Source organism: Sebastes fasciatus, chromosome 18 (genome assembly GCF_043250625.1).
Source record: "Sebastes fasciatus isolate fSebFas1 chromosome 18, fSebFas1.pri, whole genome shotgun sequence".
Lineage (NCBI taxonomy): Eukaryota > Metazoa > Chordata > Actinopteri > Perciformes > Sebastidae > Sebastes > Sebastes fasciatus.
In genome coordinates, this window is record NC_133812.1 from 22,261,437 (window position 1) to 22,333,525 (window position 72,089).

At 39.2% G+C, this 72,089-nt stretch overlaps 1 protein-coding gene across 1 annotated transcript; it reads right to left on the bottom strand.

Annotated features, from left to right (window-relative positions):
• Positions 1 to 3,015: 3,015 nt before the first annotated feature.
• Positions 3,016 to 27,693, bottom strand: tfap2d (transcription factor AP-2 delta (activating enhancer binding protein 2 delta)). Its single transcript, XM_074615377.1, has 8 exons — positions 27,472 to 27,693; positions 25,322 to 25,840; positions 18,791 to 18,851; positions 10,235 to 10,400; positions 8,390 to 8,508; positions 8,128 to 8,269; positions 6,178 to 6,291; positions 3,016 to 4,337 (listed from the first exon to the last, which is right to left on the bottom strand). The coding sequence occupies exons 1-8, from the start codon at positions 27,508 to 27,510 to the stop codon at positions 4,121 to 4,123; spliced, it is 1,377 nt and encodes a 458-aa protein (XP_074471478.1). The 5' UTR covers positions 27,511 to 27,693; the 3' UTR covers positions 3,016 to 4,120.
• Between the last annotated feature and the right edge of the window lie 44,396 nt (positions 27,694 to 72,089).

The following is a 72,089-nucleotide window of genomic DNA, read 5'->3' on the forward strand; positions in this document are numbered from 1 at the left end:
TGAATAATGCATCGGCCGCCCCGTCACATTATGCATCGCTGATGTCAAAACTTAGGATTCATTCTTGTCCGTTTGTCAATTTACAGAAACTCCGGCACAGGCGATGCATCGATTTCATTCTCCAGCTCATTTAGATCAAGCTGCTTATTATTCTGATGTGGGGTCAGCAGGGACGTCTTTACGTGTTTATCATCCAGTAATAACAAACAAAAGTGAGATTAAGTTACTTTCTCTGAGTGGTGTGTTTGCATATGTGTGTGTGTGTGTGGGTGTATACAGTATGCTGCTGCTCCTACCCTCCAGTGAGATGCAGCAACCATCAAAGAGCCAATTTAGAAAGCTGCTTTGCTTCACACACATCACTGTGTTACATCTTCACTCACTTCATGAGTTTGATTATATATCAGGATGATTCTTCCATATCAGAAAGCACTGATTGAAGTTCTCCTCCCAGCAGCTGAGACCAAAACGTGATTAAAACATGTCATACTGTAAACAAAAGCGATATGCCTACATGTATATGACTTGGTAGCCTAGCAACTGCAAGACAAAATGTGTAAAATGTCTCATGAAGTCAACTTTCGGGTGCCCTTTGTTTACTCAAAATGTTGAGTTCATGTCATATTGGACTTCCTGTCGTTACAGACTGCTGAGTGTAAACATTTAAATCAATCTCCTAAGAAATAGGATATGTGTGTGTATAAGTGTTTCAAGACAAATATATCTGGGAAACAACCAAAGTCAGGAGCAAAAGTTGCTAGATATCAAAATGATAAGTTATGTTTATGTAGTTTGAAAAAAAGCTAGAACCCCCATGCTGAAGTTTTGATTCTGAGAGATGAATTTGGATCAAGATGTTCTAATGAAGTTATGAAAAACAGCTTTCTGTTTCTTGTGAAAGAACCTGATTGTGGTAAAGACACACACGGCTATCGATTAATCATTCTTTAAGGTTTTTGATTATTCCTTTAATCTATGAAATGACAGAAAATAGTGAAAATTCACAATTTCCAAGAGCACAGGTGACCTCTTCACATTGCTTGTTTTGTCCGACCAACAGTCCAAAACTCAAAAATATTAAATTTTAGGGCTTCAACTAATGATTGTTTTTATTGTTGATTAATCTGTTGATTATTTTCTCAATTAATCAATTAGTTGTTTGGTCTATAAAATGGTGAAAAATGTAAATCAGTGTTTCCCAACGTCCAAGATGACGTCCTCAAATGTCTTGTTTTGTCCACAACTCAAAGATATTCAGTTTACCGTCATAGAGGAGTAAAGAAACCAGAAAATATTCACATTTAAGAAGCTGCAATCAGAGAATTTTAACTTTTTTTCTTAAAAAAATAACTCAAACCGATTAATTGATTATTAAAATAGCTGGTGATTAATATAATAGCTGACAACTAATTGATTGACCGTTGCAGCTCTAGACAATTTGCAGTGATGTAAACGAAAGAAAGGCAGCAAATCCTCACATTGGAGAAGCTGCAAACAGAGAATTGTTGATGATGATTTTTCTCGATAAACTTAAACTTAAGCACTAAAGCAAAATGTTGGCAGTTATGTAAAGATTTGGTTGCATTGCACAGGACGTGTTTTAATCGTTTTTGGTTTTAACTGTTGCAGATTTGCTTTGATCCCTTATGTTTTTGTATTGTATTGATAGTGTATTAAGAGATACACTGCAGGTGATTGTACACATCACAGTCTTGTGCAATAATACATTACTGTAAAAATAAAAAATAAATGTTATTTAACATGTCATCGTGCATTCTTTTTGACATCTTGCAATGCATTATCAATGGTGCAGCTTTGTCCCGACGTCGTAAAACATTGACTGCATGTGTGTATATTTGTGAGATAACACCATCTGTCAAAAAAAACCCAGACCAAACAATAACAGCAAGACTGGGAACGAACCAGCATCCTGCACCCATGTCACTTCCTCCCTTTACATCCTATTACTTTCCCACCTGAGGCTCCTCTTGCATTGATTCAGGGTGACAAATGGGTGCAGGCATCACTGTAAATGCATCCTGTCTGATTATGTATTTCTGTGTGTTATGCGGTGAACGTGACCTCTTTTTTAAATGACTGGAATATTAAAGAGTAAACACAACCTACAGAGCTCGGATGGAGACGCCAGCAGGTAGCTGCTCCTCTTTCTGTTTTATCATCAGATATATTTTTTTTTCATGAGCAGAAAACCTGACAGAAGTCGCTCAAACTGAAAGAAAACACACATGCTCGCGCACACAAAGGAGGCTTTTGAACTTATCTGTAGGTAAAGCCTTTTTTCCACAACATTAGAGAGGAACTCTGACTTTTTATAATTTTAACACTGTGAACTCGTATGGATAATTCACACTCGCTGGCTTTGATCTGCGCTGCCTCTTTTTAGTCTCTGCTTGCTCTTGTGCCACCTTCTGTATGTTTATACATGGTGTGTGTGTGTGTGTGAATACCTGTGAGTGTGTGTGAGTGCAGCACATCATAAAAGCAGGGTAAATAGTAGAACACGTAGCAACTGTTTTTATTGAACACCAGCATTTTAGAAGGTAGGGATTTAACATATATATAGTTGAAAGCCTACAAGAAAAGTAATTTAAATATTTATATATATCTTTACAAATGTTCATGAGCGAGTCAGAGAGCTTGTGTCGGCTAAACTTGCGATCTGGGGGAGTGTACAAAGATAGACATGCACAGGGAAGAGTAACGACGGCAACCGCAGAGTCACCTTTTACAAAATGGCTGAGTTGGACCCTTCTCTCTCTCTCTTTCTCTCTCTCTCTCTCTTCCACATTCACACACACACACACACACACACACACACACAGACACACCACAGTGTAGCTTTCCCCGGGTGGTGGTGTCAGTCTCACATCCAGAAACAGTCTCTTTCTTTGTCGCCCCACATGGTAAACACACTGGTTGCTATGGCACTGATTGTACTGCGTAAAAATTAAAATAAGTGCCCTCGCAGGTACAGGGGGGTATTGTGTGTGTGTGTGTGTGTGTGTGTGTGTTTGTATTACTCATGTTGTGGGGACATAAATCTGTTTACACAGTCGCCTTGTGTGGACTCGCCTTCCTTTTGGGGACAAAATGCACATCCCCATGACATGAATCATTACATTTTAGAGTGAAGACTTGGTTTAAGGTTAGGGTAAGTCCCCAGGAAATGTGTGTGTGTGTGTGTGTTTGTATTACTAATGTTGTGGGGACATGAATCTGTTTACACAGTCGCATTGAGGGGACTCCCCTTTCTTTTGGCGACAAAATGCACATCCCCATAATGTAAATCATTACATTTTAGGGTGAAGACTTGGTTTAAGGTTAGGGTAAGTCCCCAAGAAATGTGTTTGTGTGTTTTTAAGTGTTTGCATGTATAAGGGTTTGGATCAGGGTAATTTATTTAAATTTAATCTGTTAAATATGTTTGGAAAGTGAAATTATTTAAATTCAGTCGGCTGAGAATTTAAACAAAACTAGAACTTTGTGTTGCAACGACAGAGATTTCTCTTAATAATTTAATACAAAATAAGTTAAATAAACCTCCAAAGGACAAAACAAGTGTGTCAGCTTTTGTATTGTTGTAGAAAATCCACACCTGGATTAGCTGGATTGAGATCAAATTAACCCAAACCCTTGATTAACATGTGTTTTATGTTGTGTTGGTAGTTACCACCCCTGTCCTGGAAAACCGTGATGATCAGCATGTCCATGTTTACTTCCTGTTTTTCCAGAATTAATAAATAAACAAATAAAAGTCTTGGATGAGTCACGGCCATCTCCATGGCGAGGCTCCTCCTCGCCATGACACACACACACACACACACACACACACACACACACACACATATGAACACACACACACTTAAACAGGATGTGTTCACTGACGCATCAGGACGTCTTGTCGGGGACAGTTCAGGTTAGAGTTACATTTCAACATAAGATAAATAAATAACAATCAATGTGAATTGTCCCAAAGAAGACACTAATGCAATGGGAGTTAACACATCCTTTCTGAGAGTACACACACACGATACACACACACACACACGCACACTCCTAAATGCAGCGCTCCAAGGCACGGGGACCGGCTGGGTGTGGGCTACTCAGTCTTTTCTGTTTTCCCGTCTTTGCTCTGGGGCTCCACTGTTTTCCGGAGCTGCGTCTTTTCCGAGCTGTTGTTGATCTGTTGGTCGTTGGGTCCGCTCGCCTTCCCGCTCGAGTTCTTGTCCAGGTAGTTGAGCATCTCACTCAGAACCGTCTGGAAGGTGCTGAGAGCTGCACAGACTGCCGGCGTGCCGAATCCGTGAGTGATCAGACTGTCAGGGAGGGAGGCAGAAACATCACACTATCAGAACAATGACAAACCTTTGTTTCATTCAGGTGCACAAAGAAGAAAGAAATCAGTGGTGTGGTTTGGGTTTGTGAGGCAGACTGGTTTCCTTTTTCTCTCTTCAGTTTGTTCACTCTCCTCTCCCTGAATTATGGAGCTTCTAATCCTCCTAAAAGAGTGTCTTTAGTCGGGCTAACTCCTGTCAGAGCAGAGTTTAATGTCCTGTGACGTTCTACCTGTGCTGTTTCCACCCTAATAATTGATCGGGATAGAGAAACACTAAATACTACAGTTGTTTTAGCTAATTCTATTCTGAATATCATCAGGTTTAAACACTGCTTAGTCCATCGACAGAAAAATATGTGAAAACTATTTCAATAATCTATATTTCTGAAGCAAAATTGCTGAATATTCCCTTGTTCTAGCGTCTCAGTTGTGAGGATTTGCTGCTTTTCTTTGTCTGATGTGATAGTAAACTGAATATTTTTAGGTTTAGGACGATTGATGAGACAAAACAAGACATGTGAAGACTTCCCCTTGGGCTTTTAGATATTGTGATGGGCATTTTTCACTATTTTCTGACATTTTATAGACTAAATGTTGAATAAAACAAATAATCCATAGTTGCACTGGTGGAATGTAACTAAGTAGATTTACTCAAGTACTGTATTTAAGTAGAAATTCAAGGTACTTTACTTGAATATTTCCATTTACTTTATACTTCTACTCCACTACATCAGAGAGGGAAATATTGTACTTTTTACTTCACTACTTTTATTTGACAACTAAAGCTACTTGTTACTTTGCAGATTTAGATTAATAATACAAAATATAATAACTAATAAATGATCGTATATAATTATAAGTTAAGCTATCCAGTAGTATATTAAGTAATTCAAATGAGCTCCAACTTTACCAGCTGCAACATTAAAGTTTGAACACATCAATAATTATAATCCGGTAATGTAATATATATGATTCTGAAATGGGCCATTCTGCACAATGAGTACTGTTAGTTTTGGTATTTTAAGTATATTTTTGTACTAATACTTTTATGATTTTGTACTAATACTTTTGCACTTTTACTTAAGTAATATTTTGAATGCAAGACTTTTACTTGTAAAAGGGTATACGATCCGTATACTTCTTCCCCCACTCCTTAGTTGCAGCCCTAATACAGATGTTGTCTTACATTACGGCTTCAAAACACACACAATATAGGAGCTATATGGGTCTCATGTGGGTATTTAAAGCGATCGACAGTCACAATCAAATATTTCTATTTCCAAAAACAAAATTTACCAAATTTACTTTAACAGAACGCTCTTTAAATTCAGTTTATGTACTATAAAACAAAGTTTATCCCTTAATCCAAGTAAAAATGTCAATTATTCCAATATGATACTGGTTTTTCAGCCCTGTTAGATCCTCAGGCAGCTTCTTGCAGAGCTAAATGTCAGGTCACCTCTCAACTCAGATGGTTAAGCTGTCATAACTGTATTTATACAGCCGAGCTCACATCTTATTTCTCTACAGTACATCTCCCTTTGGAGGTTTCATAAAACTGTGTATATTCTGTGGCGGATGATGCCATAGATGTGACATTTCTGCTAACAAGCCGCTGTTCCCTGCTTCTCTATAATTTGTGCCAAATAACAAACTGCACAGCTGCAACTTTCGAAAATGGCAAAGCGGTCAGAGCCAAAACGGAGAGCAGCCGGGCTCTGCAAGAAAACTGTCTACACTCACTAGTTTCAACCGTTTAGACTGACCCCAGAGTGGAAACATTGTTAAAAATATGTCCATTACTTGTGTGTGTGTGTTACCTGAAGTGTGTGAGGTGTCTCTGGATGTCCAGGTCCAGGATGGGGGTCGGTCTGGAGGAGCCCAGAGGAGAGCGATCTTGGCTCAATAAGTCCTGGAACTCCTTACAGATTTGCCTGATGGACAGAAGGAGGGAGGGAATGAGGGTTTACCATCTGTCTCCAACACAACCGGCACAATTTGTGTCTTTCTGTTTTTTTTCTCTCCACCTTGCTCCCATCCTCATCATTTTGGACCAACACACACATAAATTCCCCAACGGAAATAATTGAAGGAAGAACTACATGCAGGAGCGAAGACAAGTTCAATGTCAATCCAGAAACAAGCAAAACACTTTCACAACATGATACCAACAATTCTGCAGTCAAAGTTGCTTTTCAACACTGGACCGAGCTGTCCTTTTGGATTGTATTCAGCGTTTGGGATGATTTTATCGGAAAAATAAAATCAAACTTAGCTGGAAAAGAGTGGGAGCTGTTTCCCCTCAGCACATCCAGTACTCAATGTGCAACAGCGCTGGTAACAATGGACTGTAAATGCAGCCCATATTGTTATATAAACACAAGCCTGATGGCCCTAAAATTGTGATTACAATATCTTGAAAAAGCAGATGCCCCATGCATGAAAGGTGTGTGTGGTTAGGAGTGGGAGGTTGTCCTAACTTATGGCAACACTTTTCTCCTACTCTGCGTGGAGTTAACATTTTGTTCTTTCCTAAAACTTTATTAAATTTTCTCAATTGTCTGACTCTCACATAGTCAATAAAACCACTAGTTTACTCGTTGTTGAACAAGTTGGTCCGAGCACTTTCTATCAAAGAATTACCTCAAGATGCATGGTTAGTAGTAATGTGACTATAAAGTGGCTGTTAATAGGAAATAAAATGTAAAGTGAAAGCAAAATCTGAGGAAAAATGTAATCATTTAAAACCTATAGACTTGTAGACAAGCACTAACTTAAATCTGGACCTTTTGACCCTTTTAAAGATATAAAAATTATCTGAATAAAACATACTGAATCTTGTCGAGAAGTTACAATAACAATTTAAACTAAAGTGTGTCTGTGCTATTTCATCAGGCTGGTCTCATGCACCGTTCATAGCTATACCTACGAAAGGTAATGCACTGTAAATCGTGTATATCCCGTGTATATATATATATATATATATATATATATGAAATTAATAAAAACAAAATACCAGACTTTCATCAAGGAGACCGGGGTTCATGTCTCGTGTGGAACCACGTAACTGACGTACTTAAATAATGCCACTTCCGTAGTTATTTTAAGCCAAACCACGATCTTTTCCTAAACGTAACCGAGTAGTTTTGATGCCTAAACTTAATTAAATAGTTTTGTTGCCTAATCCTAACCAAGTCGATCTTTTCCTAAAACCTAAGTCGTTTTTTCTTGTCTAAACCTAACCACGTTGTTTCCTGTGAAGACAGAAGTTTATTTTGAAACGACTGTATGCATATAACGAGTGGAAATTGATTGTTGCTGGACATTCGTAGGAAAATGAATGAAAAAGGAAGTTATCATACGAACCGTTCTATGAGAATATGTTGATTTCATTCACGTGTGTATGACTTAGGGGTGCAATGTTTCAACAAGCCCACGGTTTCGTTTGTATTGCATTTTTGGATTTAAGTTTTGTTTAGGGAGAAGCAGAACATAACCATTTCCAATGTGTTTGAAATCCAAAATATATAAATAGATGGATGAAGCCATAACACTGATTTTATACATGAAATAAGGCAGGCTACTTAATGCTCATGTAGGCCTATGTTCAGATAATTGCCTCTTCTATGTCTCTGGCACCTCATCAAATAATTAGCAGGCCTGTATTTGATAGAGGTGCAACGGTTCAACAAGCCCACGGTTCGGTTTGTACGTCATTGAACGGTTCGGTTTTGCTTCCCTAGTATGAATGTGTGTGTTCTTATTCTTACTTTGTAGCCAGGACCATTTTCTTGCGTGCGCTGGTTTCTTTCGGCTCGCTGTGCTGCCTCGCCAAATGCTCCCCCACCGCCTTACTGGGGAACTCTGTCTCGCAGGTGTAGCCAAAGTCCCTCGCCAGGTGGAGTGCCTCACCTGAGCACCAAACCAGGAAACACACTGATGAAACGAGCGCTAAAAGGACTATGAAATCAATAAGTATAACTAAAATATTGTGGCTGTTTTTGGACAACAATGTGGACAATGGTCCCTTACCTTCCACCAGGGAGGTGAGCAGTGTGACGTTGGCAGCTTTCCTCCGTCCTGCTGGCAGGTTGAGGCCTAGACGGTCTAATTTCTCACGAAGACACCGGCCTCCGTTCTTAGACTTCGCTCTGTGGAAAAAGTAAAATAACTTTTTTATATCACATATTCCACATCATCACATATGTCATTTCATAAGACACACAAATCTGGATCACATATCATCATTCATCACCCGATCATTTTTCATTTTATTATATAATAAAATAATATAATCATCTGGCCTCCTTATTCTACAAAACACTGTGTGCTTAATTAGGTCTTGAAAGTAAAGATGGAAGACTATAGATTTGCTTTGATTTGACAAATGCATGAAATTAAGCATAAAATCAAAGAGTATGAAATTAAAACATGTCAACTCGTTATATATTAAATATGCTTTCTGTACGCATAGATATGACTGCATGTCCCCTTGAGTTTCCTCTGTCATTGTTTGAGTCTCTTTCTGTGCCCAAAGTGAGACTTTCTATTTTGGAAAACAGAGGAACAATGCTCCCTGTCATTTCTTTATCTTTTTATGTGAGTTTTTAAAATCATATGTGCTTACTTCCTATCCGATAAAACTCCCAAAAGACCCTTTTGGGATATTTTGATTGGAATTACTGAGGGGTTTCTATCATTCTGTAACAAACAGAAGAACCTGCAGTTTCACTTAAGATAAACTTCTTGATACACATGTGAAAACACACTTCATGTTCTTGTGTTAGAATAATCTTAGCATTATTGGTGTGATTTATTCTACTTCAAATGAGGATCAACACCTCTATTTGCACATTTTTTTTTTTACTTTGTTGATGCTTCATCTTGTACAACCAGCCATATTCTCTCTCCTCTTCCTCCCTTCCCTTTCTCTCTCTCTCTCTCTCTCTCTCTCTCTCCGCCTCATCAATAATACAGCGCTGGCAACTCTTGCTTTCCTCTGGTTCCTCTGATCCTGGCATGCTTTGGCCGGGGTCTCGCCTCCCTCCTGGCTCCCTGGGCATGGCGGCGCGTGCAGCCCCGGCCCCTCGTTCGCCTACAATAGTCTTTGTGGGCGCTACTGTATATCCTCTGTTTCATCTGAGGGCTACAAAGACTCAGGCAGCGCTCTCCAGTGTTCACCAGCCAAATATACACTTAAAAAAATACACAGTTTTTAGTTTTAAAATCCCTCTCTGTCACTACTTCAATATTATTTTGTTAGGAAATATACAGGGGGGGGGGACAAAATAAAAAACTGCAACAATTTGAGTAATTTTTAAAGAAAAAGAGTAAAAATTCCCTGATTTCAGCTTCTTAAACGTGAATATTTTCTGGTTTCTTTACTCCTCTATGACAGTAAACTGAATATCTTTGAGTTGTGGACAAAACAAGACATTTGAGGACGTCATCTTAGGCTTTTGGAAACACTGATTGACATTTTTCACAATTTTTTGACATTTTATAGACCAAACAGCTAATGGATTAATCGAGAAAATAATCGACAGATTCATTGACAATGAAAATAATTGTTAGTTGCAGCCCTAGTTATGACTTTATTGTTGATTTATGAGGCTAGATTTTGTGTTTCTGTATTGTTTTTCCACCCTTTCACTACTACATTTGCACACTTTTATTATATAACCCTGCTGCTGCAAGATGGACTCAGTGTTTTTGAAATTTTGTGTCCTACATGGCTCAATATGGAGCCAAAATTTACCATGTCAGCAGCACTAAAAGCACAAATCAGTATACTCTCTTGAATCATTGTAGTAACATTTAGATCCTCTGTTTTGCACAGTGAAGTTGCACATGGTCCTGTGTGTGTGTTGTACTGACCTGCGCAGTATGCCGCCCAGTAGGGAGGCGTTGAGGCACTCTGGTGGGGACAGTCTTCTTTTCACCTCGGCGATGGTGACTTTGTACTTGGAGGTGGAGCTGAGCAGCGACAGGCGGCCCGGTACCGAGCAGAACAGATCTGTAGGATTCACCACGCACGTCCCCCCTGCACACAAACACACAACACACTCGTTACGATGATGTTCAGCATGGAGGAACACGACACGTTCTCACCACATACTGACACTTTGTCAGACCCCTTTTCGGTTGCAGTAAACACGTGATTAACGTTGTGATTAAACAAAAACACTTGCTTAGGTTTAGGCAACAAATCACATAGTTAGGTTTAGGAAAAAACAACATGGTTGGGCTTAAAATTACTATGTTTGCACAGTGAAAATGTGACTTGACGTTGTGAACGCGGGACATGAACAAACAGCAGTACCATGCTAAGGACAGTTAAAGGAATAGTTGATCAAAACATGTAAATGGTTGTTGTTGTGTACTCACTATCAGTTGAGACACTGATTAAGGTCATATCATGGTACCTTTCTTTTGTCACACAGATTCCATATTTCTGTTTACACAAATTAAAGATGCAGTGCATTTTGATCTTCGTCACCTTTTGTTGAACTAAGAAAAACAGCCCAGTTTTCCGCTGTTTTTATGTGGTTAATAAATGTTTCATGGAGCAGTAAATAACCCGTTCCCGGTCACTTCGGTTTGCTTCGCTGAAGGCTGACATGGAGCTGTGCTGCCAGGATAACTGGCTGTGTGTTATTTGAACACTACTGTGTTTCAACTGGAGTGAATACATAATTGGCAAAGTATTTCTCTAATGATGTTGTGTGTCAACAGACAAACCAGCATGAAGCTGAAATAATGCAGCACAACAGTGGAGATTTCAAACCTTTTGCTACTCTAGGTTGGTAAACGCTTTTGTACTTTGTACCTATTGTACTTCAGTGTACTACTGCAGGGTGTAACGATGAGGTCAAAACATCATTTAACAGGAATTCTGATCCACCATTTGGCACATTTTACTGTTTGTTTTAACAGTGCACAGATTATAATACAACAAAGCCCCTATATAGACACAAGCTTGCATAATTCATTGTTCATTGACTTTATCATTGGCTTTTTATAAATATTGAATTGCACTATGCCATGACCACCTCTGCTCTTATTTAGTAATACTGATTTAAAAGTATATCAGCATAAAAACAATACATTAACAACCAAGATCCAGCTCTTGTGGGTGTTCAGTTCCACTGTGTTTGCATTGAAACATGCACACACCAAACTTCTGTCAGCGCACTAACTCGGTTGTTTTCAAAGGGGGGTTCGGGGACCCCCAGGGGCCCTCTAGGGGGTTCCAGGGGTCCCCAGCGAAAAGGGGAATAGTTTATTTTCACTATAATTCTATCCATAAGTGACACAATGACAGGATGACTATTTTGGTTTCATACACTTTCCGTAATAAAACATCTAAAAGCAAAAACTGTAGAAGAAAAAAAGATATTGTCAAGTTCTGTAAAGATACTACTTCTACTACTACTGCTACTACTACTAATAATAATGATGATAATAATAGGTCTAATGACATCCAAGAAGCAAATGCATGCTGTGTGAAAACACAATGCGAAGCCAAAAGCAGTGAACATTATTACGAGGCCTCCTTTAGTTTGAGGGATACCTCGTTTTGTAATGAATTCTGCATGTAACGGGAGGAAGCTGTATTTCTTTTACAAGAGCTGCTGGAGCATTTTCTTTATTTTAATTGTGAGTGCTTTCAGGTCTGCACTGAATGTATCCAATAAAAATCAATTTAGACCTTGAAAAGCCTCGACTCATAGAAAATACATGTACATTTTAGTCCGAAAGGGAACTAATGCATAAAAGTATAAAAGCATCCTCAACCCTGAGGAGGAGGGTGGCGTTAACTGTGTGCAAACTTAACATGAGGTCTCCCTGGTTCTTATTTGTAAGAATCACACGTATCAGGACATAACAAGTTCTGTTAAACAACAGGAAGTCTCTTGTCTTGGTGCAATAATGTGTCAGTGCAGCCAGTATGCAGTAATATCTATTCACAGTGAATGGAAATGTCTTATTACATCAAAATCATTTATCAAACTTAATATTTTTTTTAATATTATCTACCTTTCTTTTGTCACACGCAGTATGTTAAACCAGATTTCTGTTTACGCTGCCTCAAATAGTTGCTTTCAAACCTTAACACACATTAAGGATGCGGCCCTATTTTGATCTTTACACATGAAAACCATGCATCACCGAAATGTCACCTTTTCATGAGTGAAGAAAAACAACCCTGTTTTCAGCGTTGTGACGATACATTTCTCAGATAATCCAATGGATTATTAAATGCTGTATGTATTTTTAAAACGTAGGAGAATTCTTTTAACCTATGGAAGAACACGTAATCTTTTAATCTTGACTTTTGAGGACGTCATCTTGGGCTTTGGGAAACACTGATCAACATTTTCTGACAAATAATAGACCAAACAACTAATCGATTAATCCATAAAATAATCGAAAGATTAATCGACGATTAAAATAATCATTAGTTGCAGCCCTAGTATCTTCAATCACGCCTGAGATCAATGTTTTTTGCTCATCAGACTCCTTTTCAATGGTTAAATATCACATGTTTTACTATGTACATATATTTATATTTCTGTTTCAGCTCAATATTTGTCTGTAATCTTCCATGAAAACCTTCCTTTAATCACCTTCTACCAACCACCGTGTTGATTTCATTGTGCAAATATTGTAATAATCGATAGCCCTGGGTGTCTTAACCACATTCTTATTTTATCAGAAGCAGAAGAGCTGCTTTTCATTGCTTCATTAGAACATCTTGATCTAAAATCATCTCTTAAAATCACCATTTTCTGACATTTTGTAGACCAAACAACTAATCGATTATTCGAGAAAATAAATCGACAGATTAATCGAAAATAAAAAATAATGGTTATTTGCAGCCCTAGTATCTTCAAGATCAATGTGTTTTGCTCATCAGACTCCTTTTCACTGGTTAAATATTTCATATTTTTTACTATGTACATATATTTATATGTCTGTTTCAGCTCAATATTTGGCTGTAATCTTCCATGAAAACCTTCCTTTTAATCACCTTCCACCAAACCACCATGCTGATTTTCATTGTGTATACTTGAGGATGTGTGCGAGTTATGATGGTGAAGGCTCTTTCACATTATTAATTGCATCTGAATGAGTGTTGTTGGGATCCTCCTGGAGTATATATCGACTGCTCTCTGAGTATAGGCCTATGATTATTAAACTTTCACTTGAACTTAACGTCCCAAGCAGCTGAAAACGCAAGGTTTCTGTCTGATGTACTGTAGGCTATATTCTATTATTCATCTGCCTCATTATCAAATCTAACAGCATGGGTGTGTCGCTTTTGTTATTAAGGCCGTGCTTGCTGGATATGATGGAATGGAGGATGCCCATTTTTAGGCCGAGAACAAGGCTGCAGGGGCGAGGATTGGCTGCACACGCCAATCCTTTCTCGGGGCATTATGGACACTTTGTGCCAACGCGTATTTGTGCAATCTATTATTCACAATCAGCAGAAAAATGTGCTAGTTTCCTCTCATTTCTAGCAAAAGCATTGCAAGGTTCAGCACCATGGACAGCGGCTAAGTCTTTCAATTCAGCACCTGGACAGCTCCTCGTGCCCGCAGCACCGCCCGTGTGACATCATAATGGTGGTGTGCATGGTAACACAAAAGGTGTGCATAAAGGTGTGCGTGGTAACATAAAGGTGTGCATAAAGGTGTGCATGGTAACATAAAGGTCTGCATGGTATCATAAAGGTGTGCATGGTAACATAATGGTGTGCATGGTAACATAAAGGTGTGCATGGTAACATAAAGGTGTGCATGGTAACACAATGGTGTGCATGGTAACATAATGGTGTGCATGGTAACATAAAGGTGTGCATGGTAACATAATGTTGTGCATGGTAACATAAAGGTGTGCATGGTAACATAATGGTGTGCATGGTAACATAATGGTGTGCATGGTAACATAAAGGTGTGCATGGTAACATAATGGTGTGCATGGTAACATAAAGGTGTGCATGGTAACATAAAGGTGTGCACAAAAAGGTGTGCATTGTAACATAAAGGTGTGCATTGTAACATAAAGGTGTGCATGGTAACATAAAGGTGTGCATGGTAATATAAAAGTGTGCATGGTAACATAAAGGTGTGCATGGTAATATACAGGTGTGCATGGTAACATAAAGGTGTGCATGGTAGCTTAAAGGCACATAAAGGTGTGCATGGTAACATAAAGGTGTGCTTTGTACCAGAGGCAGCAGTGTGTGGACTTGTGTTTCCACTCAGTGCTGTCAAGAATGGACGCTTGCAGGTTCGAGGGAAATCGATTGATACTATTGGTTAAGCTTGAAGTCCGTCTATATGTGTGTGTGACACAAGACCTGTCTGTCAGACTCACGCGCTCTGACAGAGGAGGGGGTGCGCGCGTCTATATGAAAGCCTCGCGCGGGTTCACATCATATTAATTCCCCCCTAAAAATGTTTTGATTCAAAGTAGTTTGTATTTTATGTTGCCAAGGGCAATCGAAAAGAGCTATTGCCGGTGTGGTGTAGTGCAGCAGTCAGTGGAGCAGCGCCGGGCCCAGAGGCGATAACGGTATTTAAGCAACGGAGAGTAGCCTCGGGCTGCGGCGCGAGAGGCGGGCGGGATCACACGCGGAATCAAGCGCTCTTTTACGCGTTTGCCACGAAAATTAAAGAAAAAGAAGACACGGGCCAAATGTCATTCTCCTCATATTTTAACAACAATGTTTAGAGCTCCAATAGAAAAAAAAGAAAATGTCTTGACAGGATGGAGATGGAGAGAGAGAGAGAGAGATGGAGAGAGAGAGAGATGGAGAGAGAGAGAGGGATGGAGAGAGTGAGAGAGAGAGATGGAGAGAGATGGAGAGAGAGAGAGATTGATGGAGAGAGAGAGAGAGAGAGAGAGAGAGAGAGAGAGATGGAGAGAAATGGAGAGAGAGATGGAGAGATGGAGAGAGAGAGAAAGAGAGATGGAGAGAGAGAGAGAGAGAGAGAGATGGAGAGATGGAGAGAGAGAGAGAAAGAGAGAGAGAGATGGAGAGATGGAGAGAGAGAGAAAGAGAGATGGAGAGAGAGAGAGAGAGAGAGAGATGGAGAGATGGAGAGAGAGAGAGAAAGAGAGAGAGAGATGGAGAGATGGAGAGAGAGAGAAAGAGAGATGGAGAGAGAGAGAGAGAGAGAGAGAGAGAGAGATGGAGAGAAATGGAGAGAGAGATGCGCGTTCACGCTGTACAGAGGCGCGCCCTGCCAGACGCGCTTGATGTGCTGCTGTTCTATTATAGAGCTGAAGTGTAAAAAGAGGAGATAAGATAGCAGGGTGATTAAAAACACAGACGACTCCTCCTAAGTAGGATCCGCGTTTTTCTTGAGTGATTTTTCTTTTTGAAAAAGGTTATGTGAATATTCATGCCGCCCAAAGCCGCAGTCAGAAAGAACAACATTAATATGATCTCAGGCTGAATCTCCGGCATTAGCATATCAAAGCGTGCGCCCGAGGCGAGAGAAGCTATCGATACGGGGAGCGCGAGGTAAAGCAAAGATTATTGGTTGTGATGGTTGCAGCGGGCTGAGGCTCAGGGCCAAATACCGAGCACCATTAACCGAAAGTGATAGCGAAGGGATTCCCGCGTCAATCCGAGAGAGAGAAAAGCCCCCAACACCTACACTGTAAAAAAAAAAAAAAAGAGTGTAAAATAACGGAAATTTTCCGGCAGCAGGGGCGGTGGAAAATGTCTGTTAAAAAACGGAAAAATACTGTCCGTTAATTAACATAAAAAAACTGTAAAAAAACCCCAGTAATTATCTTTATATAATTAGCCTTTATTACTAAGAAATATTTTACTTTTAAAGGTCCCATATCATGCTAATTTTCAGGTTCATACTTGTATTTTGTGTTTCTACTAGAACATGTTTACATGCTGTAATGTTAAAAAAAACTTGTATTTTCCTCATACTGTCGGCCTGAATATACCTGTATTTACCCTCGGTCTTAAACGCTCCGTTTTAGCGTATTTTGACGGAATTGCAACATAATTGCGTTAATAGGCAACAGTTTGGGTCCATGTTTACTTCCTGTCAGCTGATGTCATTCACATACACTGCAACCAGGAAATAACCTGGGACACATTTAGAATGTTTACGTTTAAAACAGTAATGTTGTAAATTTGCGACATCACAAATGGGGCGAAATCCTAACGGCTTGTTTCAAATGCAGAGTTTCTGAATACGGGCTGTGTGTATTTCCCTGTGGATTGAGTGTTGCGATACTTTCACAGTATTTATATACGACTTAAGCCTGCTTTATAATTAAAAAACATGAACTCAGAAGTTTTGCAAAAAAAAATCTGTATTTTTACAAGAAATATTTTTAGAATTCCATGAAATCCTTTTCTTCTAACATAAATTCATTGTTAAAATAAAGTCATAAACCTCTAAAAAAACTGAATAATTATCTTTAAAAATGATCAAGAAAAGCTTAAATACAGATAATTACAATTGTGATAAAAAAAAATATACTGTAAATCTAAGACCATTTACATATAAATCACAAATGAAACATGTAAATTTTACTTTTTTTTTCTTTCATTTTGAAATAAAAAAAATAAAAAAAACTATAAAAAAATGTGTTTTTTTTACAGTGTAGGCAGAGCTGATGAAAAATTAAACCCGAGACACAGCCTTCCTCTCTGGATGGATGGAAAACTACACATATAGGCTAAACTAAAAAAAAAGCATGCTTTGATGGAGCTAAAGCACACCCAGACTCAGGAGGAAATTGTTCTCATATTATATGTTGAGTTCTCCCTAAAGAGTATAAAGGCTATATAGGATTAATTCTCCTACATCTAAAAAACAATTACTGCACTCCAGAAACATGATTATTCCTGTGATATGGTTTCACACTACAGCCCACAGATAAATACATACAAGAATAATAATAATAAAAATGAATTTACCCAGAAGCAATCAAAATGCGCAGAGCTGCTAAATGAAAATGACATCCTGTTGCCCCTTTAGTTTCAAGTATTTTCTAATATATTTCCTGTTTTCTATCAGAGCATATGTCGAAGTTTTTTCTCTCTTTTATTGTCAAATTTATGGACATCAATTTACCATCAGAAAACATTGTCCTCTGAAATAAATCTTATATATATATAGAAGTGAAACTTCGACTATATAATGAATGCAATATCAGAATAAAGAAAATACATTTAATGATGATAGCAGCACTGTTGTTGCATACATAAAATATTTCTTTAGGCAATACCATCACAATATCAGAGTTTTACTCCATGATTATCTTGGTCAAAATAATTCCTGATAACGATATTATCGTGATATAGAATATTTTGTTTTTTAAATGCAGTTATTCAGTCAAATTCATCTTTAACTTTTTTCTTTTTTACCATAATTGTACATATAACATTATTTAAGAGTATTATTTAGCATACATGATATTATCATATGTGCATTATTTACATTTCTTATAAATATGACTGTTATCGCCAATAACGGTATATCGAGACACTATGTGCGTATATGTCATGTAAATCCTATAGATCAGTGGTTCCTTACCATTTGGTTCACAGTAATTTTCACTTATTGTCATACGTTTAATTCAGAATGATTATTTTTTTATTTAATTTAAAGCTTGTCTTCTCTTTTATTGCCATGGAAGCTCCTGTGTGTCTGAAATAAAGTTCGAATTTAATTAATTAATTTACGATAGACATTATAGACCTTTAATTTAATTTGTAGGCAATTAATTTGTTAAATTAAGCGTCTCAGCTTGACACTATTATTTTAAGAGTCTGCAAGTTGTGCTTTTATAGAGGCTATTAAAAATAATAAATAAAAGCTGGAGCATAAATAACAGCTATTTCTTGAGTGTTTTTCTATTTCGTTTTATTTCTATTCTATTACAGGTGGGAGATAAGATCATAAACAGCTATGTTTAGGGGAATATGATGAATTTATGATCTTAAAATAAGCATGCATATTACATTAAAATAGTGTGTTTATTTAATGAAGACAACAGTGAGCCTTCAGCCTACAGGTTTGACTTCAAACAGGAAGTGTCAGACAGGTTATAATATGTCAGTATAGCAGGTCTGCGCTATCAAATCAGTGTTAATATTAATGCATGACTTTGTTGACATTTTAATTTCCTGGAAAAGACTCAGTGAGTGGTAAAAGACCCTGCAGGTGTTGAGTGACAGTCCATTTCATACTGGAGCTGCAGACGCACCGTCTACAGCAGCGTGTTAGTGTTTAAGGAGACCGGGACACATGTTGACAGCAGACAAGAGACACGAGCGTTCCGCCTGTTTGTCTGTCTGTCTGCTCGCATGTCTCAGTCGTGAGAACATGTTCCCGGCCTCCTCCGGTTCAACAACAATAGAAGAGAAGAAGAAGCTCTTACCTCTCCGGATGACGCCCCCTTGGCCGTTCAGCACGAGCCCACACTGCGCTTCCACGGAGCCCTGCGGAGACACGCGCTCATTAGCACGAGCAGTACAGGTGAAATCACTTCACCTGGATTGTTTTACACTGCTGGAGCTGCAGTTTACCCAGCTGTCAGAATACAGGAACACCTGGAATTAATCATGTTGCTTTCCATTATTCTTGATGCTTTTATGGAAACCCATTAACCATCATATACACAAAACATTCTCCTCTGAAATAAATATTATATATAGAAATGAAATAAGACCTTAAGATGAATGCAACATCAGAATAAAGAAACTAAACATACATTCAATGATACATTGGGTTACTAAATGTTTTTTACCATCACAATATTACATTTTTACTAAACGGTTATCGTGGCCAAAACAATTAACGATAACGATATTATCGCGATATATAAAATTTGAAAAAATAATAATAATGCTATCAGCCAGATTCATCTTTAACTTTGCACGTTTTGTCTCTTTTTGTCGCATATATATATATGTCCTGTAAATCAGCGATTCCTTACCATTTTGTTCACAGTCATTTTGACTTTTTGTCATATGTTTAATTCAGAATGATTAATTTACCCCACTCATGTTGCTTAACCAGAATATTTATAGTATTAGAGAATATTTAAGATTACTTTTAGAAATTATTATTCTTTAGAAGCCTCAAGGCATGCATTAAAGTCAGCATTTTGCAAGAAAACATCATAAAAAAAAAATATTTTTGTGTAACAGAATTGATTATTTTGTTCACAATTTAACATCTTATGACCCATCAGATGTATCTACCACTCCATATAGATCATGTATATGTTATACCATAAAGTTTGTCAATAAGAGCTTAAACAGTTTTATTATAGCTTCTGAACATTGGACTCTGTTGTGCTTCCTTTGAAACCAATATTCTAGTGGTGGAAGCCTTTTTTGTTAGAAAGTGTGCGTCACTTAGCAGCAGGCTTTTGAGTACAATTGAGGGCACACATGCAGTGAAATAATAATAAAGGATGCAGCTCACGGCTCACCCAGAAACGAGCTTAATTTGAAAGGCTTCAGGCTAAGATAAGCGAGGACAGCACAACTCATCCAGACTGAGAAATGAGCACAAGTGTCCAAGTGTTTGTTGCAGCCACCAACCAACCTGTTGGGGATCATGCACACACAACAAGCAGCCTACACTGTAAACAATTGCTGTTAATTTACAGCAGGATTTCAACAGTATTAACCTGTTATTGCTAAAAACAGTGCTTTACTGTTAATACAAAAGAAACGTTTTTTAACTGAACTATAATGCATTTTTAAAAAACAGCACTTTACTGCTGATCAACTGTCTAAAGTATCATCAGTAACAGTTTCATGCAGTATTTCTTAAATTCTGGGACCTGATCTGCACATGTTAGGCTTGTACATTGTACATGATTGTAAAATCAGTGAATTAGCTTTACTGTTCTTCACTCACATGTTGTTGTGGTTTGCATTCTGTGCTTGTAGCCAGCTAGAGACAGACATTTTGGGAAAAGTGTCAACAAGTCTATTATATTCTTTTTCCTAACAAGTGCCTTTAATTGTATTTAGTGTGACTATTCCTATGTCTGTAACCTGCTAAGTCTATTCATCCAGGGAAAAAATAATGTTTATTAAAATGTATGTAAAAAATAATAGTGCATTAAAACAAATCAGTAAGATAATGTAAAAGAAAGGTGGAAAAATAGCTATATAATGTATCTTTAAACAGTAAATTAACTGTAAAATACTGTGAAATTAATAAAGTTCAAACTGTATTTTTCATTAACAGTACAAAGCTGTACATTTCAGCGACAGTATAATAATGCTAATTTTACAGTAACATAAAGGCTGCCAGTTCTTTACTGTTATTTTACTGGGAAATTCTTAACAGTTCATATATATGGGGCCTGTATATATGTATGTATGTATGGAGACCTGTTACCGACGCCATTTTGGTCCAGATCACACTATGCTTATCAACAATGTCATCAAAAAAAAGGAGAACACGCGCTTTTTATTCAGAAAAACACTTAATCCCTCGTGCGCGCCTCGAGGCCTGGCCCACGCAGACCGTCTGATTAGAATAAAGTGGGAGAAAAGGAGCGTGTTGTAGTTCTTTCTTTAACCAGCTCCTGCTCTGTTTCTTTTCTTCTATTGCGAAGCTAAAGTGATTATAAAATCAATATACAAAACGCAGAGGTCTTGCATGAATTAGCTTAGTGACGGGAGAAAAGGTGTGGCAGCTGCTTTTGTTCAGCATGAAAATCTCTTTAACGCGCTAAAAAGATGCGACCGAGGCTGCACGAGACCATATGCGCATCTGTTCACGTTTCATACATCCGCAGCCTCGCGCAGAGCCGCATGCAGGTTCACGAGCCGGTTCTTTCTTTTTTACTCAATAAAAGGGTCAAACCTGCATGCGCTCTCTTTTCAAGTGCCAGCAGCTTAAGATAAATATAGTATTTGCTTGTAACAATGATCAACCCGTGAGCCTATATAGGTTTGGAAAATAAAATATGGTCAAATAAAGGCAACATGAGCCTATAGCTTTGAAAGGTAGAATAATATACAAAATAAAATAAAATAAAGGCAACACGAGCCTATAACCTAGTTTTGAAAAGTAAAATAAAATAAAATAAAATAAAGGCAAAATGAGCTTATAGCCTAGGTTTGAAAAGTAAAATAAAATAAAATATGAAATGAAAATAATATAAAATAAAGGCAACTTGAGCCTATAGCATAGGTTTGAAAAGTAAAATAAAAATTTAAAATGTAATTAAATTAAATAAAGGCAACATGTGCCTATAGGTTTGTTCAGTAAATAATGAGCATGAGCCTACATTTGAAACATAAAATAAAAATAAAATAAAGGCAACATGAATTAATTACGCTATTAGTTTTAGACTGTACTGTAATTTAACAACAAATGTTACGTAGAATAAATTACATATGGTTGTCATTATCACGGAATTCCATACAAAAATCGTATAAAAAGAGCAAAAATAATAAAACAAAATCATGTAGGCACAATTATAATTCCCTTAAACTTGCTGCAATATTTAGGGGCAATTCACGATATTGTTTGATTTAATACACGTCATCATCCTCAGGCTATAGGCTACTGCCACACCCTTTAAATAAAGTAAATTAATGAAAATAAAACTGAATTATAAAATATAATAAAAAGCATATTATTTATCATCAATAAAATAATATTGTTATTATTATTGATGCTATTTAAATATAGTGTAAACATTAGGATAGCTGTAATGACTTAAAGAAATGTCGATAAAAGCGACTCTTTATATCGAGCTGAGTGGAGTTGGTAAATAGTTAACGTGACTGAAATGATGTGGTCGCTGTGTTAAATAGTGTTTAACCACGAGACGCAGTTTTTTAAAGCAGCTCAGATGTCGCTGCATAAGTAACAAAGTTGATTGACGTTAAGTCGTTAATTGGATAAACTACGGTGCTTTATGGTGCTCGAGCCGGCCATTGTGCTCTGAACCCCCGATCCGTTAATCCGCCCTTTACCGGAGAATAGAGCAACCAGCGGCTTTTCTTTGCTCCAGCAGACAGCCGGACACACACACACACACACACACACACACACACACACACACACACACACACACACACACACACACACACAAGCACCGTGCGAATCCATCCTGTTTTCATCTCGACCATTTCTTTACATCGAAAAAAGAATTATGTAAAAATATGTGTCACGTGTGTTTCTGGAGCAAAATAAAAGGCTGGATTTCACAATAGGATTGTATATAGACTGCCAGTCAATTAACCTTTAGAAATAGGCCTGCTGCCTTTCACAGAGCTGCTGCTGCACCGGCTGGACTTGACATTTACTGCAGCCCTGTTGTGTGTACAGTCACGTTTGGTTTTTTGGCATCAAAATTATCTCAAGATGATATCCAATATTATATATTATACTCCAAAGTAGGACAGAGTCAGTGGCTGTAGGGGATAACCTTATAATGTAGTATTGTCAGTGTCATATAGACAGCAGACAGATGAAGCAGAGCATCTGTGCAATATTAATACACTGAATGTGAATATCTGTGCAATGATGCAATATACACCTCAAGTGCAACTTTTTTTTACATTTTATTTATTACATCTACCCTACATATTTTACAATTACCTCTGTTTACATTACATCTATTTTTTATATTTTATACTTCTAGTGTTCTGTTTATATTTATTTATTACATCTACTTTACCAGTTTTATTTACTATATATAACTGTGTGTGTTTTACCTGTTATATGTTTTATCTGCCTGGTTTAGTCTTGTCAAGTATTTGTTTTAAAGCACTGACCAGAAGTGGCAAATGTGATAATCGTTGTATTTAATACAATGACAATAAAGCTTTCTATTCTATTCTATTCTATTCTAAGCAGACAGGCAGACAGACAGACATCTGGCGCTGTCTTTCTGTTCAATATTTTGGAAATGTTGCTGGTACAATAGAGGAGTAAGGGGGGGGGGGGGGGGGGGGGGGGGGTTCAATAGTAGGCCAGTGGGGGCAGATACTGGGTCTGTATTATTATTATTATGGAGCAGTGTTAATAAAGCAGAAAGAAGCCTAAGGGGAAGGAAATAAAGGTGGTGTAATAAAGTGTTATAGGCCCTGAGGTGATGGAGACGTGTGCGTAAAGAGTGATGGAGACTAAAGAGTGATGGAGACGTGTGTGTAAAGAGTGATGGAGACTGTGCGTAAAGATTGATGGAGACTGTGCGTAAAGAGTGATGGAGACCTGTGCTTAAAGAGTGATGGAGACGTGTGCGTAAAGAGTGATGGAGATGTAAAGAGTGATGGATACGTAAAGAGTGATGGAGACGTGTGCGTAAAGAGTGATGGAGACGTAAAGAGTGATGGATACGTAAAGAGTGATGGAGACGTAAAGAGTGATGGAGACGTCAAGAGTGATGGATACGTAAAGAGTGATGGAGACGTAAAGAGTGATGGAGACGTAAAGAGTGATGGAGACATAAAGAGTGATGGAGACGTAAAGAGTGATGGAGACGTAAAGAGTGATGGAGACGTGTGTGTAAAGAGTGATGGAGACGTAAAGAGTGATGGAGACTGTGCGTAAAGAGTGATGGAGACATAAAGAGTGATATAGACGTGTGCGTAAAGAGTGATGGAGAAGTGTACGTAAAGAGTGATGGAGACGTAAAGAGTGATGGAGACTGTGCCTGAAGAGTGATGGAGACTGTACGTAAAGAGTGATGGAGACTGTGAGTAAAGAGTGATATAGACGTGTGCGTAAAGAGTGATGGAGACGTGTGCGTAAAGAGTGATGGAGACGTAAAGAGTGATGGAGACGTAAAGAGTGATGGAGACGTGTGCGTAAAGAGTGATGGAGACGTAAAGAGTGATGGAGACGTAAAGAGTGATGGAGACTGTGCCTAAAGAGTGATGGAGACCTGTGCGTAAAGAGTGATGGAGACTGTGCGTAAAGAGTGATGGAGACTGTGCGTAAAGAATGATGGAGACTGTGCATAAAGACTGTGCGAAAAGAGTGATGGAGACTTGTGCGTAAAGAGTGATGGAGACGTGTGCGTAAAGAGTGATGGAGACTGTGCGTAAAGAGTGATGGAGGCTGCGCGTAAAGAGTGATGGAGACTGTGCGTAAAGAGTGATGGAGATGTAAAGAGTGATGGAGACGTGTGCGTAGAGAGTGATGGAGACGTGTACGTAAAGAGTGATGGAGACTGTGCGTAATGAGTGATGGAGACTGTGATGGAGACTGTGCGTAAAGAGTGATGGAGACAGAGTGATGGAGACATGTGCATAAAGAGTGATGGAGGCAGAGGGATGGAGACATGTGCGTAAAGAGTGATGGAGACATGTGCGTAAAGAGTGATGGAGAGTGATGAAGACAGTGCTTAAAGAGTGATGGAGAGTGATGGAGACTGTGCGTAAAGAGTGATGGAGACTGTGATGGAGACTGTGCGTAAAGAGTGATGGAGATGGAGACGGAGACGTGTGCGTAAAGAGTGATGGAGACGTGTACGTAAAGAGTGATGTGATAGAGACGTGTGCGTAAAGAGTGATGGAGACGTGTGCGTAAAGAGTGATGGAGACGTGTGTGTAAAGAGTGATGGAGACGTGTGCGTAAAGGGTGATGGAGGCGTGTGTGTAAAGAGTGATGGAGACTGTGCGTAAAGAGTGATGTGATGGAGACGTGTGCGTAAAGAGTGATGGAGACGTGTACGTAAAGGGTGATGGAGGCGTGTGTGTAAAGAGTGATGGAGACGAGTGCGTAAAGAGTGATGGGGATGTAAAGAGTGATGGAGACCTGTGGGTCAGATACTGGGTCTGTATTATTATTATGTGTTAATAAAGCACAAAGAAGCCGAAGGGGAAGGAAATAAATGTGGTATAATAAGGTGTTATAGGCCCTGAGGTGATGGAGACTGTGCGTAAAGAGTGAGTAAAGAGTGATGGAGGCCTGCCGAGTGTACCTGCAGGTCGTCCGACCCGGACGATGGGAGCCCCAGGCCGGCGGCGGGCAGCAGCCTCTGGTCCGCGTGGTGCATCCCGACGCCGTAGGCCTGGGATCCGTGTGACGTCATCAGCGAGAGGTCATGGCGCCGGTAAGCGTCAAGGCAGCCCAGCTCGCGCCGCTGCTGCTCGTCCAGGCACGAGGACTTGAGGGCCGAGCGCGCATTGTGCAGGTTGATGAAGTCTGCGGGCTCTCCGTGGTGGATTTGCTGGTAGTACTGACCGGAGTGCAGCGAGTTCAGCCCGTAGGCCTCCGGAGCCACGGCGGGGTGGGAGTGCTGGAACTCGTAGTGGAAGGACTGGTGATGGAGAGGTGTGTACTGGTGGTTGGTGGAGAAGTACGGCGAGGCGAACTCCGTGCCAGCCGGAGCCGGGTAGGTGAGCGGAGAGGAGGAGGAGTAGGCGACCGACGAGTTGGCCACGGACTCCAGGCACCCGAGCTGCATTAGACGGTAGCTGTTTGATCCGTCGTGACGTATCTACAAGATAATAAAGAAAGAGATGGGGGAAATATATGAGCTGCACTGTAAAAAAAAAAAAAAGTGTAAAATAAAGGAAATTTTCCGGCACCAGAAAATGTCTGTTAAAAAACGGAAAAATACTTTATTAATATAAATATTTGTAAAAAAAAAACAGTTATTATCTTTATATAATTAGCCTTTATTACTGTAATTTTACAAGAAATATTTTACTTTTAACATATATTTATTGTTAGAATAGAGTCATACACCGTAAATCTAAGACCATTTACATATAAATCACAAATGAAACATGTAACAAAAAGGTGTGCACAAATGAAACATGTAATTTTACGTTGCAAAAAGCCCAAATATACATTAACTCAGAAGTTTTGCAAAAAAATCTGTATTTTTACAAGAAATATTTTTAGAATTCCATGAAATCCTTTTTTTTCTAACATAAACTAATTGTTAAAATAGAATGAAAAAATAAATATGATCAAGAAAAGCTTAAATACAGATAATTACGATTGTGATTACAAAAAAATGCTGTAAATCTAAGACCATTTACATATAAATCACAAATGAAACATGTAATTTAAAAAAAAAAATTGTCATTTTGAAATACAGACAAAAAATGTAAAATTTCTTGAAGAAAAATGTAAAAAAAAGAGAGTTTTTTTTACAGTGTGTGTCATTTAGCATCAGCCAGTGTGTCTCCCAAACACACTCAAAAACACAATTCTTTTTTTTCCCCTCCACTTTAAAAAACACCTGAAGGAGATGTCATTTCAGGAGCCATGGGTATTTTTTTTTCACTCCTCTCTCTTTCTCCCTCCCTTTGGCATGCCTGTCACTCTCCTTGCAGCAGGCAGTGTTTAAAAAGGCGTGCTGTTATATATTATTATTATTACCACCGAGCGTGCTTTTGCTGTCGCTGCTCCTAAACTATGGAACAAGTTACCCCCTGATATACGCACTGTCACTGAAGACTTTTTTTTATTTAAATTGGCTTTTAATACCTAGTAGCCAGGTGACATTTTTCCTGTGCTTTTTATGCATGATTTTATGATATGTTATGTTTTTATTCCTATTATTTCTTGATGTTAATGTAAAGCACTTTGGGTACTTATTGTAAAGGGCTATACAAATACATTTTGATTGATTGATTGATTGAGCTGCTGCTGGCAAATTTACTGTTACCAGCTTCTCTCTCAGCTTCATTGTGTGGATGGGAGGTATAAAGCAGAGTGAGACACAGCAGAGAGTGTTCCGCCCTATAAAATGTTCTAATCACACTGTTACACACATACGAGCCTCATTTGCTTCCACACACTTAATAAAAAGCCCCGTTTTCACATGCAGCTGCAGTGAGATGCTCGACTCAATCCTCCCTCCCATGCATAGTATTTTTTATCCATGCATTACAGTTTAGGATATATTCCACTTCTTCTTGAGATGCATGCCTCGAAATGAAAATTTGTATTCTACTAATAATAATGAATATTATTTTGTATCCATGCTATACAGCATAGGATATATTCCAGTTCTTGAGATGCATGCCTCGATATGCATGAAACCAAACTTTTTTTTTTTATTCTACTAATATAATTTCATAAATTAAAAAGAATGATAATAAGTAAATAAATTACCTCTGCGTCGTGGACTAGTCCGGGGAAGGTCGCTGACATTGTGTTTTCTCCAAAGTGTTTTTTTTTTTTTCTCCCGCTCTCTTTGGTGCAGATCGAATAGTAATAATAATAAAAATGCGTTAAAATCCTCCAATAAAGGCGAGAGAAATGGAAAAGAAAAGTCCCCCCTCGCGCTGCTGCTCTCTGTTTCTGGCGGATCGCGAGCGTCTCCCCTCTGCACGGACGAGGCTGGCGCGCGGATTTTGTACTTGCAGGGTATTTCTCGGCTGATGTCGTAGGTCCCTTGGTAATATAGAAGTTTTGAAAATTAAGCATCAGCACTGAGGAATGGGAGGACAATAGACGGAGCAGGAGCATCCCAGGAGACAAGGAATAAATATTGTATCTTCGCCTTAATAAGGAACCAAGTGCTTCTTTCAACATTTTCGACGCTTTTTGTGGACATTTTTGCTTTTTTTGACCTGTTTGTATTTCCACAAGGTCTTCTACTCGTCGAGTTATTATTTTATTTCTTTTATTCACAATGGCTGTGTCGTTTTTTTTTTTTTTACAAAAACAAATGTACGGATTTTTCAACGGAAATGTAAGTTTTGCTTTGAAATATTATGAAGCTTAATTTCGACAATTATATCAATGGAATAAAACAGGGTTTTTTCGTTTGTTTCTACAGCAACCTGGTGATGGATTTATAGTAGCTTTCTATGAGGAATTACATTTGGTTTTCGATGCTTTCTGCAGATGAATTTACATTATCACTGTTTTAAGGCATTTTTTAATAGCTGTGGTTTATATTATGTGTTTACATGGCATATTTGTACACATTCTTTTGTAGAGATTCATTCGATGTAACCACAACGGAATCAATGAGATGTTATATTTTAGTGGGTTTATGAATTAAAATAGCAGTAATTAGAAAAAAATCAATTATTTCATATTCATATTTTGGCTTAAATTGTTTATTTTGAATGTGCAAATGTGCTTAATTAATTTTTTTCTTCTTTTAGTTGTTTTTACGCATGAATGGAAAACAGCTTTTGATTATTTATTTATTTTTATTTTTATAGTGGGATTGGGTGGGGGTTACTATGAGTGTTGCCTTTGTGAAGAAGAAGCACGAGACCTTTTCTCTTTTTCAAATCAGCATTGCATGTGTGTGACCAGAGGCGCGTGCATGGTTCAATGGAAGAATGGACTGGTTGAATGGAGTGCTGCTTTTATTATTATTATTATTATTATTATTATTATTATTATTATTATTATTGGGCTGGCAGAGCAGAAGTGGGACTATTTTCTCGGTCAGTCGGTCATCCTCTCTCTCTCTTCCTCTCTCTCTCTCTCTCTCTCTCTCCATCTCTCTCTCTCTCTCTCTCTCTCTGCCTCTCTTTCTCCTCGTGCTGTAACTCACCTGAGCACGCGCCCTCGGGGTGGTCCTGCCCAGCTGAATGGAGAGCCGTTGTGGTGTTGTAGAGAGGAAGATGATAGAGGAAGGGCTTTTTGTTTGTTTGTTATCTATTTATTTGAAATTAAATAGATGAAACTCCCTCTTTAACACAAACAGGTTAATTATTGCATGGAATAGTAACAGGTGCATACACAGTGAATATGGAGCCTATATATCACCAGAATGATACAGTCTGTTGCTGCCTTGCCCTTAGGCCACCTGGGAAGCAACAGAGATACAAAACGTAAAAAGCAGAAAGAAGCCCTGAGCTTGTGGTCACAGCCTGCAGAGGAGCAAAGGGAAATAAAGGGAGATGGGAGGAAACTGAAGGAGGAGAGAGAAGAGGAGAGTCTGTCAGATTTACTGCCATTCAAAACGCAGAAAGAGAGAGAGAAAGAGAGAGAGAGAGGGAGAGCAGAGATAAGCCCTAATCAGTCTTGTTTTGGATGGTTTTTTTTTCCTGCTCAGCTGTAACTGTAACCAAAGCGACTCCCTGATATTATTAAAGTGCAGACTGTGACGCTGGGACGCCATGCAGGATTGACTCTGCACTTTAATTAAGCAACTATTTAACCCTCCCATCTGTTACTGCATGCGTCTCTCTCACTGACCTAATCAGTTACAACAATAACAATAATAATAATATTAATAATAATAAAACACTTTGCAAACAACCCATTTGATTTATTTTTTAAATAATATATTAGAAAATGTAGATATTGGTGCTCTTTTCATTCTTATTGATTTTTCCTCTTATGCATGGAAATATATTTCCCTCTTCATCACTGGTCACATGTAGCTAATAAATCCCCCCCAAACAAGCTTACATATAATAATAATAATAATAATAATAATATCAATAATAATGACACTTGTAAGCAACCCATTTGATTTATTTTAAAATATTATATTAGAACATTTTTGCTCTTTTCATAGTATTGATTTTTCCTCTTATGCATGGAAATATATTTCCCTCTTCATCACTGGTCACATGTAGCTAATAAATCCCCCCCAAGCAACCTTACATATAATAATAATAATATTAATAATAATGCCACTTGTAAACAACCCATTTGATTTATTTTTAAATAATATATTAGAAAATGTTTGCTATTTTCATAGTAGTCTCATTGATTTTTCCTCTTATGCCTGGAAATAATAATAATAATAATAATAATAATAATAATAATAATAATAATAATAACAATAATAATAATAATAATAATAATATATTATTATATTATTTCCCTCTTCATCACTGGTCACATGTAGCTATAATAAATCCCCCCCAAACAAGTTTAAATATTTATCTTTTTCTTCTTGATCAACACTATTTAGCCTATAGTCTTGCAGTCACATCAGAAAAAAACAAACACGCAAGAGGTCCAGGTTGGAGACACAGCCAGCCAGCCTTAAATAGCCTCCTTTAAAAAGTTCTCAAGGCCTTTTATATTTTAATTAACCGTTACCGATTGTTTTGCCTCGGGGCTCGACGTGAAACCTCTGCACGACGAGACCGGTGAAGGCCGGTTGTCGCACGCCAGGTATTAAAAAACCAAAGAGAGAGAGAGAGGAGGAGGAGGAAGAGGAGGAGGAGGAGGAGGAGCGATGAATGGGAAGGCCACCGGGCAAAGAGAGCAAGAGAGAGATTTGGTGTCAATTAAGATACCTTAAGTGATTGTAAATGTGATCATATGATCAGGATATTGTGATATTTTTCCATATTTGGGGCAAAAAATATGAAGAAAAACTTATTAAAATTATGTTTTTGAGGGCAGGAAATGATGCTGACACAGGCCTTCATCACCTGTTTCCTCTCACATATTCACCAAGGTTGGATCAAAAGAATGAAATTTACCTGCAGAATGAGAGAAAGAGAGAGACAGACTCAAATAATTAAAGTATAAGTAATAAAATAGGAAACCTGGCAGTCTAATTTGATGTTAAAAGCCATGCAAGTCAGTTACAACCAGGAGATTTTGGCAACCTCCATTGACCGGTGTCCTAACAGATCACTGAGTGCATTTAGTTGTTTATATCAGGAGGTTTTGGTGGTGATTCTGTAGCTAGATAGATAGATAGATAGATAGATAGATAGATAGATAGATAGATAGATAGATAGATAGATAGATATGTAGATGGATAGATAGATAGATAGATAGATAGATAGATAGATAGATAGATAGATAGATAGATAGATAGATTGATTGATAGATAGATAGATAGATAGATTGATAGATAGTAACTTTATTGATCCCGAGGGAAATTCAAGTTTCCAGCATCACAGTTCCATAGTGCAAAACATGTTAGTAAAAAGGCAGTAAAAAAGTTAGTAGTGCAAAGTACAAAAAAATATACCGGATATAAAAATACAAGGAGATGAAGAAAACTGTTAAAGGTCTCGTATTATAAAAAAGTCATGTTTTTTTTATTATAAAGCAGGCTTAAGTCGAATATAAATACTGTGAAAGTATCGAAATGCTCAATCCACAGGGAAATACAAACAGCCTGTATTCAGAAACTTTGCATTTGAAACAAGCTGTCAGGATTTCTGCCCATTTGTGATGTCACAAATATACAATATTTAGACCCTTTACGCAGATTTAAACGTAAACATTCTAAATGTGTCCCAGTTTATTCCTGGTTGCAGTGTATGTGAATGTCATCAGCTGACAGGAAGTACACATGGACCCACACTGTTGCCTAGCAACACAATACAGTTGCAATTCCGTCAAAATGCGCTAAAACGGAGCGTTTAAGAGAGAGGGTTAATACAGGTATATTCAGGCAGACAATATGAGGAAAATAAAGTTTTTTTTAAACATTACAGCATGTAAACATGTTCTAGTAGAAACACAGAATACAAGTATGAACCTGAAAATGAGCACGATATGGGACCTTTAAAACTGAACATAGTGCAGCTTGACACAGATATAGTATATATGTATATATGTATGTATATATGTATGCATGCGGTGCAGCCACCGTCGCCTCCAACCCGAGGCACCAGTTGCCCGGTAGACGGTCCTAATGGGGCTTATAACGCTTCTACCGGGGGCTGCTGGAGCAGATGCGCACTGATCTCCGGACAGGAGCCAGTCCATCTGCCGCCTGACGAGGCAGAGAAACAGAGAAACAGAGAAACAGAAACAGGGCTGCAGTTTCAGCCCAGAGGCGAGTATTTAGATCAGCCTCGAGGATCCCTGGATGGACCGCTGCTCCTGCAGAGAGCAGGCGGAACCTCGGGTCACATTTCTGGAGCAAAAAGTGTCAGAAAATAAGAGACAGCATGGAGAGGAGGAAGATTATTATAGGGTTGGAGCTCATGTGTGCATGTGGCGTTTGCACACTTTTGATGTGACCTTTATTATTATATTAGTAGTAATTCAATAGATGATTTGTAGAAAGAAAGAAATGTCTAAACAATAATGAAAATGTGGCAACACCTCTGCTATTTAGCTCTTTAGTGCTTTAGTGATTCTTCTAAAACAAAATAGACAAATCATCAGTTTTGGGCACTTTTGATGTGACCTTTGTTATTGTAGTGGTAGTAATTCAATAGATGATTTGTAAAAAAGAAAGACATGTTTACCCTATACATCCTATATACCACTTTATAGACTGCACATATGCACATATTACATTTATTTATTGCACATACTACTTTTATTTATTGACACACTATGTTCACCCATTCACTCTGTATCTTTTATATCTCTATTATTGTTTTTTATAATTTTTGTATACCTTTATACCTCTCCTGTGTTTCACTCTGTTTGCTGATGTTGCTGCTTTGACACCTGAATTTCCCTCCGGGTATTAATATATTAGAGGTTCATCTTATCTTATCTTATCTTATCTTATCTTATGTCTAAACAATGATGAAGTCCCTTTAAAATAAAAATGTGGCAACACCTCTGCTATTTAGTTCCTAGAAAGATTCTTCTAAAACAAAATCATCACTTTTTGGCACTTTTGATGCCACATAATATTAAATAAAGACACTTTCATGCTGCTTAAGGTTTAGTCTTGAAGAAATATCTAACATATTATGTTAAAAAATTCACAAAAAAAACAAAGTTCATAATGTAATAAAAGAACTACTAAAAAAAGACCCATCCCTGTCTATCAGCTCTGATTGGTTTAAATGGTTTATTAGTGGGCCACAACTTATTTATAACATATCACTACATAGCCTGCAGTCATTTAGCCTATTGCTACCACAGTAAACAGTAATCCCCTTATAGGCTTTAAGGGCTTCTTTAAGTGTCAGTTTGTTATAGAAAGTGATGATGCGTTTAGTGGGTGTAGGGATCCTCCATGCTGGGCTGTAATGAGTTTTGTTTATTTCCTTTTTTTCAAGGCTTCATATAAACATGCTATATATATACAGATTGTGTATTCATTTTCATAAGTTAAAGCAGTTAGAAGTAAAAAAAAAAAAAAAAAAAAAAGCACAATAGTGTCTGCAGTCTACGTGCACATGTGTTGGCCTTGTTTATGAGTCTGTTTTGGGTTTTTTAATCAGCTCCGGTCAGACACCGACCTCATATGGCCATGAGCGTCCGTTAACTCCTGTATCTGTGTGTCTGTGTGTGTGTCTGTCTGTCTGTCTGTCTGTCTGTCTGTGTGTCTGTGTGTGTGTGTGTGTGTGTGTGTTAGTCTGTGTTAGTCTGTGTGTCTGTGTGTGTGTGTGTGTGTGTTAGTCTGTGTTAGTCTGTGTGTCTGTGTGTGTGTGTGTGTGTGTGTGTGTGTCTGTGTGTGTGTGGCCCAGCACCTTTTCCAGCCCAAATATAATAACGATTGGCACAATGAAAAAGCAAACCATAACAAACGGCTCCAGAAGATGTTTGTGTCCAGAAAAAGTAATTAAGGAAACTGGTGTGTGTGTGTGTGTGTGTGTGTGACCTACATAAAGGATGCGCCTCGGAAGGAAGCACAGGTTAATATGCTAATATGGATCTGCTAATTGAGGGGATTTACTCGTCGGTTTGCGGGTTGTTGAGGAGGAGGAGGAGGAGGAAGAGGAGGGGGGGGGGTCTGGGCGTCACTGCCTTCTTTAAGCTCTTCAAGATCTGCAGCAAATTAATTTCTCCCCATGATGCAGTGCATGAGGTGAGGAGGCAGGAAACAGGTGGTCGCTGGTAAACAGACCATCCTGACAACAATCTGGATTCTCCTACACTGTAAAGAATTTCCCAGTAAAATAACAGTAAAGAACTGGCAGCAGGGTTGCCTTTAAGTTACTGGGTTTTTTAAAATTAATTTCACAGTATTTTACAGTTAATTTACTGTCTAAAGATACATTATATAGCTGTTTTTCACCTCTCTTTTACATTATCTTACTGATTTGTTTTAATGCACTATTTAGGTTGTATTTTTTACATACATTTTAATAAACATTATTTTTTGCCTGGATGAATAGACTTAGCAGGTTACAGACATAGGAATAGTCACACTAAATACAATTAAAGGCACTTGTTAGGAAAAAGGCTATAATAGACTTGTTGACACTTTTCCCAAAATGTCTGTCTCTAGCTGGCTACAAGCACAGAATGCAAACCAGAACAACATGTGAGTGAAGAACAATAAAGCTAATTCACTGATTTTACAATCATGTACAATGAACAAGCCTCACATGTGCAGATCAGGTCCTTTGGACAGTTGATCAGCAGTAAAGTACTGTTTTTTAAGAATGCATTATAGTTCAGTTAAAAAACAAACAACAGGTTTTCTTTTGTATTAACAGTAAAGCACTGTTTTTTTTAACAATAACAGGTTAATACTGTTGAAATCCTGCTGTAAATTAACAGCAATTGTTTACAGTGTACTTTTATATTTCCCAACATTTATTTTCAGGGATTAAAAAAAAATATATATAAAATGCATCCTGTCAAGTGCACACATCATATTAATTATTATCGCCCCAGGGTGACACCCCCACCCTTCACCCCATCACCCCCTCACCCACACACACACAGCCTGCAGCCTGCAGGACGTTTAGGCTACTTCAAGGACTCCTCCATATCTCCAGGAAACAATACAAAAAAAAAAAAAAAAAGCAGGAATAACATGGATGCTCACTCAGGCTGGCTACCTGTCACCACCGGGTATATCATTGTCGGTTTGTGTTGTCAATTAGTGCGTTTAATTTGTTGTTCTAATTACTCCTGAAGTCAAATTGAGGAGTTCATCTCAGGGCAGACAGACACGTGTCAGCTGCTGCGAGGACACTAAAGAAAAGACCAATCTGCTGCCAACGGACAGACACTCAACAACATATTGGACACATATAATCCTCAGGTCTGGACATGGCAATAATAATTAATAAACAACAATGACCAAGTAAATTGTAACAAGCATTGTAAAAAAAAAAAAAAAAAAAAAGTCTCTCTTGATTTAACATTTAGATTCTCCTTAAATGAAGTAAAATAAAATAACCCATAATAAGCAAAGTGAATGTCAGTTATAAGGCACGTCTGTTGAGCGTTTTTTTCTCTCCATTCAAACAATCAATTACTGCTCTTCTACTGCGAGTCATTAACAATATTTGAAATAGACGATTAAAGCCATCACTGATGCTGTAAAATTGATCTCTAGAACTTTACTTCAGCAGCTGTTGGATCAGAACGCAGCCTGGTGTGTGTGTGTGTGTGTGTGGTTGTGTGTGTGTGTCTGTGTCGATCGATGTTCATTAACTTCTCTTTTCAAGAGTTTCTGAAGTGCTCCTGAAGATCACAGGAAAGCTAAAAAGTCTTTTCCCATCCAGTTTATTTGTAATGCACAGATGGGAGGAAAGAAGCAAAAAAAAATTGTGCTTTCATATTTTCATCATCATCTTTTTCCTCCTCCTCCTCCTCCTCCTGATCAATCCAACAGCTATCAGGCAGTAAAAACAACTTTTATAACTTATAAATTAGTCAATTATCTCACTGGGTTCGGTTAGTTCAGATAGATGATGCATCTTAATTGTGTCTGTGGGATTTCAGATATTGAAAAAGATAGAATAATAATAGTAAATTGCATGTGTGATTACTTTAGATATGGATCCTGGCTTCTTCTGCATGGTGAGTTCAATGCCAAGAGTCAACTGTTAACCTTTTGGCTTTATTCTCACTGCAGCCAGTTTCAGTTGATGTCAAACTTTGGAAGACTGTCCTATATGTAGGGCTGCAACTAAAGTTTATTTTCGTTGTTGATTATTTTCTAGTTGTTTCGTCTATGAAATGTCAGAAAATGGTGAAAAATGTTGGATCAGTGTGAGAGAGCAGGGGTGACATCTTCACAATGCTTGTTTTGTCCAACCCAACAGTCCAAAACTCAGAAATATTCAATTTTAGGCCTGCAACTATAACGATTATTTTTATTTTCGATTAATCTGTTGATTATTTTCTCGATTAATCAATTAGTTGTTTGGTTTATAAAATGTCAGAAAATGGTGAAAAATGTTGATCAGTGTTTCCCAAAGCCCAAGATGACGTCCTTAAATGTCTCGTTTTGCCCCTTACTCAAAGATATTCAGTTTACTGTCATAGAGGAGTAAAGAAACCAGAAAATATTCGCATTTAAGAAGCTGGAATCAGAGAATTTTGACTTTTTTCCCCCTTTAAAAGTTACTCAAATCGATTATTAAAATAGTTGCCGATTAATTTAGTTGACAACTAATCGATTAATCGTTGCAGCTCTACATATATGTACAACATAAACACAATACAGATGTTAGAGAAGTTAGCTATAGACTATCACAGCTGGTTGGAGTTGGCCGTGACTGCAGCTTCATTCTTGTTGTGGATCCAATATTGTTTCTAATGTTGTTTTCAGTGGAGAATCTCTGAGTAGACTCCCACCATTGGCTGGCTGTTATTGGGAATATTGGTGGGATACCAAATGTCACATCAACACATCCAAGAACTGCCAACAAGTCTGCCTTTATTGACACAACTTGCATGTGGATGTAGTAGTTCAGGCCTTCTGCAGCTGTTCCCCTTATCATCTATATCTCTTCTACACTATCAGCTGGATGTAGTATATCCACCTTTTTGACTGGCAACCCCTTAAAACAATGAGATGCTAAGTTAGGTTATCTTTGTTGTCCCACGAGGGGAAATTTGTTTTGCAGCCAGAGTTCACGTAAAAACAGAATACAGAAGACAACATCAACGACACATCAACACTATAAAACACAGAGTTAGAGCAGGGAATGGAAATTTGTACCCAAGTACAGATATACAATCGTGCAAATGTGCAACAGAAGTGCAAAAAGTACAGCCAGAGTGCTATATGCTATTAAGCATATTGCAAGCACTTTTTCTCTGCTTTCTGACCTCTCAGGTTTATCTTGTGACCTCTTGAACCTGCACGGCTTTAAGAGCTTCTTGAATATCAAATATATGCACACTTATGCACTGTAAACAAAAAAATTATATGGAAAACATTTAGTAAACACAATTTTTCTCTATTTTTTTCAAAAATCCTGACTCTGACTATTAACAAAAGTATGATTTTTCACGTGATATAAAAATGTCAAAGTTGTACTGTTAGATACTTGCCCAAAGTATGCCTACACCAAATTTCAAGAACAAATGTTGAGGTATTTGTCCTTATTATACTAAATATCTTTGGGCACAAATGGGTTAAATTTGGGCTACTGTAAGACAAGCTGCCAATTTATTTACCCAAAACTATCTTGTCTATCTTATTAAAGCAAAAAAAAAAGGTGGATAGTGTGCACACATCCAACACTAGCTGGGTGGTGCAGGAAACAAAGGAAAATGAGAGGCTGTCTGCACACTTTCCATCTCCCAAGTTTTATTAATGCAACGTTTCCACCTGCAGACCATTCATTAGCTCAGACAGTTCTTGTCTCAGCTCTACAGCTTCCTTCCTGTTCAATCTTTAGTGATTTCCATCTTGTTTTCTCACTCTATTTCAGGTTTTGATACTAACTCAACATGTGTTAACAACTCAACATGTGTAGAGCAGTCAACACGTGCTGCTGTTGGTGTGTCTTAACCATGTACCGTGATGAAAACAAGTTGTTTCTGGGCAACCGGGCAACTTCTCAGTTTTATCACAGCCTGCTTCTGTAACCCAGAACCAAGCTCCTCTTCTGGACATAATTATATTTAGTGTTATTTTAACAATCTGTAATGCTCCCGTGTTGTTGAAATGTCAAAACATGCCCTTTAGTTTTGTTGTTTTCATGCATAAAAAGAGTGTTTTCCCCATTTTTGCTGTTCTTGTCCCGGCCAGCAGAGTGCGCCGCTCTGGCAGTGCAGCCTGAGGGGAGATTAACCTGCAGGGCTCTGAGAAAAGGGAGAGCACACACACACACACACACACACACATGCACAGATACACTGATACACACCCTCTCTCATTTTGAAAGCCAGTAAGTGTACACATGCAAGTGGGGGGGCGATGCAGGTTCAATGACTTTGATCGTGTAATTCCTGTGTAATCTCTGTAATCTTTTAAAGCAGAGCTGTTTGAATGCATGTTATGTGTGATTGTGTGAATGTGTGAGTGACGGTGTGCGTATAATGTACATTGGATTAACAAGATGAAGTAGAGGCCGAGACTACCGCTAAAAGGAGATCTTTAGGAATCAAACGATCTGTCCAGTCGCTCTTACAGACTTTCAATCCAGTACAGTCAGATGGGCAGTTTAGAGGCTGGCGTTGTGAAGCTGTGGACCGTGTTTATGCCACCTAGACGTTCACAGGTTTAGCTCTTTAGTGTTGTTTTTCCATCTTGTAGACAGACATTTTTCTCAGGAGATACTGCAGACATTTCCAGGTGTCACAAAGGCCTTCAGGCTGCACATTTTGACCCTTTTTATTATTATCGTAAAGCTCCACTGATGTTCCTTGTATTTGTTGCATGACTGCAAAATAAATACATATGTGATTATTTGGAATATATGCAAAATAAATAATGAGAACTTCAACTTTGACTTTTGTGTTTTGTCTTTCTGTACACATATTTCTATGTATTTACAAAACACTTCTTGGCAAACTACCTGGGTATCTTACATGTCTTTTTAGCTATGAATCCAAGATCCCCAAGACTATCTGGTCCTCAAAAATCATCATATTAATACAGAGACTGAGAAAAAAGGCTCTAAAATACTTTAGTCCACACAAGTAGAATCTTCAAACGCTTGTAAAATTAGACAAACTAATCCCTTTTAATCAATTTGAATCTCTTTTGACCAACTTGGAGCCGTGTGAATGCAAGTGTTGTCAATGAATTGATGTTGTCCCTTCTGTTTAAGACAATATTATATGGTATATATGGTACATGTATTAACCATTAAGCTACAGGGGCGCCCACAATGTGTATATTTTAAAGGAATAGTTAAACATTTTGGGAAGTGTGCTTAAAGCTTTCTTGTCGAGATTTAGATGAGATGATCAATACCCGTCTCATCTGTACGATTCATGGCTGCCTCCTCTTAGTCAATTAGTCGACTAATTGGTCATTTTGGTCTTAGTCAACTAAGATTTCTTTAGTCAGTTAGTTGTTTTTTATGCTTTTTTTCATGCCGAATGACTTCTTTCTAAGAAACTTATGAACACATCTCTGGTAAACACAAGATTTAAAGTGGTGCTTTTGTGTGATTCTTTGTGGAGAAACTCAGTTTCACACATCTGTAGCTTAAATCAACTAATTGATTAGTCGACAAAATCGTATGAGTGTTAGTCGACTAAGAATTTCTTTGTTCGAGAACAGCCCTAAACGATTAATATAGTTTTCAAAACAGTTAATTGACATTTACGCACTTTGATTTTTGTACTAATTAAATGATGTGTGAAATAGTGAGCTTTAGAGGAGCTGGTTGGCAGATTTTGTTGCCTTTGCACAGAGTCAGGGTAGCTGTTGATACATATTTATCATACAGATATGAGAGTGATCTTCTCTTCTAACTCTCGTCAAGAAAGCAAATAAGTGCTCTTTCCAAAATGTCTCTATGTGAGAGGGGCAACATCTTCAGGCGGTGCTTGATAAACTATGTTATGGGCACTCCCAGGTTTTCTTGAAGGTGTCACAGTAGACCCTTTCACAGTGTATTCAATTCATGAAAGTTAATTGTAACATTTTGGTCGCCTAAAAATGTCTTTTGTTTGTACTTAGCTCCACCTTCTCGTGTCACTCCTGGTTGCAAAAAAACAAGATGGCGATGACCAAAATGCTGAACTTGAGGCTTCAAAACCGTATGGGTGATGTCACTGTGACTCACAGCCAATTAAACAAGTGAAATGTTAATTGTCCTCCTTGATTTTGAAATCTGGGATGTGCTACTCTACCACATTGTTATGCTTATTGGACTTTGGGTCTGGCGCTCCATCGTGAATCCCGTTGTTGAAGTGCAGCCTCCTCTACCAAAACACAAACCAACACAGTTTTGAAATAACTATCCACACCAAAAAGTTAGAGGTCTGATATATAAATAAAAAAATAAATAGAAAGCCTCTCTTTTTTCCAACTTGACCAAGGATTACCATTTTGTCCCTCACAAGCCACCATTAGCCGTATTGATTCCCCCCCCCCCCCCTGTCAAACTCAACTGTCTCACCGTGTTGTCTTTTTAGCCTTTAATGCTTTTGTTTATCCTCAAACGCAACAGAGGCAGATCTGAACCAGGAAAAGTGCGGATGAAACAATACCCAAATCGAGCAGCGAGGACTGAAAGAGAAAGAGAGAGATGCTGGAAAAGTTGAAAGCCGAGTTGGTCAATTATAGCAGACTCCTCCGGCTTTGAGCCTTTGGTCGACCATAAGCTCATAACGCTGTTTTCTTAAGTCATCGGCTGCCACAGAAATCCTGTTTACTGTGTAACAACCAGCGTGGATGTCAACCGCAGCGTACACGCATACACCTGAGATCACAGACCTGCTGCTTTATGGCAACACAAACAGCCACATTACACACCGCGACACACAGGGAACACACCACAACAACACTGGTATAAGGGTGTGTGTGTGTGTGTGTGTGGTTACTTGACTGCTCCTGTATAATTACCAGGGAAGTCTCCTGATGTGGAACCTTTGCTGTTCTCACAATGAACCCATTTACCGCTGCAAACCATCAAACACCTGCCAACACACACACACACACACACACACACACTCACACTCAGAGGCTGATGGTTTACATATACTAGCATGCACACACACACACACACACACACAAACCATTTCAAACGAATGCAGGGAAATAAACAGAGACGAGAGCACACAACCCCTTCACCCCTCTGGGAATTTTACTATTCTGCACTTCTCTGCTTCTCTCATCCCTCTCTCTCTCTCTCTCTCTCTCTCTCTCTCTCTCTCTCACACACACACTCACACACTCTCTCCACTCTCTCTCCCTCTTTTCCTCTCTTCGTCTCTTCCTCTGCTCCTTTGTCTCCCTGATTATGCAGTCGATCCCAGGGTGCGCTACTCACTGAGATCATCCACCTGTCAATCTGAAGCACACACACACACACACACACTCTTTTTTGCACACACCATTCCACCAGTGATATTGATACAGAGGAAATATTAATGACTTCACTCACCTGCAATACACCGTTGTATCTTGCACTTCCAACAGCGGGCCATGCAATTCATCAAGACACAGTTCTGGAAACTTCCACTCAAATAATAAAAAAAAGAGAAGTGGTGAAATAACACTGAATGCTTTGTCCCTGAACACACACACACACACAGACGTGTCGAAAAGCGTCACATCAAGTGGTGAAAATGCAAGATGGCGTGTAGTTTTAGCTTCTTTAACACGTGTCATGTTGTTTTTTTTAGCGCCTTGGCATATCTCTTTATTAGATTTTTTTTGGATGGCGCAATCACAAATCACATGTTCAGTATTACAGTCAAGTCCTCACATGCAGTGAAGATGGATATAGGGATGCACACAAGGTATAAATATATCATCTTCTTAGTCATAGCTTTTGAATGCATGTTGGATTATCACATGCATATTTTAAGTGTATTGGTTATTGTAGCATGTCTACGCTTTATCTGAAGTGTATAAGTGCTGCATCCTGCCCCACATATGAACTCCTCAAATGTACATCCTCACGTCTGGGGCATCAGTCAATATGATTAATTATCAAACAACACAGAACAGTATAGTATTCACACATCGTTGTTACTGATGATTTCAAAGAGTAAAGTTTCAACAATATAGTTTTTTGAAAGATGATACTGAGACTAATGGATTAAAGGATAAATTATTGTTAATAAATCCCATGATAAGACCAAATACCAACAATGTGTTTCACACTTGTGTCTGTTTAAAACTTGAGTATATAGTTCAAAAACGCCCGATCACAAGCATTTAAACTCAAATTTGGCAACAAAATCAAATAATGCCAATGGAACCATTGCGATCAGTGGAATAGACAAGTGGAGTTCAACTTTGATTACAGTTTTTTTTGCAATTTCCAATACACAAAAACTTGTACTTGTGGTAGCCAGGTATTTGACCAGGTATGCTAAACCATAAGCACATTGTCTGTGTAGGTGCCAAAGTATGCATTTAGCCAGTTTTTGTTTTTTGTGTGTAGAGTTTAGACTAAGACAGCCCTAGTTTCAGAAACTGTGTTTTAGCATTTGCAAAAAACTGTAACTTAAACACGCCAATTTGTGCTGTTGACCAATAGCAAGTCATCTTGACAGTAATGACCTTCGAGAGTCCAAAACAGAGTAAACTATAGTAGCTTTTTGTTGCACCATCCACTCTTATTTAATTATTTTCTTTCTCGGAGTATAAATTGCTCCACAAAAGAGGACTGTTCTGCTAACAGTTAGAGAGACATGAATCAACTACATAAACACGTTTTAAATATATTGTGTATACATATTGTCCCATTAGTGACCAAGCTAGAGACGTACAATCCTGAGGAGAAAATGGCTGACTAGTGCACGCATATCACCAGCTGGTATGAATGTTAGCGGTTAGCTCGCCAGCTAATTTACTGGCTAGCCCTGCGAGTACTCACTACGTCACCAAGCTTCTGGATTTTGCCGTTGCCGTTTGCAGTTCTGGCGTGACGGAGCCTTAAAACCGCTGGGCTTTGTAGTTTTCAGCAAACGTTACTCAGACAGAAGTAAATGGTGCTTTTGTAGTTTACTATCGATCTATACAGTTTTGGGACAACAATGGAGGTGTATGGCATGAAGAATAAGCTATATCAGACAATACTTGATGATCAATTCATTGTTGGTGTTGGTGTATTCATGCAATTTGTTGACAATACGAAAAATACAGAATACCAACAGACTTTAAATCTGTAGTCATCATCTACCATCAGTTTTTTGTTCCCAGATAATTAAGCTTCTGAATCCGGATTATGTGTGTAAGTAATGATGCTATTTTCAGTCTGAGACAGGAAGTAATGAAGACCATTTCCACACCAGCACACTGGAATATTTTCTTTCGCTGAGGTCAAGAGGAAACCTTCATTACAGCACAGGAAGAGGAGCATCGCCTGGCCGAAAATGGGAAATCCTGTTTCTCTGCATACATGAGAAAGCAGGCGTGTCCTTCACAGAGATGGATAGATAGATGGATAGATGGATAGATGGATAGATAGATAGATAGATAGATAGACAGATAGATGTGTATGTATCATCTGGTGTCTATAGCTCATTTCATTTCTCTGTCTCACTCCATCAACTCTCTCTGAGATCCTGAGGCCTTAGCCTCATGTGCTCTGATGGTAGAGGTTACCATGGCAACGGAGTGCTCTTGTGGCCCTGGATGTAGGCACACACACACACACACACATACACACACACTCACTCACTCTTCTCCTCTCCCTCGATCTCTCTCCATCTCTTCATGCATACATATTCGGAGCTACAGGTGCCCCCAAAAGTATCATCCTTTCCTGATTTTGATTGACACACTCGAGGGGCGGCGGATCACAATTAGTGATGGTGCTAATTTCCCACAATGCCCTGCAGCCACTGGGCACCCACTGCGCCCGCAGCCAGCTCATCAATATTCATGAGCCATCTGATGAATATGCAAATGGTGGAAACGCGGCGGTGTCCAGGTGAACAACCGCAGCGCACCAATCAGAGGCCGCCAAGCGCGCTCGACTTCCAGGGGTGGGAGACGTGGCAGGAAGTGGCATCTCAGGGCATCAAAGGCAACTCATCGTGATTATGATTCTAATTAATGCGTAAAATCTTGATGATAAACATTGAGATCTAAATTAATATCACAAATGATACCAAATCCTAGTCTGAATTTACTCATTTTAAACCAAAAGGTCTGCTTTAATCTGTTAATCCTACCGTTAAACTCCCTCTTTATACTTATACTTTAACTCTAATATCCAGTGAATGGATCATAGTTCTAACTTTAACCTTAATCCTAACCTCAGCCATTATAAACCTAATTTTAATGGTAGACATGGTCTCATTTTAAAGAATTATAACATTTATTAAACTACTACTTCTAATCTCAAACTCTTAATCCTAACCTTTCTTGGATTATAATTTCTTAATCTTGATCTCATGGACTATAAACCGTCTGCATTTGATTTTAATCCTCGCTGTTAATCCTGATTTAAACCTCATGGTTTATAAACCTCACTTAAACCGTAATTCTAATCTTAATCTTGCCACAGATCTTATCTAAAATGTTGATTTTAAGTAGCTGAAATAACTCATATAAATCATAATTGTGTCATGAAGAAATACTATATGTAGATTAGCATTGAATAAATCAACAAACACATAAAATCAAACCTGAAAACGAACGGTATTTAAATAGATTTCTTTTCAAAGCACAGCTACTCTTTTATTTATTATTTTATTTATCTGAGGGGCTTTTTTATTCAGTCATTTATTGCCTTTGTTTTTAAGTCTTAATCATTGGTTTTCATACTATTTCTATCTCTTGGGCTTATTTATTCTAGTGACTTTTATTCATTTTAACATTTTATTGTTTATCGTTGTCATTTTTTTGTTTTGTTTTTTGTCTTTGCTGTTTTAATCTTGCTCTGTGAAGCACTTTGGGCCGCATGATTATATGAAAGGTGCTATAGAAATTAAGTTGAGTTGAGTTGAGTATTCCCAGATGTTAGAGCCCGACTGATAAATTGGTGGGCCCAATGTATCAGCCAATCAGTATCGGCACATATATATATCGACTAAGTAACAAGACATGGCAGGTCAGAAACGCCAAAGAAATTCGTATTAAGAATAGCGACAATAAGATATTTCAGACCTTTAAAAAAGGGAATATTTAACAGATTTTGATACCATTTGGTAGACAGGTGGGTTTTCACCCGAGGCGAAATGGAGTCAATTTTGGTGATGAACTTGATCTAGAATTTCAACCCTTTTTGCTAAACAGAGTGTTTAAGTCCTAAGGGGTTGTTTGCAGAGTCAAGAAATCAAACTAACGAACTGAGGTGACAAGACATGACATCTGTGGGCGTCGTATAGTTTAAACACAAAGTTCATCCTCTACAGTTTAAACCAACCAACCCTTAATTGTTGGGAGGTTGGAATATTTACGTAGATTCTACTAACCCTGCAACAGCATCTGTCTTGTTGTTACACTATGGTATGAAAGTGTTTTCGGTGTTCAAACATATAATCACGCACACATGAAGCCACACCGGGAGCTGCTCTGCTGCAGATCTGGGGAGGAAAACCAAAGCGGACAGATCAGAGCGGAGATATAATCAACCCTGAGTTCTGAGGAAAAAAAGCATTTCGCTGCTTCCTTCCAGTCTTCCTTTACTCTCTCATCTCAATACCATCCTCCACCACCACCACCACCACCACCCTCCTCCCCAATCCCCTCTGTGTGGAGCTCAGTGCAGCGGCGGCTGGTGGTGGTGGTGCCGGCACAAACAGACCCAGTTCAGGGTTTGAATAGAGAAACTGGCAGCCGGAGCTGCTCAGGGCCCAAAGCACCAACTCTGAGATGGGGCTCACGTCGAGGCAGCGCTCCGGTGCAGAGTTCAGCTCAACCAGAAGGTTTATTGCTACAGTAGGTGTGTGTGTGTGAGTGTGTGTGTGTAGGTGTTATTGAGAAGCATGGCTTTCCCCAGAGAGATCCTCCATTAATTGTGAAGTGAAGGAGCCTGAGGGCGACACCAGGGACCTCCATTAAACACAGACAGGCAACTGACAACCTCTCTCTCTCTCTCTCTCTCTCTCTCCCCACTTTCTTTTCCTCTCACCCCTCATCCCCTCCCTCATTTATCCTCTAAAATTCAAATTCACATTCAAATTTAAACAAGGTTCATTGCCATGAAAGGAGAAAGCTAATGTTGGCAAAGCAATAACAGCACACAAAAGAAAAAAAAAATAGTTTTGTTGATTCTGGGAGGCTGCAAACAAGGAAACGCATCATCTAAATGTAGCGCGCATGCATAAGAGATTTGATTTTTGCAAATTTCAAGCAGCAATTACGGCTTGTTAAACAGCTTTTCTGTTGTGCAGGAATCTCACTCTGTTTTTGTCTGATTCTTTTAGCTGAGGTCGACTCAGGTTTTATAATTTCCCCTGCAACACACACACCTCAGACATTTACAACTCAAGAGGCCCCAATTATACTTTTAAAACATCTGGATTTTCATTGCTCATATTTGTCTCGCTCCACAGTCAGCAGTCAGTGGAGATAAACTTTGTCTCCTCAGAAGCGAGTTGAAACTTGCTAATGGTGTTGGTTCTGTCCTTGGAGCCTGCCCATACTATGGGTGCTTTTTGTAGCTGGGCTGTGAGTCCCTTATGAACTTATTTCCAGAGCAGGGTAATTATTGCAGGTACAACGCCTCAGGACGAGCACCTGATTCCCAACAGGATCTGTCTGGACTCCTGAATGAGCCCCATATTGAGATCTTCTCCAAAACTGCCAGTCAGCAGCTACACGGTAGATCTTCCGCCATAGGAAGCTCCGGTTTCCTTGTCCCCTGGTGAATCTGCAGCTTCTAAAAGTACGCTCTGAATATAAAAAAAAATACTTTAAAATTGTCCACCAATTATCTGTCATTGTTCTCATTTTCTCATCTTTCTTCCTGTGTTTGTATGAGCAGTGAAGGTCACACGCCACTAGAGGGAGCACCAGTAGTGTGGAAAAGACTCACATATGTCAGTCCTCACTCACCCCCTCCATGACTTTGACCATCACACACACTCACTCACTCATAGAGTACAGTATATGTACATACTGCTGTAGGCAAATACCAATGAACCTAATGGAGTCCACCTTAACTCTGATTATCAATGAATTTGCCAGGGTGAAGCACTGATGTGCATTTTATTCACGTGCACAAACATGCACACACTCGTACACACACACACACACACACACACACACACACACATATACACATACGCTATAGCAGATGTTAAGGATTAGTGTGTGTGTGTGTATGTGTGTGTGTGTGTGTGTGTGTGTGTGTGTGTGCGTATAGCCTCAGGCACTGTTCAACAATGCATTATTCCTGAGTGCACCAGTTAAGAGGGGCACTCCGTCTCCATGGCAACCACCCCGGCTCTGATGTAAACATGGGGGTAGTTGAACGTCAGCCCCAATAAAGTCGAAGATTTGCCCCCCCCCAAGATTACAGACAATAAGAGACGACGATAACACGGCAAAGTGTGAAAAATGTCACCGTTTCTTTTAAAAGAAGTCGTGAGGGTCGTCTGCGTGAGGGGACGTCTGAATAAATCCTCATTTTCACATCTCAAAATGAAGCTGAGAGCAATTCTTTGTGAAATGAAGGTCAAATAAACCACTTCTAAAAGATAAACATCCTTTTAATCTAAGCCTGGTTAACTGAAAGTTTACTTACAGCATCCTGAAGAGTCTTAATCTTTAATCTTAGATGTAAAGAAACACCAACAAAGCCCCTCTACTTCCTGGCTAACATCTGAGGGATCTCCTGCTTTGTTATACGACGTAGACGCCTGCCAACTTTTGGCAGCCCGCAGAGAAGAATGGTGGATTTCTGGAGAGATTAGTATAATCACTGGAGTCCCACAGGGGCTAAATATAGGTCGACCAGAGGCAGAGGATCTAAGCTAAGAGAGGAGTAGGTACCGGTGGCCACGGGCAACATTTTGAGGCAACGTTGCAGGGCAACTGTGACCAACAGTGTGTTTTTCATTACACGTATTTCCCTTGGAGCCCACTGTTCGGCACAGGCTGTTACCACATAAAACAGCCCGCATTTCATGAAACATATTGTTCTTAACTCACTGTAAAATGCAGTTTTGTTGCCGCTTCATCGTCCATCAATTGTGCCGATCAGTCAGAGCTGAAGGGAACCTTTCAATTCATCACTTGTGTGTTTTGCTTCTCTGAGATGTATTTGTAACAACAAAATGTGGCGTCCTGAAGAGTAAAATGAGCCGTCCTGCAGGAGAATATCAGCATTAATTCTCTTCTGGAGGAGATAAATATTGTATGGTATTGTGTCATCTATTCGTATTACACTATCACATTCAGTTAAATCATACAACATCATATTATTTTGGCACATTTGTAGGTCAGTGTACCATTTTGTATCATTTATCATACCGTTTTCTACCGCACTGATTGTACAGTGTTGTGTAGTGTTGAATCATACTCTGCTGTATATTTATGTTGTTATTCCTCAGACTTTACTCTTTTATTCACCTTTTTTCTTCAGGAACATTTTGCCTCTCCCTTGATTTTTATGATTCAAAGAGAAAAACAACTGATCACAGCAGGTATACAGTCAACGACGTGACAGACGTGTCATTTTAAGGGGTCACATGCCAAAAAGGTCGGGAACCACTGCATCATATTCATCATACTTTTCTCTGTATTGGTCATATCATATCATATTATAGCCTGTAGTTACTCAGTGACAGTCAGCAATGAGTAATTTTAAATGAACAGTGTGTAGCGTTTCAGGGGATCTATTAGTAGAAATGTAATATAATATTCAAAACTATGTTTTCATTAATGCATAATCACCTGAAACTAAGAGTTGTTGTGTTTTGTTATCTTAGAATGAGCCCTTCATATCTACCTAGGGAGCGGGTCCTCTTCACGGAGTCCGCCATGTTGCTCCACCATATTAGTAGCCCAGAACGGACAAACCAAAACACTGGCTCTAAAAAAAGCCTTTTGTGTTTTTACGTTACCTGAAGGCCACCGTAGTTCTCTGGCCTGCTTGTGAAAACGCAGTAACGTGAGCCATGGAGTGCAAAACCGTGGTACCTCCATCCGCTGTCTGTTGCTCCTAAAGTAGTGTTATTATGAAAAGGATGGCCTTAGAGGCGAACGGCGTTACCACGGTTTTGCACTCGGCGGCTCACATTAGTCTTGGAAAGAGAAGAGTGAGCGCAGGGATACTCAGGAGAGTGGTATCAATCTTCTCATCAAACTCTCTGTAACTCCTGGGTGAAAGTCCGGTGTCTTTTGACCCACCCCGACCTCTTCCGTTCTACTACTACCACCTACTTCCTGGTTCACGATTATGTGGATTACATATGAATTGATTTGGTGGGATAAATATATATATGATATACAGTGAATTTACTTTTTGTAGGTATTGCTACCATTTCTCCAACATTCATTGTAGCATAACATTATAGTATAGCATAATGCAGCATGCAGTAGAGCTTTGTTTATTAACCATAATGTCCATAGATGATGACATTAAACAATAAAACAACAGAGGACACCACATCATAAACCTGATATAACAGGAGAACAGTTTTCATTCATTTCACTCTTTGCTATGATGTGAGTTTGTAAAAACCAAAACAACTTGTTCTGTGGTTCCCCGGGAAACAAACAGCGGAGTGTTGAGTCAGACCAAACCAAACCCAGCATGTCATGTCCACCACCTCATCCAGGCAGAGCCATTATTGTCTGGAAGCCACACAAGCAGAAAAGTAGGGGCGACGGGGGTTATAATGCTCATGAGTGTGTTTATAAGAGTGTGTGTGTGTGTGTGTGGATGCTAAACTCTCTCTCCATTGGAATGGGTTCTAGTGTGTGTGTGTGTGTGTGTGTGTATCTGACAGCTCAGATGAGGACTGGCTGCAGGCAGCTGCTTTGCTCGAGGCCACATTCAGTTCCGTCGCACTGCATTAGTCCCCAACCAACCTGTCACCCCTAGCAAGAGAGTGATAGCACGCAGCACACACACACACACACACACACACACGCACACACACACTGCTAAACACATTTACACTCTTTCATCAATCACCACTTTCCCATGTGTTCACGAGCGCAAAACATAACATGCTGACACATGCGAAGCAAAACCTATAATGCAAAGATTACTCCTCGCTTAATCTGGTGTTGATCGTACACGGTGGCGTCGCCGCAGCTTCCTGTCCACGCTGTTTATCAGTCAGTGTGTGTGTGTGTGTGTGGGGGGTGTTAATCAGAGCGACTATAGCCAAAGTGCAGTGCGAGTGTGTGTATTTATGTGTGTGTGTGCAGTCCGTCAGTGCTGATATGCTAGTGAGGGGGACTAACCGGAGTTGAGTGGAGTCTTTTGTAGCGCAGGCGAGGCCCTCAGGCACAGCCCCAGACCTAGATCCCCCCCCCCACCCCATCACCACCACCACCACCACCCACCCACACGTCTCACACACACACACACATGAGCACACACACACACCACATGCATATGCCCTCGGCCGTCGTGCTGTAGATCTGATGTGACAACTACAGTGGGGCAGACTTTCCCACCATCACCCTGCGTTTTCGACGGGATGTGACCGCGAGTGTGTGTGAGTGTGTGTGTGTGTGTGTGTGCAGCGGCGGCGGCGGTGGGGTGGGGTTAGTTGAGGGGTGCCATAATGAGGCTTGGTTTGGTGGGACAGATGTTGGGATTCGGAGGGCATCGGTTGAGACAAGGAAGTGATGGTTCATTAGTATGAGGATCTCTCTCTCTCTCTCTCTCTCTCTCTCTCTCTCTCTCTCTCTCTCTCTCTTCTCTCTCTCTCTCTCTCTCTCTTTCAGCCTGTCTGCTTCCTTCTTGTGTTTTTCTGTCTCTATCACTGCCTCTCTCTCTCTCTCTCTCTCTCTCTCTCTCTCTCTCTCTGGTATGATTTCCTGTGCCCGGAGCCACTGACAGAGGCAATTCTTCCCCACTCTGCTGCAATGGTGCATCTCTGATTAACTTTTAATGACTTCACTCTAACAGCCAGACACACACACACACACACACACACGGAGAGGCTGGTGGTGGAGGAGGCTGGCGATGAGATGAATCGACCGAGAAGTTTGCACTTTGGCTCAGCCGGGCTAATAGTCCGTAATGGAAGCGATACATCGGAGCAATCGGATAGCGTGGAGAGTTACAGCCTCTTGCCCTCAGTTGAGAGGAGGGCGGCTGGGCAACAGTGCTCGAGAAGTTGCCTCAGCATAACTGCTGTGATCGCAGATGAGGATCTAATGTCTAATAGAGTTTAACCCTTGATTTATTGCTCCTTCCTGATAGTGATGAACAAAATGTATGTTTGCGGAGCTGTAGACTTTAAACATGAGACATGTCAAAGTCAATTTAATATTCACAAGGAGGACTACACAGTCTGTTGAAACAGCTGGATCTGAGTGTCTTAAGTTTGGAAACAAATGATAAAGAAGAAGCCTGCGTTATAAACTTTTGGTGTTGAGTTTGAAAGATGTGGGTTTTTACCAGTGAAAGATGCTGTCTAGTTGCATTATGGGAAGTGTATGATCCAGTACTTTTGGAATTGGATCTATTCGAGGGACTAAGGAAATCTCAAAACTTGACTTAGACTGGTTTCAAATAGCACGAGACTCGACTTGTACTTGGCACAAATGACTCAAGTCTTTACTTGGAGTTTTCTCCAATGACTTAAAATCTGACTTATAAGAATTACTTTTACAAATTGAAGATTTAATTTCCAGTTCTGACTTGTCTCTTATGACTTGAGACTTAACTTGAACTTACTTGAGACCTACTTGACCCGAGAGTCAGGACATGACTTCACATGATTTGAGGTTGATTTACTGACAGATTTGACCCTTTACTTGAACTTTTCTCCAGTTTCTTGAGACTTTAATTAACCTGCAATGTTTTCACATTGACATTTAATGCATTATTGCAAAAATATTGATTACCACTTAAATTACTTTAGCTAACTTACGACTTGACCTGGATTTATCTTGAATGACTTGGTCTCCCCCAATAGACCTAACAACAGCTTTGCTTTAACGTATTCAGGTGCTCCCATTGAATTTAAGTATACTGTTATGACCCATTAAGATGAAGGCTACATAACAAAACAAAACCAAAAACTGGATGCCTGAAATGAGAAGCAGAGAACTGCAGCAGCAGCCAAGCAGACACAATACAATCCAACAAACTACATCTACCAAAATACAGTTGAATCAACACCTCTCTAAAACAGTTTAAACAAAAACTGAGCATCATAACCTTCATGACGGAAGGATTTCCTACAGGACTGTTGTATTAGACTGCATTAGTTGTTATTAGTGTACCTAATTAACTGGCAACTGAGTTTATATCACGCTGAATAACATTTGTGTCATTTTCCAGACTTTGTTTTATAATAAAAGCTGGTTGATGGTGTGAAGCTGAATCTTAGAGTTGAATGATTGATTTCTTTAGAAATCCTGATCAAGAGGAAACTTTGTCATAAAATAAAAACAGGTATAAACTCTTAAACCATCATCATTATATCTGTCTACTTTGTCTCCGCTCTGCTCTTCTTGTACTTTCTCAGACGTTCACATGCAGAGAATCCACGTCTGTGGAAAGCCTTTTCATTCGGAGTGTTTTCTCCTCGGGGCGGAACATAAAAATAACAGAATCATAAATCCCACATAAAAGAATAAAAGAATACAAATAAAACCAATGCATGGACGGCCATTAAAATAAACTGTCTTTATGAAGTGTGGCGTCTCCGTCTCTCTCTCCCCGCTGCGCACACCTGCTGAATAGGCAGCCGAGTGTTGTCGGGGTATTGATGAGTTCAGCCATTTTGTTTTTTCTCCGGGCAAAACTCTCTCTTTCATGTTTCTGATCAGAAAGAAGGAAAACAGTTATGAATTAAACATGCAGGCGAAATACCTCTGCCAGATCCATACCTTACTGCATTTCCAACAATGCTTTTTGAAGTCTGCTTTTCTCTCTGCCTCGTCGGGAGACTCTTTAGGCGGTTCTGTCTACTTTCATAATTCCAGTTGATTATTTTTCTACAACTCAGCGACCCGCTAACACGAACAGGTTGTGTAGATATATGAGGCTTGTTTCATGTAACAGGTTGTTTTCAATTCAGTCCTGCTGTGGGAGCTGCTTCTGGAAAACATTGCACTTATTGGTTATTTGCATTTTTGGTCCTCAAGTACAATTTCAGACCCACCAGGTCCATTTAGTAGCTGTTTTTCAGCTTTCCATTGTATCCACGTTGACTTAAAGTTGAGTTTTAGAGTTTATTCTTGACACATAGGGGTCACGTGGTCCATTTAGCAGCTGTTCTGGAGCTTTTGATCGTATCACACAATCTTCTTCAGCAGATGGAGTCCAGATTTGATGGTGATGGAGTTCAGAAAACATCAAATCCCTCTTGATAGTTTCATAATCATTTAGTTTTAAGATGCTTTTCATTTTTTTCATCAACCAGCCTTGTCTCAAATGACGTATAAATTACATAATAATAAGTCATTTTGTGTGCAATAAGAACGCCTTTCTTGCTTTTGGTGTATCATGTATGCGCCATGTAGTCTGTACTGACTGCAATGTAAACGCATCCGTGTATATATGCTACACTCGGAGAGCTAGTGACGGAGAATACAAAGTGAGAGAGACTGCTTATGTGTTTGTGTCAAAGCCTCGGTATTTGATGCCCTGGGAATGATAACGGGCTGGATAAACGTCAATGCTAAACAGTGTTTATAAAGCTCGGAAAAGACGTGTTCACATGCTCGTGCATGAAATGCTCCAGCAGCAGCAGCAGCAGCAGCCTCTGCGGGGACCAGTCCAGACAGTATATACTGTAGGTGTGATGCCACTCCTCATACGCACACATCATTTTAAAACGAGACAAGGATTCTTCAGTCGAGGTTTAGTTACAACTCTGGACTAATGCAAGATGGAAAGCAGTGGATTGACATTGACTGTTGATTAAATATTGAATTGAATTGCATCTCTCAGTAAATAATAACTATAAAGGATTTGAGCCAATTGATTTTATACTTGAACATGTATAAAGGGAAATCTGGGGTCTTGTAGCAGTGTGATACACCGGGGTGTCAGATGTGATGGTTTACATGGCTCACGGGTCAGGTTGGAGCGCTCCTTAGCAGAATTTGTCTTACAGAGCCGCAGCAGGGAGGTCTGATGTTCGCTCTGGATGCAAATGAATCATCCAATATGAACACAATTCCTGGAGATACTGAGCTGACACATTCATATCCCATCACAGCATTTCTCTTCACGCTGTATGGATCTCCTTCATTTTTAAAAAAGGACGGTATATTCAATAGGTCTCTAGTGAGGAGCGGCTTATTGCACACACTGCTTTTCTTTGACTTGTCAGATAAGTCAATCCCTCCTCTTTCTTTCTTTCATTTTCTCCACTAATGAGGATGATCATCTGTCACTTCCACACGCACACTCTGCTTCCTCCAAGGCCACCTCAACCACTGCTTATGCTAAGTGTGTGTGTGCTTCTGTCTGTGTGTGTGTGAGGTTACTCAAAACCTGCAGTGATACAAGCCTCACCACGCTGCAAACCCATTACATTTAATGGAGATGTTTATCGTCACATGATGGTTTGACAGCTGCGTCAGAAGTTTCAACAAGAAAATACTCAGATTTTGGTGCTCTGCTGATAAAAATAAGACCATTTGGTGATCGTGGAAAGAAGAGAGATCAAAAAAAGTCTTGATAATGTTGTATAAAATGCCATCAGCCTTTCAAAGCGCATACATAACTTCATTTCTGTGTATGTGTTGTGTCCATCTTGCGTTGTGTCCATGTGTTCCTGTGTGGTTGAGTGCTATGCTGTGTTGCATCTCCCCGCGGTGGAGATGGAAGGCGACATGGCGGGCTGCTCTCTGTCAGAGGAAGGCGAGTGTTAATATTTAACCGAGGGAGGCTCTATTTAGAGCCCGCCGCCTCTCCTTCTCCCTGGTGGACAGCACAACGCCGATGCCGACCGGCGCCGTTATGGAGGAAAGCTGTAGGAGGCAGCCGCACGTCACTAAGTCTCCCTGACAGAATCAGTTTGCAGATGAGCTTTAAAACGCGTCGCGCTGTTTTCCATGCCTGCGTGTTTGTGTGTGTGTGTGTGTGTGTGTGTCCTGACAATCTCTAATTTAAGAGTTTCTCCTCAGAGAGAGACTTGCATGGCATCCCAGCATGCTTTGCACCAGAACTCACAGGCCCATTGCAGGGCATTCGGGTACAGCGGTGCTCCTCCAAAAGTGCAAAAGCCCACAGACTGAAACATTTCTCTTATCCCCTCAGTTGTTGCTTCAACCTGAGTTAACCTCAAGTTTCTTCTTCAGCCTGATGCTCATCTCATACTCTCACTTATTATAGAACAAACTGCTGACCTGTAAACTTCAAGGGACACTTAAAAGATGAATCCTGTAAGTGCTCAATCAATACTTCTGGAGGAATGTCTGCAAACTGTAGAATGTGAAGGTCGGAAGTGGCCTCTCTTGACCTTTAACCTCCAGGGTGAGACCTTTTGTCAAGTGCTCCACAAAAGCTTCTTTTCAGCACGAGGAGCTCTAGTGTCGTTGACCCCTCCCTCCCTCTCCTTCCTCCTCCTTTTGTTCAGAGGCCTTGTAGGCATATGGATGTGAGGTGTGAGAGTGTGTTGGTTTTATCTTGAAGTGTGCTTGATCAAATCTCCTCAGACTTCTTATCTGCCCAGTTGACTGTAAATTCTCTAGGGCTGTCCACAACTAAAAAAATTCTTAGTCGACTATCATTCATACGATTTTGTCGACTAATCGTTTGTCTATTTAATTAACAGATCTATAAAACTGAGTTTCTCCGCAAAGAATCACATAAAAGCACCACTTTAAATAATGTGTTTATCAGAGATGTGACTCATAACTTTCTTGGAAAGCATGAAAAAAGCTTAAAAAACGACTCATCGACTAAAGAAATCTTTGTCAACTAAGACCAAAACGATGATTAGTCGACTAATCGTCTAAGAGGGGGAAGCCCTACAATTCTCAAAATAAAAGTTGGGCTCGAATATGGTCTGATCTCAAATAATAGCCCTGAAAAGTGTGGGAAAGATAACAGGGTAAAAACCTGTACCGTATGCTAGGATGTTCTGCATAATCTACATTAAACTGAATTAATTCCATCAGTACAATACTCATTGCTCTGCAGCTCTCACTTTCTCTCTACTGTTCTCAATTACTGATTCATTTCCATCAATCCTGCTGCATTTTTGTCTTTAATTTACTGTTGATCCATCCACACATGATCGGCGGTGAAATCACTCTGCGCTGGCTGTGCCATTTTTTTCCGATGGCGAGAGCGGTGCCGCCTGACTATGGGTGGAAGCACTACCTTTGGCGTTGCGCACCGCTCCAAATTGCCACCGAGCGCTGCGCTCAAAGTTCAAATTATTTCAACTTTGACCTCGGTTGCCGCTGACCTTTCAAACCGCAACCAATGAGATAATGGCCCAAACTGTTGTTGTTGCCTAGAAACGGTGAATGCCGCTCTTTGCGCTCTTTTTGGGGAGATATTTTACCCGCTGCCTCTGCAAGGCTCTGCGCCCCACCATGCGATAAGTGAAGAAGAGCACATTTCTTATCATGTGAAGGCAGCTTTAAAGAAACTTCACACTTTCTGCAGATGGTTTACAATAAAAGCCTTCCACGTAAGGGAAAGGATTGTTCCTCCTGAACCAATGGAAGGCTTTTAATGTGAAGCAAAATGGGATGGTAAAAGTATGGGATGTCATGGTGATCTAGGGTTTTAAGATGCTGACCGTGTGATCACAGCATCCCTGGTCGAGTCCAGCCTTGGAGTTTCTGTCACATTTCTACTATCACTATCAAATATAAAGGCAGAAACATCTTATAAAACATAATAAAGAAGAAATGAGGAGTAAATATCTTTCTCCAATCTCAAAGAAAGACTTTCTTCTCTCTTCAGTTGAGGTAAATAAAGCCTCCAGCTACTATTTGTGAATTTATGGTACAGAATAAATAAGCGGTACCTCCAGAAAGAGCCTGACCACAAACCCCGATTCACACCAGCTAACCCTGCAACAAGCCTCACATGTATATTTCATAATTATATTTCTCCAATGTTAATCTACGTCCACTAATGTTCATCATGTGATCACTTCCTATCTAACGTGTGATGTCAAATGGGCTCTAAAATCTGGAGGTTACTGAAGCAGAAACTAGATATCCCTATAACAAATTAAGACTAAACCCTGCTGAACTTCTGTATCATTCAAGGCTATAGCTCTCTGGCAAAATTTAATTAGCAGATACGGATAAAGCATTTCAGATGTGTGTGTGTGTGCGTGATCTGATGGGATCAATAGTGGTTTTGGGAGGCCCAGTTGGCAGCTGCTGAGAGCAGGAAACAGGTGCAGACATGGCTGCTTGATGTACGAGGCGACTGAAATGAGATGAAACCACTTGACCCCCAGAAGAACCAATTAATTACACTAAATCTCCAGCAACGGTGAAACTCGGAGCGGCTCGACTGAGGCAGATCAGCGAGGAATGCCTGGATCCAGCGCAGCCCCGCCTCCCTACGACAATGTTTCCACACATCTGTTCCAATAAAGAGCGAGATGATAAAGTTAACTGTGAAAAACCAGAAGAGTTGAAATGTTTGCTGCCTAGCAATTAGCTGCATTTTCTAATGACGCACAAAATGTTGCACAGAGAGAGGAGAGAGAGAGAGGGAGCCAGAGATTGGCAGATACTGGGAGGATTTTCAACAGGGCTCTTCCTGGGAGTATTGTGGAGCAGCAGCTGAGATGTTAGGCATGCTAATGCTACTGCTAATTATGCAACTGTGTGAAACTGGCCAGCAACACACACAGACACACACAGCAGCACCTCAGAGACAAACAAACTGGCCAAAGCAAATACAACACACAGATAGATAGTTAGTGGGATATTTCACAAACATTGGGAGCGATATCTGGTGCAGATCCAGATCCAAACGCACCATGTGGCCATGTAGTAGTAGCTACTGCGTGTTAACTTCTGAACTGTGAGGCTGTAAAGTAAAATGTCTTCTTTTCTTTGTTTGATTCCTTCATTCATGACGTTGAAACAGCCACAATTTGCAGCAAAATCAGTTCATGATAACAGGCCGGCATGATCAGTAAATGAGTGTGACTCTTTGGCTTCAAGTTCAACACACGCATAGGCTATTTGTACCGAATACTAATATCAAACCGGCAGTACTGACCATTGTGGGAGCAGAGAGTCCAAAACAGAGGAAGCCATCGTAGCTTATTAGCTGTGTTGCAACATTTTATATAACCCTGCTTTGCCAGAGTATAAACTGTTCCTCAAATTAGGAATGGTTTTCAGACAGTTATGAGGAATTGATGGTACAAATATGTCTCTTGAATAAACTGTTGAGTTAACAACTGACCTAGCAAGCTTTCTAGGGTTGCCAATCGTCCCTTGAAATAAGGAATCATCCCGTAATTGGAAATTAAAAGACGTGTTCTACAGTATATTGAACTGATAAGTGACGCACTTTGTTACGTAATATTGAAAATCTATTCGTGTATTCAGTAATTAACGTATTCATGAACGAGGAAATATAAATAACGCCAAACGCTGTGTAGGGAAGAGGTCGGGGTGGATGGATGGGTCAAAAAAGTCCAGCATTCATGTCCCATGTGAAACCAGAAGTCAACCTTGATTTATTTGTTACGTAAGTTACATACATGCGTTGCTGCACTTCTGGAGTTATTTTAAGCCAAACCACTATCTTTTCATAAACCTAACTAAGTAGCTTTCTTGCTTAAACCAAAAGAAGTTGTTTCCTGCAAAGACAGAACTTTATTTTGAAAAGACTGTATGCATGTAACGAGCGGAAATTGACTTGTGTTGCTGGACAGTCGTAGGAAAACACAAGAAAAAGGAGGAATAACTTTTTCGTGAGATATCATACAAACTGTTGTACGAGAATACGTTGATCTGTCACACACGTATTCCTATTGCTCAAAAATACAAAATTGATTGTAAAATGATTCATAATAATGGGAATATTTGCCATATTGCCTTAACTCTCGAAAGCATTGATTGCAATCAAACTTTGATGACACATTCAGATTACTCAGTGTTCATCAGTCTGACAGTTTTGTATAATTATCGTTCATTCTTGAATTAACCCCTGATTTGAGGTATTCTGTCTGTGACTTTGTGTCCTATTTTTCCATCCTTCCAACAGTAGGTTATTTAAATTCTGGGGGAAAGAATGAATATTTTGAGGGAATTTGACACCGACAAAGGTGAAATAAAATGATGTTACATAACTATTAAATACGAGCATCATTTTCAGCCTTCAGAACCCTTTGAAACCCTCGGGTGTGTCAATCAGCAGTAGGTGCGTTCAGCCGGGTGGAGGAGGGTGTTTGAGGTGTATAGGTATCAGGTGGCCTTCTCTTCTGAAGCGCCAGGCTAAAATTTTGAACGCTGCCCTAATTGAGTGCCCCTCCCTTGGCCGGCGTGGTCCTGGTGTCCCCCCTCTCGGGGCCCGGAGGGGCCGGTGTGGCCGTCTGGGGGGGCCTGACCCCAAAACCCTGCCCGAGGCGCTGACTGCCACCAGCCTGAACCCTCCCGAACCCCCAACCAGCTCACTCCCCTCGCCGGCTTTCTCTCTCTGATGCTCTGCTCCTCTCTGTCCAACTGGCTCTGAGCTACAGACTTCTTTTGTCTGTCCTCATTAGAATACTGATCCTACACACACACACACACACACACACACACACACACACACACACACACACACACACACACGCGCACACACACACACACGCACACACACACACACACACACACACACACACACGTTCATACACTGATTCTTCACTAATTGCAGTATCATTAGTCGATCCATTGCCAGCCAGATGGTAAACAAAGGAATTTGAAAATTAAACTGGAATAATTTCACACATGCTTTTTCTGTGAAAAAAAAAAGGTATTTAATTTGTTTTAAAAGTTTAAATAGCCCTAAATTATAAACTACAAATGTATCTCAAATGGCTTTACAGTCTGTACAGCATACAACTTCTTATACACACACTAACTGTGCATTTATATCATCTTAAATACAGTAAATTGATTGTTGTTTTTTCTCTAATAACCTGATTTATTAAATGTAAACAAGACATCAGGCTGCAAAGCAGACCGCAATAATGTGATAATGTGATTGGTCCGCTTGGTAAGATCGCATTTCCTCCATGAACAAACCGGGACAAGCATGGACCAGATCGAGGAGAGGTTAACTGAAGAAGTCTGTAAATATGAACATTTGTACGAGTCTTCTTTGCCACACTATGATGACTTTGCAGTCATCATAGATGGCAGCAAATTCCCAGAAAGAGATTTCCACAAAGTTAGTTACATTGTTACGGTTGTTATTTATTTACCTCGTTATTATTTTAACACAAACCTTTTATCGAACCTTAATCAAGTAGTTTTGTTGCCTAAACCTAAGCAATCATTTCCCAGCGTGAACCACATGGCGTGCGTTTCTGCAAGCGTGATACGAGGCTGATATGAAACATATTTTTGGTTCAGAAACGTCGACATTCAACGTATCACAGTGGTTTGCAGAAAAGTACAATAGCCAAATTTTTTCTGGTGACTGGAAATATATATTAATTTGGAAGTGTGTACTTATACTGCAAAGACGTACATGTCAAGACATTTAGAAGGGTACTGAGTGTGAAAAAAAGACATCAAGAAAATAATTTGTCTTGTCTTTATGTTGTTTTGCGGAATTTGAGATGTATTTAGAAACAGGCTTTATAGTCGGTTGATCAGATTTGTGAGAAAGACACAATTTGTTTTTTTTGATAAATTATATGAATACCCAATTCATGACAAACAGGGCTCTAAATATTCATCTAATGTATGCCCCTCAAACAAGTCCATGGCTCAAGCTTTTTGGAGGTGATTTTCATGCAAACGATATTTCAAACACATTCATGTGTTTTTGCTTCAACAACAGGGAAAAACCTGATCAATAATGATGCAATCAGAGCTTTTCATGGCCCACCTGTTAAATACGTGATTGTGGACGTCATGGTTACAGACAGCGTTGCTTCTTTTTAGACACAAAGGGAGATAAATCACAGACAACATTGTGCAATTGAGCCGGTCCCTTCAAAAACCTCTCTCCTCCATCCGCCGGCAGCTGTCCGTCATGTTGATTGGCAGCTCAGAGGAGGGCTCTGACGGGCAGATGAGAGCAAGAAGCCGATCTCTGCCTCAGAGGCAACAGCGGCAGTCCTGTGTTCTCCTGCCCACCTCACACCACCTCCTCCTGCTCTCCTGCCCGCCTCCCACCGCCTCCTGCAGGCCCTCCTCCCTCCTCCGCCTGCAGCCAATAAAAAGTGGACATCGTCTCGTGGAGGAAATGTATTGTTTACACGGACCAGAGCGCTCTCTCTCTCTGTTTGTCTATTCTTAAAACATCAAGGAAAGACAAGAAAGTGCAACGTACTGTACATAAAGTTGTCACCAAGAGCAACAGCTGCATTTAAGAGCGTCGCTCTGACATCTGTAGCCTACAGCTCTGAGAAACTTCACTATACCTTCTAAGACGGAGAGACTTTGTGCTGCTGCTGCGCCTCCTTACCCAGGCTCACATAGCTTCCCACTTTTAAAATGTTGTTTTTCCACCTGCATCACGCTCCCCTGAGCTGACCTCCATCTCCAGGACCACCTTCATCCTCCTTTCATGGACCCTCACCTCGCTCCCGAGGCCCACCGCGCTCTCCAGGACCACCTTCGGCCTCTTTTTACGGCACCGTGCCTCGCTCTATACGGTGTACCACACCTCGCTCCCCAGGCTCGCCTCGCTCCCCAGGCTCGCCTCGTTCTCCAGGCTCCCCGTGGCCACTTGACTTTCCAGCTGCCTCTGCAGGCCCACGCTTCCCTCCACAGGCCCTCACTAGTCTCCAGGCTCCTCATGCCCACAGCCAGAGTCTCTTTGATGTTGCCCTCCTGGCAGACAACACAGGGGCTGGTGGACGGATTGGTGTGTGTGAGTGTGTGTGTGTTTGTGTGTGTGTGTGTGTGTGTGTGTGTAGAGCAAACACACACATACACGAACACTAAAAAGCAAAAAAATCACAGCAACTATAAGACGAAGGAGCTTCATTGGTGTCTACGTGTGTGTGTGTGTGTGTGTGTGTGTGTGTGTGTGTAGTGGAATACACTCTTTTCTTGTTCACACACACACAAACACACAGAAAAAAGGCAAACATGAAAAGGACTGGGTGATGAGCGGCTGACAGCAGCAGCTCGACTGGCTCTGCTCGGTCTGACCACGGTGGGCGGGGCTTCCTCTGAAGATTGACACGTGTCACCGCCAATAAGACTCCAGCCCGTCAGCTGTCAAACCGCACCGGGCTGGATCGCAGCCTCTGGGAAGTTTGCACCGACAAAAAAAATTAATTGTAATCAAAAAAGAACATTTACAAACAGAAGGAAAATTACACAGACTTTGGCACAAAATTTAATATTTTACCAAAATAAAACAAATTTTTCACCATATCTGTATGGAAAAAAGTTTGGACAACATGTGTTATGATTAATTCTTACATTTTTATGTGAAGGTTTTTTTTATTGAGAGTCACTGAGGAAGTATTTAATGTTCAGAGATGCATGGTGTTTTACATTCAGCTTTTCTGCATAAAGGAAAATCAACAACAATCCTCAAAACCTGCGCCTATTAGTAAAACCTGGTAAAGCATAAAATACTGCAAATCTCATGATATGTAGATCAATTTTTGTGCTTTTTCCATTTCCTTTAGTGTGTTATATAGTTGTTTTGTGCATATAAAAGGTCTGCAAAGTTACAAAGCCCAAAGTCCACGCCAAAGGGAGTGAAAAGGTGCTGCAGCTCAGCCGGTATGAGAAAAATAAAGCGTTTTTTGAACATTAAAACATGTAAGTAAACATGTTCTAGTAGAAACCCACAATACAAAAATGCACCTGAAAATGAGCATAATAATGTAGGTCCTCTTTAAACTTTATTATCCAAATAAGAATATTCACTTGGATGAGAGTACAAAAAAACATAAAACACAATAAAACAACAAAGACAATCCACAAAACCAAGAGAATATCTAGTAAATGTTTGTTATCACTATTATATAGTCATATTATTTCTTTATATTAATCTTGTGTGTAGGTGGAGGCTTCAGATAAGCCCAGTGTTTTTTTTGCCTCTGTATATTGCACTGTATATTATTCTTTTTTGTTATGTTGTATAGTCTTAAATTGTGCAAAACAAATAAACAAACAAACAAAATAATTTAGAATATTTACTGAGTCATTTGATTATTTTAATACCAGTCTGCAATGATTCACATGTATAAAGTCAAACTTGCGGCATAGACACAACTCTTCACAAAACACCATGTAAAAAAACTCATTCATTCATGTGCAATATTAATATTTCAATATTTCATATGTGCAAATGTGAACTTCAGTCTCTCTACTTGTATTGTGTTTTACTTATCATATCTTTACTGTTTACTTAATTACAGTCTCCTTACTTATTTATCATATCTTTACTTCTTTATTATATGTTGTGCTTTTTACTGATACCTCTTGTTGTTGCGCCTTCATCAGGCTGGTTTCTGTTTCCAGTTTCCTTATATTATATACTAAATAAGCTAAATAAGCTAAGACTAAATACCATATTTACTCCCAGTGGATACATAAATTTGCAATAGAAATATAAGTGCCAATAAGTACAAAACACAGGACATTGCAACCAACTTTTCAAAATTATTAAAATGATTTAACAAATACAACCTGTTATCTTCTTCTTCTTCTTCAGTGAGCTTAATGTTCGACACACAGGTGGCAGTAATGATTAGGCACCTGCTGCTGCTGCTGCTGCTGCTGCTGCTGCTGCTGCTGCTGCTGCTGCTGCTGCTGCTGCTGCTGCTGCTGCTGCTGCTGCTGCTGCTGCTGCTGCTGCTGCTGCTGCTGCTGCTGCTGCTGGAAACAACACTAGAATCAGGAAACGAGCAGGAATGAATTTTGCAGTGGAAACATTAGGAAAATGATGATGAAATAAACAATATATTTCATATATATAATATATAAGTTTCACTCTAGAGCAGGGCTGCCCAAAGTGTCACCCACGGGCCAAAGTTGGCCCGCCATAAGGTCCAATGTGAGCTTTCTAGTGTGAACAAATATAATAATTACACTGTTTTATTTTTGTGAGGTAAAATGCTCTTTAAATATGTAGGACTGTTACCCCTCTGTGAATATATATTATTCTCTATACATAGTACATTACTGTTTACACCTCTGTATACTGTATATAATTGTAGTACTTGTCATTATTACATTACATACTGCATTCCTGTTTACCCCTCTGTGTACATATATTACTTCTCATCATGAATATACATACTACATCCTGTTTACATTCAGTTTTCCCATCTGAAATACTGTCGTCATCTAAATTATAAATTTACATTTACATTACTATTTTATATTTACTTTTATATATATATATATATATATATTAACTGCACTATTTTATGCCTTAGATTATCATTTTGCTTTTACATTTACTTTTATGATTTCCCCTTTTATATATATACATATTTTATGAGCATTATTTAAGGAACCTGACCCTCCTTTGCTAGAATTGACATATTCATAGAAGACAAATAAAGAACCTTGAAACTTGAATCCCTTATTATTAATAATTTGTCATAATCTGAGGCGGGCATATTAACACTTTGCGCAGGAAGTCAGTATGGTGCGAGTGAGGTAAGAAAAAAATGGAGAGGCAGAGACAGTCGACAAAAGCCATTTCAGTTAAGGTAACTTGGGATCCCAGTACCATTTTGCATCTTAACAATACAATACAATAGGTGTTTGCTTTTGGCCTATGCCCCGCCACTAAGTTTCAGTTTTGGCCTTCACAGCGAAAGTCCGAAAAGCTTTTCTATAATATGTCACTTTTCCACCCATGTAGATTCAGAAATGACAATTAGTTCAATTGTCTTATCATCTAAGTGTGTTGGTGGTTTCAATGATTTCCATTAACCTCTGCAAACGTTCCAGGAGCACAGACCGAGGTCAGGAGGTCATTTCATTACTTACCTGAGCCGCCCACGTAGTTCATCCCATGCGGACTGTACTGGCGGTCTCTAACCTCTGTTAAAAACGTTGTAAAGCCGTCCTGCAGTGGTGGGCTTTTCTCTAAGCTAATCGTCTGTACTTCAATAAGAGAATTAGCATTGCAGATGATCTCTGATGAACTGACCGTCATCAGTGAGAAGCTCTGATGGCGGCGGGGTCGCTGGCCTCATTTGAGCACTCTGGAGGCGATCTGGGGTCTTCGGTTCAACTCCCGTTGACGTTCAGCGGTGGTGACGTCTGATGTGCTCTCTATACGAATTACAGCCAAAGTCAGAACAATTATGTGTCAGTATTCCTCCAGTGTCTTGTGAGAGACACATCGGCTCTTAAAAGGAACATTTTGCTCCAGTTATTGCTCTTCAAGGGGATTTACGCTTTTTATAGAACTATAGGAATCCACTTACTTCTCCCTCAAGGGGTACTACTTAAATGTCATTTTTGTCAAGCAGATTATGACAAACTTTAGACTTCTTATTAAATATCGCATGTCACAGCCCATCAACCTTGATGTTGAGAGCAACATTAGAAGCTCTGTCATGATCAAATGTGGTTTTGATTTGAAATGAGACAACAATGAGGCGCCGTCAGAGGAGGATTCACATGCTGTAGCTTGCGGTTGTAGCTGGATGTACGGCCTATGGCTGGCAGGCTGCTGCTAGCGCTCTGCCAGGCAGATGAGAGCCGGGTTAATGTTGGGATTTGTTCCCTAAAGCTCCGACACAGAGGAAATACTGATCAGCTCTGCCGTCAGCCTCAAGACCTGTTAATCGCTAATCAGCACTTATACAGCCTCTGTCTGACTCACACACACACACACACACACACACACACACACACACACACACACACAAACACAGGTTGAGTAGTGTCACAATTCACGGCATCAAAGCTGAAATATATCTTGAACTTTTTAATTTTTCACTTTATTTGTCCTGCACTTTTGTATCTTGAATATAGTTTATACATCTAGGAGCTTAACATCATTTAAATACACCGCTTCAGTTACAAACTTTATCATAGTATCTTGTTGTTAATCAGGAAAACGATCAGTTTAAATACACTAACCAGAAACAAGAGCGCCGCAAAACTAAAACTAATTATTTCTAAGACGTCCCTTCAGATCGGAAACTGTTGCCAATCCACTATCGAATACATAGACTATATACAGTTTATGATATTTATGAGACAACTACAGCAGCTAAAGCTAAACACTCATTACATTAAGGTAACAGGTGTAATAGAATCTGTATCTCACACATATGCAGAGGCTGAATTATATGTAAATTCATGCATATTTTATAACAATATTTAACTACTAAGGTGTAAAAACCCTCAACAACGTAAATACACAGACACGTACACAAAGATAGAAGAACAGATATACATCTAGGGTTGTCACAATATCAGATTTTCACTTTATCGAGGCCGAAAGAATTCACATTACTGGTATTATTGTAATATTGAAAATTTGCAAAAAGTAAATAATGCTTTCAGTTAAATTTATCTTTAACTTTGTTTCTTTTTTTTGGCAAATGAATTACACTCAAAACACAAATGTGCAGGGAGGTGAAGAAAAAGTCTTTAACCATAACTGTACATATAAAATGATTTAAGAGGCGCTGGATTATTTACATGATATTATCATATGTGTATTATTAACATGATATCAATATTTCATTTTTAAGTAGCCCATTCATCGTCAATACCGGTTTATTGTAACACCCCTAGACTGTGTACAGTTTATGATATTTATGAGACAGCTAAAGCGAACGGGGGGGATCCTAACAATAAACACTGTCTACTCTGGATTAGGTCACTAATCTGTATCTCACACATACATGCAGAGGTTGAATCATACATAAGAGGCTGAATTATATGTAAATTCATGCATTTTTTATAACCATATTTAACTACTAAGGTGCAAAAACCCTCAACAACATAAATCACACAGGTAGAAGAACAGATACACAAAGATATACAGACTCTGTGTATGCATGCACATGGACAACTTATGCACATACACATATACTACAATGAATAAGGGATCATACCAACATAAAATGATTGTGATGTATGATGTTGTATTTTTATTTCTTAAAAGTCAACTGCAAATTAGCTACAGCCAGAAGTCCTACATACACTTTATTTAAATGTAACAAAGCCTACATGTATTATCCCAGTCAAATAAATTCATAAATCAAATTTAAATAGTTATTAAAGGATATTGCAAAACACATAACAGAGTTTTGTTTTTTTTATTGTTCATTTTAACAGAATTTTTGCAATGTTACAAATTCTAAAATGCAGATTTGTCATCTTTCTATGATAATAATAAAAGATTTTATTTATAGAGCACTTTTCATCGTACACAAAGACACTTTGCACAACTTAAAATGATCATATAAAACAACAGAGTAAAAATAAAAGTTTGTAAGGTTAGAGCAAATAAATAATTTCCTTAAAGTTAACAGCTATGCCAGATAAAAAAAAAAGAAACTACAACTGCTCCAAAGATACAGTTGCAACCAAAGAATGTGCTTCTGTTCTCACTTCACCGGCTCCAGACTTCTTCTTACCTACAGACCTCTTGATGGAGCAGCATCGCCTCACTTGGCAGAACTCCTCAGACCTCATCTGCCTCCTCTCAGATCACATGTATGAAGGCGTTCTCACTAATCCAAAGATTAATAAGCAATCTACTGGTGGCAGTGATTTTCTTCCACTTTATTGCTCCATCAATTTCTAAATCAAGACTAAAAAACCTCCATGTTTTACCTCTCCTACCTTGCTCTGGTTTTCATTCCTTATTTACAGCCTTTTCTATAATTAAGCAAAACATATGTAAATAAATTTGACTTTGTTATTATGTTTTATCTCTGGAATTGTCCTCTTTATTATTATTTGTACAGTGTATTGAGAGATGTACAAATACATTCAAAGTGATAACCATCATCTATTTTTATTATCTTTTAATTTTTTCTTTATTGTTTTTCCAAAACAAGAAGACAACCACAAATAATGACAGTAATATAATGCCATTGAAATTAGTTTACATAAGAAAAAAAAGAAGACAAAATAAAGAAAAATAAAATAAAAATATATAAATTAATAAAAAACATCTGTAAAACCAAACCAAAACCAAACCAAACTAAATGAATACAAAGAAATGGTGTTTAAATTTGTAAGCAATTCATAATAACAATATAAGTACATAAGTCTAACTGGTAATGATTCTTACATCCCACAGCAGGAAAACGGGAGTAAAGTACGTTTAAATTTATTATCTTTTAATTTTATTTACTTATTTTTGCAGTTTTTTTTTAACGTTTTAGTTAACTTGCACAAAACCTGAAGGTACAGTGTGACTAACGACTAACAGATCATTTTTAAACTGAAAGATATTTCTAGTCAAATCATTTAAATTTAACTTTTTTTAGGGCCGGGGCGATAAGTCAATATGATAAGGTATCGTGATGAAATCATATATCGAGATATCATGATACACATTATGTTGTCTAAATTGATAATAACAAATACATGACTCAAATTTGCACTATTTTGCACTAAAGTTCTTAATTAAATGAGAAAAAAACTCTTTCTTCAAGTATTTAATTCACACAGGAGTATACAATAGGCTTTACCTTGTGGATATTTCCCTATTTATTTATTGAATTACCAGAAAACATGCTGTATTGTGATATATATCGTTATCAAGATATGAAATGACCTATATTGTGAAGTTTTTGTCCATATCTCCCAGCCCTATTTTAACTCCATATTTGGTGATTTCATTGCCTCCAAACTTCCTGCCACATCCTCAGAACCACATCTATTTTATAATAAAAGCAGACAACATCCAGCCTCAGTATCCGTCTGCTCCCTGTGATTAATTCAACATCTCAATCACATCCAATATCTACAGCTGGCTTCACTCTCCACTGCTCCCCTCAAAACCATTATGATCAAAATCCCATCAGCCATCTGAACCTCCTCCACCACGTGTCGGTACTTCCTGTCCATCCCACCTCCACCTCCACCCTCCTACACCTTTACACCCTCAGATTGGACCAGTCATGTGGAGGGATAATATGGGTATTGTTCTGGGCTGGGCCGGCCTCTTCACAGGAACATCGGATTTTGTTTGAAGTCGTGATCCGGCACGGCCGACTCACCTGCAAGATCAATACGCCGGGTTCAAAGCTGCCGGCTTCACAGAGAACACACTCTTATTAATTTATAGAAACTTCTAGAAACTTTGTCTGAAGGGAGAAAACCTCCAACTCCGTGTGGTGGAGAGACAGGGGGAATTATTAATATACCTGGAGAGAGAACGAGAGACGGGCAGAAAGAGAGAGACACCGACCAACCGTCTTCTAACACCTCATATGAATATTTAAATGACTTCCTGTTTGATGTGGATTGATCATACAGAAAGTGTGTGTGTGTGACTGTGTTGTGTGTGCGTGTGTGTGTGTGTGAGGAGACAGACGGATAAGGAAGTAAAAGTGTGTGTAGGCGTGCGAGCGTGCATGTGTGTTTAACTCATTAAGGGAGTCTATTTGAGTTTTCCTTTGTTGTCAGATTTGATGATTTGGGGGAAATTTCCAGCCTTGGATTCAAAGCATTCCCGTTCGGCGCTCCAAGCCCGCGGCGTCAGGGAATGAAACACTCTGCATTTATATTTAATGATATCAATTTATCAACAGGAACAATCTCAGGATGTTGGCTCAGATTTGATTCCATGTTCCCCTGTTTTTACCTGAGGGACACATGCACACGTTTGCTCATCGCCGTTGCCATTACCATATACTCCGTTCTTCCTCTCGCGTCTGTACGCTGATAATAACCAACAACTTCCTGACGGTGCAGTTCAGTCTGCGCCTCGCTTACTTTACTGCAGGAACACTGAGACGGTGGCGCTGGGAACACGGGGAGGTGTCGGCTGGAGTTTTTAAATACAAACCGTACAAAACCCCCCAAAAAATGTGGGCGAATTAAGAAAATGATGACTGGAATCCTACCGTACATGACGGCATTCAGTTATAACATATAAATGCATGACAGGCAAAGTCATGACTCGCCACTTTATTATGGACATCCACAATCATAAACCAAATTATACTGCAAGGAAATGTCTTTTAAGAAAGAAAAGGCATCACTTAATACCTGAACAGTCTGAAACCAGATTACTGATCATAGTGCAGGTTAGGTGCTCTGCGATGATCTTTACTCACCTCTTCATGTTTTGATATATATACAGTTGCATCGGTAATTTATATTGGTAGAAATAAGACTTTAAAGAATCCATGAAATGATAATCATATTGCATCCTTTGTCAAATATATTTAGGTTATCTCTTTTAAGTTAAGAGCCAAGTTTGTCCAATTCATGTTGGAAAATGTATTTCCAAGGGGCTGCCCCCTCTCAGTCCATTAGTCGACTAATCGGTCATTTTGGTCGTAGTTGACTAAGATTTCTTTCTCATTTTTTTCATGCTGAATGACTAATTTCTAAGAAACTTGCGAGCACATCTCTGGTAAAGATTTAAAGTGGTGCTTTTGTGTGATTCTTTGTAGAGAAACTCAGTTTTACAGATCTGTCGATTAAATCAGCTAATCGATTAGTCAACAAAATTGTACGAGTGTTAGTCGACTAACAGTTTCTTTGGTCGAGGACAGCCCTACTAAAAACACACAACAAATATGGCTAAACATAAACTAGGAACAGAGCAACTAACAAATGAGTAATTTAAACATTTAATTTACAATAGCCTTGAATTCTGACATAGGTGTCAGATTTTACGAGTAATCCCAAGTAGCCAGAGCAGAACACATGAAGACTTTTCCTCCAAAACATTCACACTGATTCTGATCAGGTCTTTAACTCGTAGTGTGTCCACACCAGAAAAGTGACAAAATAAAGTTTATTCAAAACAATCCCCATGCAGACTAAAACAACATTAGATTTTGTGCTGTTGATGGACACTATTTTCCCACAATGCAATGCACAAAGGAAATGGAGGAGCTTCTCACAGCTGGAAAAAAAATCCACTAATTAAACACCTCAGACAACAAACGTTAAGTATTCAATATGTTTTTATTTGTCTGACATGTGACTGTCATTTCCTATTAGTATAAAATGGTTTAATGTGTTGATATCTTGTTCACTAACTGCAAAAACTACTCCTACTAATATTATAAGGATTAATATAGTATGTATTGAATACAATTAGCATGTAGTATGGATTTTGGACAATTCAGCTTATGATTGCAAGGTGTACAGAAATAGGATTGAAGTTTGCCCAGAATTACTTTATAAATAATAACTTAATATTCACATGTAAAAATTAAAAAACTTGTTATTCAAAAAAACTTAGAGATAGATTCCATATTTTTCACATTGCTCTTTTTTTTATTTAATTTTTTATAAAAAAAACAAAAATGGAAAGCATTTCCTCAGACTGAGTTTGGAAATTTTAACCCGAACCAAACCAGATCTAAAATTGAAAATCTTATCAGAATCAGAACCAAGGTTTTGGATTAAATTAAATTGATGTCATCAAGTTACTTCAACATTACCTCCAAACAAATATGTCATTATTAGAATAAAGTGTAAAAAATCATAAAGAGTTTACATTAAGTATGAATGAAGTTTCTCGCTGAACGCTTGAAGAAGTACTACTGAGACTATGAAGTTTTTTTTTTTAACTGAAGTCAGACTCACAAGTGCAGTAAGTCCAGTGTTATTCTGTGTCACAGTGTTTGTAGATCTGATGTGACGCCAC

Bases quoted from the DNA above. Each gene is read 5' to 3' on its own strand.
- tfap2d (XM_074615377.1), bottom strand. From the start codon at position 27,510: ATGTCAGCGACCTTCCCCGGACTAGTCCACGACGCAGAG. The intron at 18,852-25,321 runs GTACACTCGGCA...GTGTCTCCGCAG, and splicing joins CCGGGTCGGACGACCTGCAG to GGCTCCGTGGAAGCGCAGTG. The intron at 10,401-18,790 runs GTAAGAGCTTCT...GTTTGTGTGCAG, and splicing joins AGGGGGCGTCATCCGGAGAG to GGGGGACGTGCGTGGTGAAT.